Source organism: Hibiscus syriacus, unplaced genomic scaffold, assembly GCF_006381635.1.
Source record: "Hibiscus syriacus cultivar Baekdansim isolate YM2019G1 unplaced genomic scaffold, ASM638163v2 tig00112000_pilon, whole genome shotgun sequence".
Classification (NCBI taxonomy): Eukaryota; Viridiplantae; Streptophyta; class Magnoliopsida; order Malvales; family Malvaceae; genus Hibiscus; species Hibiscus syriacus.
In genome coordinates this window covers 2,830,603-2,890,063 of record NW_024063235.1, presented here as the reverse complement: position 1 = coordinate 2,890,063, position 59,461 = coordinate 2,830,603, and the positions used below count along the sequence as shown (strand labels likewise).

General features: G+C 32.9%; 3 protein-coding genes across 3 annotated transcripts; 2 read left to right on the top strand and 1 right to left on the bottom strand.

Moving 5' to 3' along the window:
* Window positions 1-17,446: 17,446 nt before the first annotated feature.
* LOC120174087 (probable beta-1,3-galactosyltransferase 8) lies at window positions 17,447-20,695 on the top strand. The gene is made up of 7 exons (XM_039181059.1): window positions 17,447-17,613; window positions 17,733-17,797; window positions 17,886-18,079; window positions 18,678-19,023; window positions 19,098-19,223; window positions 20,279-20,388; window positions 20,484-20,695. Exons 1-7 carry the CDS (start codon window positions 17,470-17,472, stop codon window positions 20,630-20,632), a joined length of 1,134 nt encoding a protein of 377 aa, XP_039036990.1. The 5' UTR covers window positions 17,447-17,469; the 3' UTR covers window positions 20,633-20,695.
* Window positions 20,696-39,822: 19,127 nt separating this feature from the next.
* On the top strand, window positions 39,823-43,232 carry LOC120174134 (PHD finger protein At1g33420-like). Its single transcript, XM_039181097.1, has 5 exons — window positions 39,823-40,286; window positions 40,617-40,719; window positions 40,806-41,030; window positions 41,621-42,223; window positions 42,311-43,232. The coding sequence occupies exons 3-5, from the start codon at window positions 40,897-40,899 to the stop codon at window positions 43,143-43,145; spliced, it is 1,572 nt and encodes a 523-aa protein (XP_039037028.1). The 5' UTR covers window positions 39,823-40,286; window positions 40,617-40,719; window positions 40,806-40,896; the 3' UTR covers window positions 43,146-43,232.
* On the bottom strand, window positions 41,176-47,051 carry LOC120174136 (vacuolar protein sorting-associated protein 9A-like). Its single transcript, XM_039181098.1, has 7 exons — window positions 46,721-47,051; window positions 46,439-46,586; window positions 46,156-46,326; window positions 44,675-44,854; window positions 43,663-43,972; window positions 43,342-43,577; window positions 41,176-41,499 (listed from the first exon to the last, which is right to left on the bottom strand). The coding sequence occupies exons 1-6, from the start codon at window positions 46,798-46,800 to the stop codon at window positions 43,345-43,347; spliced, it is 1,122 nt and encodes a 373-aa protein (XP_039037029.1). The 5' UTR covers window positions 46,801-47,051; the 3' UTR covers window positions 41,176-41,499; window positions 43,342-43,344.
* Window positions 47,052-59,461: the final 12,410 nt, after the last annotated feature.

Below are 59,461 nucleotides of genomic sequence, written 5' to 3'. Positions count from 1 at the left end.
ATCCTGGACTCCGAGACATGATTAGTGAAATAAAGAAAAGAAAATGTGTAAAATACCTTACCAAATAATGCTCTCACAATGCCTCACGAGTTCACTCCAAAGAAACTTGAATGTCATTCAATCTGCTCGTGTTTGCACTCTAGGTCTTTAAGGCTTTTTGTTCGCGTGTTGTGAGTACTATAAAATATACGCAAATAATGTGCAAGTATACACAATCGCTCAAGTAATAAAGTGATGAGTGAGTATCGTCTCCACAGGGATTAGAAGGATATTGAGTAAAGTTTATGCACTATTCTATCTAAGTATAGTTAGTCTTGATATATACAAATGTCACGGCAATGGATATGTGTATGCTGGTGAATGTGGATTGATGGTGTGATGTGTAGCAAATGGAAATACAGTGGCAAGAACAGATATTCAATGCTGGAAATGATGAAATGCCAAGACAATGAAAAATGGTAAAAACAATAAATAAAAGATAAATAAAATGAAAAGAAGATAATCCTCACGTGACAAGCTTTCAATGGAATGAATGGTAGGGATTGATCTAAGAATGCTAAACTTATCTCTCAGGCAGATTTAAGCTATCTGGTCTTTACTTACTCGACAGGGCTTTCGTAAAATGTTCTCACATGAACCTAACAGAATAGCATGCCAAGGCATCTGCTCTCACTCAACGATGTTTGGATAGCCTACCCTATTAATAAAGACACCCTTTTTAGTCGTTGAAATCCTATCCTAGTCTCTTCCGAGATCTAAGGGATTAGGTTATAATATTCCTAGGTCGGTTCAAAGCCCCTTGAAAATACTATAACCCATTGCTTATGAGGATCTTGCCTTGCGTTTCTTCCGAATACTTACAAGTATTTTTAGCTTAGGATTCTTCCGAACACCTAACCTTCATCTAAGAAATGGACATTTCCATGCCTCTTACAAGCCTAGATGGTGAAGCATTCATAAACAAATCAAATAAAGAACCAAAATAAACTTAAATATACCATTAAAATAAATTTAAAACATCCATTAAACCAACACCATCAAATAAGTTAGTTCATGGTGGGGTTCGAATATCCATAGAAAAATCCACAAAATATTCATTCCAACAACCCACAAATAAAATAAATAAAATAACAGCAAAGAGAAGTGAGAAAGAGCCTTAGACGCACGCCACCGGAGGTCTCCTCAGCCACCACAAACCGCCTTAGCTCGCTAGCTCCTCTCGGCGCCTAGCTCGCCACTCCTTGAAGCTTTATCAATGGAGGAAAACCCAAGGAAGAAGAAAGGAAAAGGGAAAATAAAAATATGATTTTTCTGCTACAATATGCGTCTCTTTTCTTCCACACACACTCTCTCTTGTGAGGTGTAATATATAATAAAAATATCTAGGGGTAATGATGATGTTGTTGGGATATTGTTGGGTGCAAAATACCCCTTATACCCCTAGAATCACATGTTGTGCATGAACCTTATCCTCCAGGTATCAGTGGTCCCCTAGCATGCTGTTACAGCCATCATTTCACGTGCAGAGCCAGCTGTCCACATACAGCTGTATATTTTTGTCGTTTTCTACGCCAGAAATGCCAAGGCATTTCAATCTGCTTCAACAACGTGTGATGCCGCGGCATTACTTCCTAACTTGCCTATTTTGCTTGTTATTTTCTGCACATCACTAAAAACCACACCTTCCTCCTCATATAGCACCTTAATAAAATAAAATAACACAACCACCACAAATGCAATTATATGCAGCTACATATCTAAAATGACCTATGTACCCTTAAACAAACAATAACTTAAGTGAAAAGGGCCTTAAAAATAGTATTTTTACGGAGTTATCACACCCCCAAACTTGAGCTATTGCTTGTCCTCAAGCAATGGATAACAATTAACACAATCAAAATGTCACGGCAATTTCAACAGTAGGACAACAAGACAAAAATTGAATTTCAACCCTAAAAAAAAATCGGCTTCTACATGCTAGACATATCAAGAATTCAAGTACTTTTCCCTAGGTCAAGATTCTTTGTGGTGTTGTGTGTGTGATTTATTGTATCTAATCTATACTTAACGAATTTAGGCAATTTCTAATTGAGTTCCCTAGTTTCGCCACGGCATTTACTCATTCATTAAGCACATTTATACTCCCTTTTCATTTAGTACACATTTTTTTCTTTTTCTTTTTTTTTTCCACTTTTTCCTTTTTTTACGCTGCTACGAAGGGAGTCAGCTCATCACACCTACCATCCTACACTCTAGGTGAAAGGGAGCATACCTTCCACCCCCAAGCTAGTCAAGTAGAGTCATCCCGTGACTAGTTTCATTCACTCGTATGCGCGTGGCTACCATTTATTAAAGAGAGTTCCAGGCAATGCCACGGCAAATAGAAGTGTCCCTCTACAGCTATGCCGAAGTATTTATTCAAGATTAAACAAAATTCACAGATAAGGGAGTTTTTTTAATTGATTTATCATTTAAGCATAATACCATATTTTAATGCCAAGGCTAACCAGAGTTCTTTCATAAAAATTTCGTAAGTTCATTAAGTATAGAGAACATACAAATAATGTAATAATAATTCACAAAGCATCAAGCCCTAGAGTCAGTTCTATCATTCTCAATAGTCATTTACATTCAATTTATAGCCTAAAAAGTTTATCTTCATCAGGTATCATCAAAACATTTCCATCTAACTGTCCTACCATTTACTGATGCCATGGCATAACATTATGCTAATATTATCATGCACATGTTCTACAAAGAACAATACCTCCCCCAAACTTGAGAGAAGCACTGTCCTCAATGCTGAATAAAAACTAAGTTAAACTAGACTACATACTATGTGATGCGATGCAATTCCATGCAAGGTACCTTGTCTTCCTAAGATGGTGGTGTTAGCATCCTCTGGCTTGGGTGTACTGTCTTGCTGAGTGACATTTGCAAATGTCGTGGCATCCTCAAATGATGCAAGATCATGTCCAGGATGACGAGAAGATTAAGCCAAACGTGGGAGCATCTCCTTGTGAACAGGTGCCACGACTGCGTCTTGTTAGAGCCTCAATTACATCTAGTTTTGCCGTGGCATATTGGTTTGTGAAGTTCCCTCATGAGATTTCATCATATTCCTCCTCCAAAACACCCTTCGTCCTAAAAGAACTAATATTAAAATAAAATAAAGAAATAAAACAAAAAAAACAAAACACTCATGAAAAAAACAAAACAAAACTTCTAAAACATAAATTAAAGAGAGTTGAAGGGATGCAAACTCCAAAACATCATGAATTGCTATGGCAATTTTGTCGCGTTCGATTGGAGCACCAGTATAGACTAAAAGCTCCATATATATAACAGCCCACCTTTAGTGTAAGTCGATAGAACCCGATCTGTAGGACCTTTGCAGTAGTCCTCTCTCCTCTTGAGTGTTCTCCACAAAGCTAATTTGTGGTGAAATAGGATCTCTTTTCGCTCCCCATTGCCGTGGCATATTTAATTGCTTGGGCAGCAAAGTCTTTGAAGAAGTAGGGTCATCATCCTGCATCCACTTGTTCTTGCCCTGGCTATTCAAGTACGGAAGCAAATACCACTAACGAGAAAATTGATAATGTCAGTAACCACGACAATGCCGTGGCAAATAAATTTCTCATCAGGGAATTTAATCTCCATTTCATTCTTTAGTTCTTTCACACTTTCTAGCTAGAAAAATGGACAGCTACTTGGAGTTTAGGAAAAATTCAATGAAATCAAAGGTTCAGATTTCGTACCTGGTCTAGCTATGAGTAAGCTAGACTGACCCGTCTCTTTTGAAATATCCTTAAGCTCATCTTTGTCTTCTTCATCGAGCTTCAAGTAATCACTAGTGCCTGAAAAATTGCCTTGGCAAAATTCTGCAGCTTCCCTTTGGTCATCAACTCATGCTAGTGGGGGTTTTTCTTTTGCCATGGCATTATTTTGCCTGTCATCATTGGGTTTACTTATTGAACCTCCAGCTTTGTTCTCAGCGAATGTAAGTCCTCTTGCAAATGAGATTCTTCATGCATAATCTCATAGCTAGTTCTTCGAGTGTTTTCCCCCCCAAACTTAGCATCTTTGTAGATCTGGATGCCACTCCCTAAGGTGAATGTACTAAATTGCTCACTGCCTTTAGCCTTAGTGACTTCAGTATCACTAGGCAATCTGTCTGGTTGGTATTCTTGTAATGCCGTGGCAATATGGCCCACTTGCATTTCCAAAGCTCTCAAAGACAAATTATGACTTTGCAACATTGCCTCTTGGCTTTGTAATAATTCTTCTTGACTCTTAATAGATGCATCATGATCTTGTAATAGAGCCTTTGTAGTTGCCATAAAGTCTTGTATGGCCTCTAGAGAACTTGTATTAAGAGAAGATGTTGTCCCCTTATTATGCCATGGCATATTCGTTCGCAAGGCTGAGGGCTCATCCATATACTGCTTGCTGAGCGAGATGACTGACATTAAAAGCTCCTTGATTTTCCCATGAGAAATTGGGATGCTGACTCCATCCATTGAAGCTTCCCACATAGTTGATGGACTTTTGATTGTTCGGGCATTCACATTCATGGTGATTGCCTTGGCATAACAGACATGCCAAACTATCAACCTTCACTTCTTTCACCTCATTAGAATGTTGCAAATTCTTCAACATATTGGTGATGGTAGAGAGTTGGGCCGACACTGAATCTTTAGCTTCCAACTTGAATGTCCCAGATGCCTTTCTTCGAGTTTCAAACCTTGAAGAGGGAAATTGGTAATCATGGTTAGCAATTCGATCAAGAATGCCAAAAGCCTCGTCAGGTGATTTGTCAAGCAAAGTGCCATTTGTCCAGACATCTAGCATCATCCTCGTGGGTGCGTTGGCTCCATTGTAGAACATCACGACTTGAGTCCAGTCGTGGAATCCATGGTTGGTACATTTGCGAAGCAATTCTTTGTAGCGGTCCCAACACTCATGCATTGACTCGTCATCAGCTTGGTGAAAAGATGCTATGACATTCCTAAGATGGTTGTTCATATTCGGTGGATTATGCCGTAGCAAAAATTTTTTGCACAATTCAGCCCAAGACCTTATCGAGCCGGAAGGTAATCCATTGAGCCATGCCCTGGCATCATCTTTCAAAGAATATGGAAATAACTTCAATTTCAGCACATCTTCATGCACACCTTGTTGTCGAAAAGAGTCACAAACCTCCAAAAATTCTCGAACATGTTGCCTTGCATCCTCATGAGGAGCACCACCAAACTTTCCAATCAAGTCCAACATGTCGAACATAACCGGTTTAAGCTCGAATTGGGTTGCCTAAATCTTGGGAGGTATAATAGCAGGTTTTAGGTCATCCAAGGTAGGAGCTAAGTAATCTCTAATAGTTTGTGGTCGAGCAGCATTCCCAGTATTTGGAATTGTCGTGGCATTTAGAATTGCATGATCTTTCACTTGATTTTAAACAACATGAGCCTCATGTTCTATATGAAATAATGGTTCTTTGGGTCTTTACGTGTCATGCGACAACGTAACACCTGAAAAAGGTAAACACAAAAACAAGTAACTATGTACAAAGAAAATAAATAAAACGGTGCAACAACTAAACTCAACATCGCCAATTGCCAATCCCCGGCAACGGCGCCAAAAACTTGTTCGCGTGTTTTGAGTACTATAAAATATACGCAAATAATGTGCAAGTATACACAATCGCTCAAGTAATAAAGTGAGTGAGTATCGTCTCCAGGGATTGGAAGGATATTGAGTAAAGTTTATGCACTATTCTATCTAAGTATAGTTAGTCTTGATATATACAAATGTCACGGCAATAGATATGTGTATGCTGGTGAATGTGGATTGATGGTGTGATGTGTAGCAAATGGAAATACAGTGGCAAGAACAGATATTCATTTTTGGAAATGATGAAATGCCAAGACAATGAAAAATGGTAAAAACAGTAAAAAGATAAATGAAAAAAAGATAATCCTCACGTGACAAGCTTTCAATGGAATGAATGGTAGATGATCTAAGAATGCTAAACTTATCTCTCAGGCAGATTTAAGCTATCTGGTCTTTACTTACTCGACAGGGCTTTCCTAAAATGTTCTCACATGAACCTAACAGAATAGCATGCCAAGGCATCTGCTCTCACTCAACGATATTGGACAGCCTACCCTATTGATAAAGACACCCTTTTTAGTCGTTGAAATCCTATCCTAGTCTCTTCCGAGATCTAAGGGATTAGGTTATAATATTCCTAGGCCGGTTCAAAGCCCCTTGAAAATACTATAACCCATTGCTTATGAGGATCTTGCCTTGCGTTTCTTCCGAATACTTACAAGTATTTTTAGCTTAGGACTCTTTCGAACACCTAACCTTCATCTAAGAAATGGATATTTCCATGCCTCTTACAAGCCTAGATGGTGAAGAATTCATAAACAAAGCAAATAAAGAACCAAAATAAACTTAAATATACCATTAAAATAAAGTTAAAACATCCATTAAACCAACACCACCAAATAAGTTAGTTCATGGTGGGGTTCGAAATATCCATAGAAAAATCCACAAAATATTCGTTCCAACAACCCACAAATAAAATAAATAAAATAACAGCAAGGGAAGTGAGAAAGAGCCTTCGACGCGCGCCACCGGAGGTCTCCTCGGCCACCACGAACCGCCTTAGCTCGCTAGCTCCTCTCGGCGCCTAGCTCACCACTCCTTGAAGCTTTATCAATGGAGGAAAACCCAAGGAAGAAGAAAGGAAAAGGGAAAATAAAAATATGATTTTTCTGCTACAATATGCGTCTCTTTTCTTCCACACTCTCTCTCTCTTGTGAGGTGTAATATATAATAAAAATATCTAGGGGTAATGATGATGTTGTTGGGATATTGTTGGGTGCAAAATACCCCTCATACCCCTAGAATCACATGTTGTGCATGAACCTTATCCTCCAGGTGTCAGTGGTCCCCTAGCATGCTGTTACAGCCATCATTTCACGTGCAGAGCCAGCTGTCCACATACAGCTGTATATTTTTGTCGTTTTCTACGCCAGAAAAGCCAAGGCATTTCAATCTACTTCAGTAACGTGTGATGCCGTGGCATTACTTCCCAGCTCGCCTATTTTGCTTGTTATTTTCTGCACATCACTAAAAACCACACATTCCTCCTCATATAGCACCTTAATAAAATAAAATAACACAACCACCACAAATGCAATTATATACAACTACATATATCTAAAATGACCTATATGTACCCTTAAACAAACAATAACTTAAGTGAAAAGGGCCTTAAAAATAGTCTTTTTACGGAGTTATCACTTTTACTAGTCCTCTTATAGTCTCCCATGCTCAAGCCTTTTTCCTCTCAATCTCTTTATCTCAAGTTGTAAGTAACTCTACTTAAAATTGTACCAAGTAATGTTTACTTGTTGTGCAACGGTTGCAAAAGGGTTAGTAGGAATGAAAAGAAAAATATAATGAAAAGGGTGGCTTAGAAATAAGAAAGAAGAGAATAAAGGGGTTACTTACACAAAGTCACTTCATAACCCTTCTATCACCACAATCAATTTTAGAGGCTTACTTGAATGGCTTGGTGATGATACTTGTTGTTTGTGTGCTTCCAACTTTTCTTTCTTTTCTTTTTGTTTTCTTCTTTTGAGTGCTTGCAATTTTCTTTGCTGATTTTTTTTTTCTTTCACTTGCATTTCTTTTTTGTATTTTTGTTGTTGTTGTTGCACGTTGCTTCTTCCACCAAAGCTTTGAATACCACTTGATGTAAGGTACTCCTACCTTTTTAATTGATGGTATATGGTTTGGTGGTATGTAAAGGTGAAATGGTAGGCTATTTATGTTATGAGAAATAGAAGTGGAAGTATGTTGATATGGTTATGGTATGGGTGATGAAACAAAGGATGATTGGTGAGGATAGTATCTTAGAATGACCAAGGAAGAACCAGTGCTACAAAGAGCAAAGACCCATCCTTACAATCTTTCTAAGGGGTGGTAATAAGGACATGAACCCACTATCTATAGGGAGATATGAACCACAAGTATCAAGGGAAAGGGATTGACGCCACAAGTAATTAAATTACTTGATAAGTCGATAAAAGTCGCAAGGACTTAAGAAAAGAGAATAATCTCACTTTAAATTATAAGAAAGGTGTGTTTACAAATGAATAGCACTAGCTTATTTATAGTTTTTGAAGGGACTTGGCCGAATGGGTACATGGTGGTTTGGCTAACCCTTGTGTCCCTCTAAAATGACATAATTAATTAATAAAAATCATAAAAACATAGGTGTTGGTTTGGTTGGCATGGGGAGTTTTAATCCTTTTCCAAATAGTGCTTGAATCCCTTTAAGTTGGTACCAATTTGGAGGAGAAATTATGTTTGGTCGAATGGTTATGTGGCCATTCAACTTGGTGACTAAATGGGGTCACACACATAGCACATGGCTTGGCTGGTCACAAGGCTTGCACATGGTTCTCTAGGAGGCTTGTGGTGTAGCCTAATGCATGGGATGAAGATCAAGCATGTGCAACAGCCTTGGGCGTGAGTTGAGCTCTCTTCAAGCTTCTATGTGCCTTGTTAGCTAGCAATGTAAGGGCTGGTGGTGAATGATCTCCTTAGTCGTGACCTCCGAAGCTTCATAGTAGCACATTCAACTATGTTCAGCTACAATGGATGTCACTTTAAGCAACTTGTCTTTAAATAGTCCAACTAGTTGAGATTAGCTTGCCTTAAGCTCCTCCAGCTGAGTTGAGCTTCCCATTGTGCTCGATGAGCTTCCATGATGTTTGTGAGCTGATTGTGAGCTGCATATGGCTCCTAAATACTCCACCAAGCTGCTCCAATGTGTGTCATGCTCCAATGTACCTACTTGTGCAAAGAAAACAAGGTAAGTCAAAGGCATTGAGCTTGTATGATCTAATTACCTTGTTACCGTGCATGATTATGACTTTGTGAGCTATGAATGCTTGACATGAGCAAAGTATACCATTATATAACATATGTAAACTAATGTATAAGGTCTAAGAGCTAAAATGAATGTACATGAGCTAATAATTGAATGAATAAGCATGTTGTCATTTCATTAATGTAATGAATCATGCTTAAATGAATGCAAGACTATTCTAACATGCTTAACGTACTTAAAATATCAATGTGCATCAATTATAAAGATGTGTATATACTAAGTTATCCTTGAGCTACATAACTAGTAACCTTAACATGATATGTATCATTATAGCATATATGATCAAACTAATATAAAGTAAGTATAATATAGAAATGTTCATGAATACTCCCTTTGCATGTGAAAACGTGCTTGCATCAGCCTGACAACGATTCTTATATGAATCTCAAAAAGTTTCATTTTGTTAACGAATAGGATATTGTTACTGATAATAATTATCAAAGATCATGGTGTTAGCCCGACAATGACCTTTATAATCATTTCCTTAGAAAATAATAAAACTAAAGTAATGATCATTTTAATGACAACCAACTTTAACTTGCACTAAAATTTTATATTAGTACTAATACAAAATGAGATGAATTCGTCTAATTATTGTTCACGTGTGATGGATTTTATAGATCCAGGACAATCGAAGATTGAAACTTCTAGAGGTAAGAAGAAAGTTGAGAATCGAAGTCATCCTTAACCTTAATTTGGGTATTTTGGTAAACAAGTGTAAAGGTAGTGCATCAATTGTTTTAATGCATGAATTATGAAATTAGAAGGCTTGTGAAGAGCCTTCTCATTTATGATAAATTACCATTGTGCCAAAGGTATAAAAGCCCATGCTTTGCGTGTTATATATGTACTCCTTGTATAAACTGTGTGAGGCATGTGAAATCTTAAGTTGATACTCTTAAATTTATGATATTCAAATATTATGATTTATATGGATTAACATGATCTAAATTATCCAAGTAAACTTGTCAAGATTGATAAGTAGTGTATAGGTAGCAAGTCATAAAATCTACCAGTTACATTGTGGTACATTCGTGTACAATCGTGACACTTTGAAACATTGTGTAACACTTTGGTGCATTATGGGTATGATTGTCATTTTCAACTCGTGTATCCTAAATTAGCTCTATTATATTACTTCATACACTTGAATGGTGATTAATCTATTTGTGATGGTTAAGCATGATATTTAATGCCAATAATATTATAAGTGAATATGAGACCATGACATGAGTTTTGACATAAATGTTTACCTTATGTTCTTTGATGTTTTATTATTGCCTCACTAAGTATAATTTAGCATGTTTATGTTTCTTTACTTATAGGTATTTCTATGAGATTGTGATTAGTCTGAGTCATTGCATCACCATTCGAAGGCCACTACAAGCTATTCACAATCATTATCCTCATTTGTTTGCTTGAGTGTGTTAGTGGCATGTATACGAGTAATAGCACATATACTTGGTATAACTAGTCATTGATGGATTTGTATCGTCCTTAAAGGCACTTATTTAGATGATACATTGATTATGTATAATTCTTATGAGTATGCTTAATTTATCTTATGGGTGACTAAACCTTTATCATATAGTATCCATTGATAATTGTTAAATCTATTTTGATATAACAGATTAATGAAAAATGTTTTTGGACTTAATTAAATTTATTCAAAGTTTTAAAAATTAATTCAAAGTCCATAAAATTTGAATTTAAACACAAAACAATTTTTTGGGTAAATAGTACTGATATTTTTTCTTAAAATATTGACAACTTATGAACAATACTGATATTGTTCTTGTAGTATCGATATCAAAGGTAAGATAAGTATCGATACTCTCATGGTAGTATCGATACTACCTATTTTCTTTTCAAGTTGTTCAAATTTTAGTAAGCAAAATTGGTATCGAGACTCTAGGAGTACTAATTCTACTTTACACAGTAGTATCGATACTGGTCAGGCCCAATGGTCGATAACATTTAGTTTATTTAAATATAACAAAGGAAGTGTCGATACTCCGAACCTGAGTACCGATATTCCTTGTTTTGGGCTATTTTGTTTTTAGAAATTGATTCCCTAATGGCTCTAAAACATCTTCAGCAGCTAGAAACGACTACAAACTTATTTCAATATATAAAAACAACACAAGAACACTTGAAGAATATTACAATACTTATTTAAACAATCAAGATCAAGAGAAAGGTCTTTCACTCTTTATTCTTTCTTTTCTCTTGTAATTGTGAGCTTAATTTGTAAACACCTACCTTTAGAGGTTTTTGTTGTTTACATTCTTTATCCTTTTGTAAAAAGGGGAGTTGTTCTAGTTGAACCTTTGAAAAACTAGGGAATTGTAAAAGGTTACACTTAAGCCTAGAAAAAATAATGAACAAATTAGTGAATTTGTTAGGAATTTTTAGTGTGGGGTTAAGGTAATGAATGTAGACTTCCTTGAGAAAGTTGAACAACTATAAATCTTTGTGCCTTTTTGTCTATCTTTTTACTTCCACACCTAAATTTTTCAAAAGGTCCATTCACCCCCTCTTGGCCGTTTTTTCGATTAATCTATAGAGCCTAAAAAATCCCAACAATTAGTATCAAAGCGGGTCACAATTGACGGTTTAACAACCTTGTAAAGATCTTTGAAACACTCTCTCATTTTTGTATTCAATCGAGAAGATGACTTCCACTTTTGACTTATTCAAAATGGAGGACTCCCAACTGATCGACAAGCCTCCATATTTCAATGGATCTAACTATGGTCATTATAAGAACTTAATGAATTTATTCATTCAATCCATTTATCTTGGAGCATTGGAGATGATCATGAATGGTTACTCTTCTTCAACGAAGAAGATGAAGGAGTGGAGTGACTAAGAACGGAAGAACGTTCAACAAAATGGCATAAACATGCACATTTTATCTTGTGCATTTGGTCCCGATGTATATGAAAGCGTTTCTTTATGTTCAAATGCCAAGGAGGTTTGGGATATACTAAAAAATCTTCATGGTGACAAGAAAAAAGAACTATCAAGTTTAAATCTCCTCTCCAATCCAAAAATGGTGTGCTTTATGGCTCTTAAAGAGCAAGATGTATCTTCTAACTCAAATGAATTAAATTCATATTCTTTCAATGAGTTACCAGATACATACGATGAATTATTTTTAGAGTTTGAGATTATAAACTCCAAATACAAGAAATTGATTTCAAAATTTAAAGTTGAAAATGATTTTCTTTTGAAAGCAAAATAGGATTATGAAAATCAAAATAAAATTTTGAAAAATAATTTAGAACTTTCAAAAGTGAAAATTGAAAAGCATGAAAAAGAATATTTTGATTCAAAACTTAAGCGTGAATGCTTAACAAAAGAAAAAAATCATTTCTAAAAATAATTTATCTAGTTCAATAATGGCAAAATACTCACATTGTCATTATCATGGTCATAGTTTACATACTTGTCCTATTAAAAATAGAAAACCTTTTAAAATTAAACAAGTATAGGTTTCCATAGGAACTAGAGACATTGGAACTAACCCTTTAGGACCCAAAGTAATTTGTGTACAAAAATCCAAATGAATGTCTCTTGTAGGTGTGTTGGAGCAATGGAGATAAAGGTAAAGAACTTCAAATGTTGCAGTCACACAAAAAAAAAAGGATGGGTAACCTCTAAATTTATAGCTTTTTGATTTTTTTTATATTGGTTGCCTATTTATTTTTGTGCTTGCATGAGTGTTGAGCATGAATGTTTACATGTTATTTGCTTTCTCATGTATGTTGAAAATATTTTATGATGAACATCTTTTTAAAGTTTTTAATTTGTTTTAGTTCATCATATTGATTTTTTTGGTCAAGTTATTTTTTATGTTTCAAATTATATTTTTTAATCTTAATCTTAATCTGAATGTTTATGCATGTGTTTTGACTAAAATGATATTTCTCTAACAATTGATATCAATTTTCAAATGCATAACATTTTGTAGTGCTTTATGCATGTGAGGTTTAATGACTTATTTCTAATTGTTGCATAAAGTATGATAGACTTGAATTTATTGAATCTCATGTGTTACTAACATGTTTTCTCATCTTTGCTGGAATTCAATATTCTTCAAGTGTTAAAGTTTTTGTATCAATTTTGTTTGAAATGCATTTGTTGAGGGGGAGACTTTAAATTTTTCAAATGATTTTATGATGAAATTTTCACTTACTCTTCATTGTTATTTTGAACCTAAAAATTTGAATTGTTTTTTATATAACAAACAGGGGAGAAGTATAGGTTTGAAAAATTCAATTTCAAAAATGAAAAAGTGAAAGCTTAAACATTTTCCAAAATATTTCTCATTTTCCTGAAATGTTTTATTAAGGGGGAGTTTTGTAAAAAAATATTTTCCAAATGTTTTGTTATATAAAAAAAGGGCAGATTGTTGAACCTATTTTGATATGAAAAATTAAGAGTAAAATGTTTTAGGACTTAATTGAATTAATTCAAAGTTTTTAAAAATAATTCAAAGTCTATAAAACTTGAATCTGAACACAAAACAATTTTTTTCGATAAGTAGTATTGATACTATTCTTATAGTATCGATATTGCATAAATAATGTTGATAATGTTCTTGCATTATCGATACCAAAGGTAAGAGAAGTATCGATATTCTCATGGTAGTATCGATACTACCTATTATTTTTCAAGTTGTTTAAATTTCAGAATTTGTATCAATACTCTAGGAGTACTGATACTACTTTACACATTAGTATCGATACCATGAAACCCTAGTATCAATACTGGTCAAGTCCAACAACGGTCGGTAACGACTAGTTTATTTAAATATTACAAAAGAAGTACCCATATTCCAAGCCTGAGTACCAATACTCCATATTTTGGGCTATTTTGTTTTGTAGAAATTAATTCCCCAATGGCTAGAAACGACTACAAACTCATTTCAACTTATAAAAACAACACCTATCCAAGCAATCAAGATCGAGAGAAAAGCTCTTTCACTATTTATTCTTTCTTTTGTCTTGTACATAGTGTTTTTGTGAGTTTAATTTTGTAAACACATACATTTAGAGTTTTTTTTTATTAAAATTCTTTATCCTTTTGTAATATGGGGATTGGTTATAATTTAGCATTTAAAAAACTCGGGAATTGTAAAAGGTTACTCTTGAGCCTAGAAAATTATTCATAGCAAATTAGTGAATTTGTTAGAAATTCTTAGTGTGGGGCTAAAGTAGTGGATGTAGACTTTATTAAGGAAGTTGAATCACTCTAAATATTTGTGTCTTATTCTCCAACTTTTTACTCCAACCCCAAAATTTTCAAAAGGTCAATTCACCCCCTTTTAGCCCTCCATAAAACATCAAAAATCCTAACAATAACCTAGGTGGCATGCTATTTATTAATCTATTCTATGCTCAATAGACATTTGGGCATGGCTTGTGTTGAATTTAGCTTATTTAGATGGATGGGGTCATTTGGGGTTAAGTTAGCTGTTAGAGTGCGTTCTTGGTCTAAATAGGCCATTTCAACACTTTGATTTTGATATTGATATTGTTTTTGTTGTATCGATATCCTATGAATTTAGTGAAAATTTTAGGTTTTACTATAGAGGTGTATCACTATCATGTTCTAGTAGTATTTGTATCGTTCGTCCAATATCAATACACATGATAATATCAATACTAAAATTATTATTCAAATTTGTAGCTTAAATTGATATCGATACCCAAGTGAGTATTGATACTCTAAGGGGTAAGTAATGATACTCTAAGGGGGAATATCGATACTCGTATGTAAACATTGATACCTTGGAAATTAAAATTCATTTCAAACCTCAGTTTGGTATCGATACTCTGAATGAGTGAAGATTCTCATAGACTTGGTCTGATACTTATGTATGAGTATCGATACCATCAATGTGAATAAGAATTTTGCATGTAACTTCAAATTCTTCTGATTTTTGAAAATGGTTAGCATTGTGTTTAATTGAGCTTAATGTTATGAATTCCCTTGCTATTTTTTAGTTACTCTGTCTCTTGATGAAATTCTCTTATGGCTAACATGTGTTTAAGTGATTGTATTGATGTGTTCGATGGATTCTCATTTCTTCTTAATATGATTATATTTGATGAGTTATAATTTTAAAAGTTTTAAAATTGAACTGAAATTCTGAGTCGTAAATTCCAAATTTAGTAATATTACATCTCCAGTTAAGGCTTTACTTTGGGGCCGAGTTGGGTGTTACATGAACTTATTCTTATTCTTTAATAGCTTCCAAATAAAACACCAAACCTTGATTTGCATGATCCACTAGTAGCCTAATGAGATAACCTTTGTATCATATTCAAGAAAAAGAGTAATGAAATTACTCAACTGGTTTGACATCGATTCTAACATAAAACCAAGTGGTAAATCGTGAATTAACACCATAAAAACCACATTGATCAATGGAGTAACCATAAGATCATCTCCCTCCTTCAAACAATGCAGTATCAACAAATGCAAATTAAAATTCCAAAGCTTTCGACCTCGACTCCATCTACATATACTTGTTGAAACAGTCGAAAAAGAAACTGACCACCATCACCCAGATCAATCAGATATTGAGATCCCTCCAAGCAGATGCCAAATGTTAGCCACACTCGTTAACATAAATTAGCCAGATTCGTCTCCACATCCCACATACTTAACACCAAAACTTCATAGAAATCGAAAAAGAAAGGGGAAAAAAAGGAAGACGTACTACAGAAGCAAAGTGTGTTACAACCTTGTTATAATATATGATATATTAGATTGTTGAAGCTTCTGTATACTGCATCTATTTACTATATTAGGTGGGAGATTAACCGTAGGAGACATTTGTGTAGGATGTTGGATATTGGCCTTGTCTGAAAATTTTAAGGCTATGCCATGATTTTTTTTGTAGCATACAATTTTTTTTAAATTTTTGAATGAAATTTGAATTGAAAAAAATGAGGTTTTCTTTATGGAATTTAAGAAACTTGGATGTTGAAGAATATGCTTGGTGTGGTGTAGCTACTAGCTGGCTTAACAGAAATTGTGTGATGTGCGATATATTATTAAATTGTTAATAATCCCTATTTTCCTGCTTGCATGCTATATAAACATATATAACCAAATAGAGATATCTTCGACGTGCATTAGGACTATGAATTAGGAGAAATTATTTTATGGTGGTATCAATAAATGACAGTCACAAAATGATGTGGACCAATGTTATTTATGAAACTACGGATGACGTGGTGAACCGAGATCATTTAATAATTTCTCTATGATTTACGCATTCAAGAAAAAATTTCGATCCAAATTTAACGATAAAGATATTTATACTACTGAAATAAATAAAGTTTGCCATAATATTTTGTATGGTTAACATTTTTTTAATAATCCAACCGTTTAATTTATCAATATAATTATATTTATCAGATTTTGAATCAGTTTAATATTCCCGTTATATGAATCGAGAATGTCAGCTTTATTCACTTGTAGTTAACAATCTTAAAGTTTGTACCTCCAATAAATAGTCAATATATAATTTTTAATTTATGTAAAGCTCGATACGTATGATCTATCTAAAATTGAACATGTAACATGATGATCTATTAAAATATTTATGATACACAAGATCATGGAAGTATGTAAAACTCTTTTATTTACAGAAATATTACCTCAAGATGTCAAAGTTTACACAAGTCTGTTTACTTTAATGATGTGTCCTATTTAGAATTTAAGTGTTTAGAGTCCTAACTTTTAGGATTTAGATGTCAATATTTAGGGTTTAGAGTTTAAAATTTTTTTAGAGTTAGATTTTAAAGATTAGGGTTTATGATTAAAATGAACAGAATTGTATAAACTAAATTTTATTGTGATTGTGTATAAAAAATATAACCCATTCTTTATATATATATATAAACTTTGTGGCTCAGGCGCTGAAAGAGAAAAAAATGTAAATGTGAACTAACGTAAACGTTGCCCCCAAAGAAATGTTGTTCAAGTTCTTTGATAGCAGCAAACAGTTTGTTGAACCATGAAAACAACATGACTCAACTGCCAAGCCCTGCTCTCCATGGTAATTTAATTTAAACACAAAGAACCTATACATTATATATATATATATATATGTACTCATGGTGTTCCAATGTAGGAACGGCTGTTGTTAGGTAGCAGCAGCCATTCACAATCAACATTTCCTGCTCTATTCATGATGCCCAAATCTTGAATGATTCCAGATATTATCTACTCGTACGTATAATTTACTATTCTCTTCAATTTTCTGCATCTTCTTCTTACTATAATAATCTGCTTCTTTTTACCAACAAATCTGTAGAAGCAATTAGCATTAGGTTTACATATACATTACATCACATGGCATATACTAACCATGTTTTCAAATCATGCGTTGGTATCATATATATGTATGTATACAAATGTGTGTTATGCAGTCACTGGCGTGGATCGATACCGGAAGCTTGAGAATCGAGTCAAAGAAAATGCGAGGGAAGGCAGTTTCGGGGAAAGTAATCATGGTGTTTTGTCTTGCTAGCTTTCTTGCAGGATCCTTGATTACTAGCCGAACCTGGAGTACTTCTCACAAGAAGTTGGGAGAGTTAGCCCCTGACTATGATCACAAACGTGTATATATATGTTCCTTTCAACCCCATTTTATTTCTAAAATTTACTCATTACTACGTACATTCAGTTTCATGATATATTCACTTTACATGTTTGCATCTTGTTTTCTGTTTGTAATCAGAGATTAGTTGAAGGAAAAGCCGAGGACATCATGGGAGAAGTGTCAAAAACTCACAAGGCTATCCAGTGAGCTCAGCTGTTTCTGTTTTGGTCATTTCTTGTCGGTTCTAACCATGTTTTATTTGACAATAATTGCACCACTGTACGTGATAAGGTCCCTGGAGAAAACAATTTCGAATTTGGAAATGGAATTAACAGCCTCTCGTATGAGCAAGAGTGGTGTTTCCCTGCAAAAACCACAGTCCTCCAATCACACATTGCAGAAGGCTTTTGCGGTCGTAGGAATCAACACAGCCTTCAGTAGCAGGAAACGAAGGGATTCCGTTCGGGCTACGTGGATGCCTACAGGTACTTCTAACTCTTAACACTGTCCCCGCCCGCTCCCCCTCGTCCGTCCCGTCGCTGGGTTTGGGCAGGAGGGGCACATGTTTACGACTCACAATTAAAAAATTATAATTTAAAATTAATTATTTTTCCTAATTATACAATTAGTTATAATTTTTTAGGTATAATACTAAAAATTCCATTAAAATTCGATTGAATAATCATTTTGATCCTTACTTTTTGGAAGAATATTTTAACCCCCAATATATCATTTTTTGGGAGAGAAAAAAGGTGTTAGTTTAGTACTTCAAAATAAGGGTCTTTTTATATCAAAATGAAATGTCTAGGGTCAAAGTGTTTTAAAAAATAATGGGACAAAGTGACTATTTAGTCAAACATTAGGTGTATTTTTGTTCTTAAGTGAAATATTAGGAGTCGGAATGTTAAAAAATTAGAAATCAAAATAACCATTATGATAAATTTTGAAGGATAATTTCGACATTATACATATTTATCATTGGAGGTCCAACTTTTAAGTTTGCCCTAGAGTCATAAAAATGAGCGTGCTTGTATACGATAGGAGCAATACTTGTTGGGAATTGTAAGTTGAAGAGTATTGCAGGAGAAAAGCTGAGGAGATTGGAGAGGGAAAAAGGGATAGTGATGAGATTTGTGATAGGGCATAGTGCCACAGCCGGTGGGGTACTTGATAAAGCTCTGGACAAAGAAGAGGCGAAGTACAAGGATTTTCTGAGGCTTAACCACGTCGAAGGGTACCACCAACTGTCCACCAAGACACGACTCTATTTCTCCACCGCGGTTTCCATTTGGGATGCTGATTTCTACGTGAAGGTGGATGACGATGTGCATGTCAACTTGGGCATGCTGGCCATCACCCTTGCGCAGCACCGAGCAAAGCCCAGAGTTTATATCGGCTGCATGAAGTCTGGACCAGTTCTTACGCACAAGTAAGTTGTTAATATTGATTACTTGAGGATTGTTCAAAAATATATATATGGCAATGGCATTGGCATGCATGCAGAGGGGAGAAATATCATGAACCCGAGTATTGGAAATTTGGAGAAGATGGAAACAAGTATTTCAGGCATGCCACTGGACAAATATATGCCATTTCCAAGGATCTCGCTACTTATATTTCCATCAACTCGTAAGTGCCTGCAACCCTTTCTTTTCATCCCATCATATGTGTTAAAAAATAAATATATATGAAATCAAAATCTAAAATCTAAATCATTAACAAAAAAATATAATATTAATCTTCATATTTGAATCTATCAATATAGATCACTTAAAAGGTTACTGTGATTTTTCAAGAAATTAGGGTTGCTCTTATAGTAACGGATAAGAGTAATAAAAGTAAAACTATTTCTTAAGGACCGCACTACCTTTTTATACACTGAATATTAAGAACTCATTCTTTTAAGTATTTATGACTTTGCACATTCTCAAATTATAAATACAACTTATAACATATACACTTTTTATAACAGTGTAATACTACTTATGACACATATAACATAATCGATCACTTATTTGATGTTGTACTATATGATGGCATCATACATTATATATAGGGGTGTTTAATCGGTTAAACGGTCACCGGATTACCATTAACCAAATTAACCGAACTTTTTTCTTTAACCGTTAATCAAATCAAACTGAATTTTTTTTTTTTGAAAATATTAACTGAATCAAATAAAGTTCGGTTATTTCGGTCGATTAACCGAATTAACCGAATTTTTTTATAATTTGTTAATTAAATTAATTTGAATATAATATAAGTATTTTTTAAATTTGGGTTAAAATATAATTAGGTATTAATAATTTAATGAGTCTAGTGTGGTTCAAAAATAATTGGGTCTTAATTCTTAATGATTTTGAGCTTAAAATATGTATTTAATATATATAATATATTTAATAATTAATAATTTCGATTAATTTGATTAATTAATCAATTTCCAACCAAGTTAACTGTTAACCAAATATTGAAAAAAAAAAATTAATTGTTTCCTGACTGAACTAATTCAGTGGCCAATAGAATTAACCGAAATAATTCGATTTGATTGGTTAATTCGATTAAAACCGAAAAATGAACACCCTTAATTATATATGTATGTCTATAATTACTAATTTTAATCCAACAATATATATATATATATATTTGGTAATGGAGAATTGAAAATGGAACATTTGCATGGGCAGCCCCATTTTGCATAGATTCGCCAATGAGGACGTGTCCTTGGGATCATGGATGATTGGGTTAGAAGTTGAACACGTGGACGATCTTTCCATGTGTTGTGGTACACCTCCAGGTACGCCCTCTGCCACAGGATCAGCCTTCATCAGTGTTTTATTATTTATGTATAAAAGAAGAATGAGTGATGTTGTCAACTGTGGGGTTGATCAGATTGTGAATGGAAGGCACAAGCAGGGAATATATGCGTGGCATCATTTGATTGGTCGTGCAGTGGAGTATGTGAGTCGGTGGAGAAGATGAAATTCGTGCACGAATCTTGTGGAGAAGGAAATGGTGCAATTTGGAAAGCTGATATCTAAGCTAATGGTTTTGCCTTCATTTGCTAGCTAGTTAGTTTCTACCCATATTCTATACTTTTATATATTAAATTTATTTCGAGGACTAATTCCCCACGTAATACTTTCATTTTAGTATTTTTTATGAATTTTATTATATTTATTTTCCCTAATTCTTTCTATCATATCTAATTTTGATTTTGTTGACGATTATGTTACCTTCCATCGATTGGACTATAACCTCAAAAACTGCAAACTATCCTCTTCTTCCCTACAAAGGATAGATTGAGGAGACGGATGAATCATCCCTTCTGAAAAATCAATTAAGTTGTTGATTTTTCTTAATGTTGTCCTCAGACTTCCTAAAAAAAAATTAATATTTCCCTATAACTTTTAAAAAAAATCAATGCTTCTTGTGAACTTGTAAAAAAACATTAAATGTTACCCTTATCAAGGTATCATTCACATGTAGATTTCCACATCAGCATCATCGAATGTCATATTAGGACCGTTATTACATCGACACACTAACATTTAATGTTAGAAGGCTAAATCGATGCAATTAACAAATTCGAGGAGTAAATGATGTGTTTGTAAGATCTAAGTACTGCAAAACAAATAAATTAGCAGTGACAAGTACAATATAATGAAATTGTTAAATTATATTTTGATATAACAATTAAGGCAAAATGTTTTTGGACTTGAATTGAATTTATCAAAGTTTTCAAAGTCTTCAAAAATAATTCAAAGTCCATCTTACTTGGAATTGAGCACAAAATGATTTTCTGGACAAGCAGTACCGATACTGTTCTTACAGTATCGATACCTCATGAACAATATCGATATTGTTCATATGGTATCGATACCAAAGCTAAGGAAAGTATCGATACTCACTAGGTAGTTTCGATACTATCATCCATGCTAAAATTTCAAAATGCAAAAATGGTACTGATACCCAAAAGGGTACCTATACTACTTTACATAGTAGTATCGATACCATAGGCATAGTATTGATATCATCAGGCCCCAATGGCTAGTAACAGTTAGTTGATTTAAAAATAAAAAAGGTACTGTCGATACTCCCTTTAGGAGTGTTGACACCCTTTGTACTGGATAGTTTTATTTTGCAAAGATTTCATCCCCAAACGGCTAGAAATTATCCCCAACAGCTAGAAACGGTCACAACTTCACTGCAACATATAAATACAAGTTCAAGACACTTGAAGAATGGTTAGAACACCTATCAAAGCAATCAAACATGATAGAAGAATTTTTCATTCTTATTTTTCTATTCTCTTGTAAATATTTTGATTTTAGTGAGCTTTAAATTTGTAAACACCTACCTTAGAGAGGTTTTCTTGCTTACATTTCTTTTCTTTGTGAAAAGGGGATTGTTTCTATCTTAGCCAAGTGAAAACATAGGGAGTGTAAAGGTTATCTCTTGATCCTTTAAAAAGAAAAAACAAATTAGTGAATTTGTTAGAAAATCCTAAGTGAGGAGCTTAAGTAATGATTGTAGACTTGGTTGATAAGTCAAACCACTATAAATCCTTGTGCCAAATTTTTTTATCTTTTACTCTCGTTACTCCCTAATCAAATTATTACCAATTCACCACCTTCAAAATTTTCGGTTGTCAATTCGTGCTTCCGCAAATCCTACAATTGATATCAGAGCTTGACGCGTTAGAAGGCTTCACATCCTTGAGGTGATCCTCAAAGAAGCTCTACCAAATCCAGACGCAATTGAAAAAGAAATGACTTCAACCTCGGGTACTTATTATATGGAAGATTCACAACCGATTAACAAGCCACCCTACTTCAATGGAGTAAATTATGCCTATTGGAATAATAGGATGATGCTCTTCATTCAAGCCAACGATATATGAGCTTGGAACTCAATCATGAAGGGTTACTCCACTCCACATGGTGAGATGGATGGTTGGAGTGATGGAAAGAAGAAGAAGTTCCAACTCAATGCTAAGGCTATGTACATCCTCTTTTGTGCATTAGGCCCGAATGAATATGGAAGAGTCTCCTCTTGTTCCAATTCAAAGGAGATATGGGATAAGCTCCAAGTCACTCGTGAAGGAACCGATGAAGTGAGGGAAACCAAGATAAGTCTTCTCAACCATAGCTACGAGAACTTCAAGATGAAACCCGATGAAGACATCAAAGCTATGATGGATAGATTTTCCATGATTGTCAACAGCTCAAAGGATTTGGAGAAGTAATCCCTAATGATAAGCTTGTGAGGAAGATGATCTACTCTCTTCCAAAGTCTTGGCAATCGAAGAAGACAACGATTATCGAAGATAAAGACCTAAAGTCTCTCACTCTCGACAAGCTAATTGGTTCTCTTCTCACTCATAAGTTGATAGTGAAGGAAGAGGGAGAAGATGAAGAGAAGCAAAAAAAGAAGAAAAATGAGGTATGCATTGCCTTTAAGTCCACCAATGAGAGCTATCAAGATTCAAATGAAGAGGTGGATGGAGACGATGATGAAGAAGATGAGATGAACAATCTCTTCAAAAAGTTTAAGAGATTCATGTCTTCCAAGGAAGTGAAGCATGAATCCAATAAGAAAAAGAGTCTCGCGGTGTGCTTCAATTGTCAAAGAACGGGGCATGTCAAGTTTGAATGTCCCCTTCTAAAGAAGAAGGGATCATCCAAGAAAAAGGCATTTGTGGCAGCTTAGAGTGATGAAGATGGCTCCAATGATGAAGATGAAGTAGGCAACCTATGCCTCATGGCCATCGAAGAACATTCAATGGTATCTTCTAACTCAAATGAATTAAATTCACATTCTTTTGATTATTTACAAGATGCTTATAATGAGTTGTATTTGGAATTTGAGACCATGAATTCCAAATATAAGAAATTGATTTCAAAACTTAAAATTGAAAATGATTTAGTTTTGAAAGAAAAAGTTGATTTTGAAAAACAAAATGAAATTTTGAAAAATGATTTAGATCTTTCAAAAGTCAAAATCAATTATATAGAAAAACAAAATTTTGATTTGAAAGTTAAGCTTGAGAGCTTAATAAAAGAAAAAAAAGAATTAATTTCTAAACATAACTCATTATGTCTAAAAATGGCAAAATGCTCACATTGTCATTTTTATGGTCATTTGGAACATACTTGTCCCATAAAGAAAATAAAATCTTTTAAAATTACACAAGTATGGGTTCCTAAGGGAACAAGGGGCATTGAAACTAACGTCCAAGGATCCAAAGCAATTTGGATACCAAAATCTAAATAAATGTCTCTTGTAGGTGTGTAGGAGCAATGGTGATGAAAATGAAGAAATCAAGAGGCTCTAGCCACACTCAAAAAGGAATGGGTAACCTCTAAGCTTAAAAGTTATTTAATTTTGCATAATTGATTGCCCATTTATTTCTTTGGCATGCATGAGTTTTGATTTTAAATGGTTATTTTTTTAATCTCATGTATGTTAAAAATGTGTTATGATGAACATTTTAAAACTTTTAATGATTTTGCATAAATATTTAGTTCATTATAATGAATTTTGGTCAAAATTGATTTTCAATGCAAATGATATCTCTCTAACAATTGATATCAACTTTTTAAATGCTTTGATTTTACAAATTTTAAATTTTGACCTAAATTTAAATATTTATGCATGTGTTTTAAATGCAAAAGATATCTCTCTAACAATTGATATCAAATTCTTCAAATGCATAACATTTTTGAAAGCTTTATGCCCATGGACTTAATTTCAACAATTGGTATTGCATAAAGTATTTTTGACTTGGATATATTGATTTTTTTTTGTTACTAACATGTTTGTCACTCTTTGTTGAAATTCAATTTTGTTTAAGTGTCAAGCTTTTAAAGTCAATTTTTTTTGGAATGCACATTTTGAGGGGGAGTTTTGATTTTTCAAATGCTTTTAATTTCAAATTTACCACTTACTCTCCAATGTTATTTTAGAACTTTAAAATTGAATTATTTTTATATAACAAAAAGGGAGAGAAGTATTGGTTTGAAAAATTCAATTTCCTAATGAAAAAGGAGGACCTGAACATTTTAATACATTTTCCAACAATTGGTATCTTTTTTATTAAATATTTTATTAAGGGGGAGTTTTGCCAAAAACAAATTTTCAAATGTTTTGTTATATCAAAAATGGGAAGATTGTTAAACTATATTTTGATATAACAATTAAGGCAAAATGTTTTTGGACTTGAATTGAATTTATTCAAAGTTTTTAAAAATAATTCAAAGCCCATCTTACTTGGAATTGAGCACAAAATGATTTTTTGGACAAGCATTAACAATATTGTTCTTAAAGTATCGATAACTCATGAACAATATAGATATTGTTCATATGGTACCGATATCAAGGTAAAGGAAGTATCGATACTCACTAGGTAGTATAGATAATACCAACAATGCTCAAATTCCAGAATGCAAAAATGGTACCGATACCCAAAGGGGTACCGATACTACTTTACATAGTAGTATCAATACCATGGGCACAGTATCGATACCATCAGGCCCAACAGCTAGTAACGTCTAGTTGATTTAAAAAATAACAAAGGTAGTATCGATACTCCCTTTAGGAGTAGTGATACCCTCTATACTGGGCAATTTTATTTTGCAGAGATTTCATCCCCAAACGGCTAGAAATCATCCCCAACGGTTAGAAACGACCTCAACTTCATTCCAACATATAAATACAAGTTCAAGACACTTGAAGAAGGGTTACAACACCTATCCAAACAATCAAACACAATAGAAGATTTTTTCATTCTTATTTTTCTATTATCTTTTAAATATTGTGTTTTTAATGAGCTTTAAATTTGTAAACACTTATCTTAGAGATGTTTTATTATTTATATTTCTTTTCTTTGTGAAAAAGGGATTGGTTTTATCTTAGCCAAGTGAAAAGATAGAGAGTGTAAAGGTTATGTCTTGATCCTTTATTAAGGGGGAGAAGTATGGGTTTGAAAAATTCAATTTCTTAATGAAAAAGAGCGAGTTGAACATTTTCATACATTTTCCAACAATTGATATCTTTTTCATTAAATATTTTATTAAGAGGGAGTTTTGCCAAAAACAATTTTTCAAATGTTTTGTTATATCAAATGTTATATCAAAAAGGGGGAGATTGTTAAACTATATTTTGATATAACAATTAGGGTAAAATGTTTTTGGACTTGAATTAAATTTATTCAAAGTTTTAAAAAATAATTCAAAGTCCATCTTACTTGGAATTGAGCACAAAATGATTTTCTGGACAAGCAGTATCGATATTGTTCTTACAGTATCGATACCTCATGAACAGTACCGATACTGTTCATATGCTACCGATAACAAGGTAAGGGAAGTATCGATACTCACTACGTAGTATCGATACTACCAGCAATGCTCAAATTCCAGAATGCAAAAATGGTACTTATACCCAAAGGGGTACCGATACCATAGGTATAGTATCGATACCATCAGACCCCAACAGCTAGTAACAGCTAGTTGATTTAAAAATAACAAAGATACTACCGATACTCCCTTTAGGAGTATCGATACCCTCTGTACTGGCAGTTTTATTTTGCAAAGATTTCTTCCCCAAACGGCTAGAAATCATCCCCAACGATTAGAAACGGCCACAACGTCATTCCAACATATAAATACAAGTTCAAGACACTTAAAGAAGGCTTAGAACACCTATCCAAGCAATCAAACACTAGAGAAAAAATTTTCATTGTTATTTTTTATTCTCTTGTAAATATTGTGTTTTTAGTGAGCTTTAAATTTGTAAACACCTACCTTAGAGAGGTTTTCTTGTTTACATTTGTTTTCTTTGTGAAAAGGATTGTTCTATCTTAGCCAAGTGAAAAGATAGGAAGTGTAATAGTTATCTCTTGATCGTTTAAAAAGAAAGAACAAATTAGTGAATTTGTTAGAAAATATAAGTGAGGAGTTTAGGTAGTGGATGTAGACTTGGTTGATAAGTTGAACCACTATAAATCCTTGTGTCAATTTCCTTATCTTTTACTCTCCTTACTCCCTAATCAAATTATTGCCAATTCTCCCCCTTTCAACTTTTTCGGTTGTTCCGCAAATCCTAATAGAAATGAATCAAATAAATTGTTATTTGCACTGTGGTAGTCCACTACCTTAAAAGTGAATTCTTCCTGACTGATGTAATCACACAAATAGGCGACCATGCCCCAAGGTTAACACAATATTCCCTATTTCGTACACCCGAAATAGGAAGTTTGAAACTTAGTTGATTATTTTTTTAGGGTCAGAGGATATAAAAAGGATCAAAAGATGAATAATTTTAATATACTAACAAAGGCTTAAAAAAGGGAAAAATGAAATTGGAAAGCTTAAAAGCTTTATATATGAATGAGAACAATATAAAGATGTTTTTATGAATGAATTCTTATAATGAAAAATAATCATGCATTATATAGGCTTCATACAAGGGAAAATCGGAAGAAATTGAAAAAAATCACAATATTTCATACCTAAAATCTCGCCCACTACTGCCCATTACTATCGTTTGTCCAACAAACAAAACAACCTTTTGAAAAAGTAAAAATTATTTGTTAAATGTATTTGCATTATTCACAATCCCCACAAATGCAAATAAGTATTGTTTGTCCAAAAATATTTTAAAATAAGAAAAGTGCAATGCAAAATTATTTGCTTAAGTATTAATGAACGTATCCGGAACTAATACATAGTGAAACGAGCAATTCTTCTCTTTTACAAGTGAACGAATATAGAACTTGTTAAGATAAGAGTAAACTCGTAGCACATGACTAATTTCTTCTTCATAAGTTCCGCGATAAATCAAGAATATAACCATTATACCTCGGGATGCTGGGAAAGTCTCTAGAAAAATGGCCCTAACATTTTTCTAGAATATGGCTAATCCTTCACACTTACGTAGGTGATTTCATCAAGTATATCTCAATATAGACCACCCAAATCATGGATATGAAACCGTTAAGAACATTTACTACTCAACCTCACAATTAATATTCGATGAATTCATCAAGTCTATTTCACAAGGACTACCCAAGTCACGGTCTATGAACTCTTTAAGAGTACAAGTTCCTCCTTTCATGTTGGTGGTTTCATTAAGTCTTTCTCACTAAGATCACCCAAAACCTGGGCTATAAATCCATTAAAATTTCTAAGACTCAGCCTCAATTGTACACAGTATGCATGGGATAGGAAATAGTGTACTATATTCAGTCAATGGGCTTAAGACCCATCCCCCTCGATGTGTGAAGAACTATTTTTCTACATAACCCTTTGGTTAGTGGATCGGTTAGGTTCTTTTCTGATTTCAAATATTCCATAGAGAGTACACCATTCCTTATTAAGTGTTTCACACACTCATGTCTTATAAGGATATGCCTTTCCTTACCATTGTAGGCTTGATTTTGAGTAACACTTTTTGCTGCTTGTGAGTCACATAGCAAGGAAATTGGAGGCATAGGCCCTCCCCACAAAGGAATCTATGCAAGTAGATTCCTAAGTCACTCAGCTTCTTGTCCAGCTAAATCGAGAGCTATAAATTTTGATTCCATGGTGGAGCGAACAATACACGTTTGTTTAGTAGACTTCCACGAAATTATTGTTCCTCTCAAGGTGAAAACATAGCCACTGGTAGAACTAACCTTATCATTGTTAGTTACCCAATTAGCATCACAATATCCCTCAAGGACCGCCGGATAACCAACAAATTGTAGACCCTAATTAATAGCACCTCTAAGATATTTCAATAAATATTTAAGAGCATGCCAATGTTCGCTATTTAGGTTATGAGTATATCTACTAAGTCTACTGAAACCATAAGCAATATTTGACTGAGTGTAGTTCATTAAGAACATGAGACTTCCAATAATCTTGGTATACTCATTTTGAAATTCACAATTCCCCTTGTTTTTCTTTACAAGTATGCTTGAATCGTACGGGGTTCTCACAAGGTTTCATCAAAGCTATCAAAATTCTTTAATACTTTTTCTATATAGTGAGACTAATTTAAAGAAACCCCCTATCAAATTTATTAACTTTTACCCCTAATATTACATCTACCTCTCATAAATCAGTCATTTCAAACCTAGTAGATAAAAATTTCTTAGTTTTCTTAATGATTTTGATGTGTGTTCCAAAAATCAATAAGCATCAACATAAAGACTAATAATAACATAGTCTGATTCAAATATTTTAGTATACACATATGCATCAACATCATTAACTATAAAACCATAACTAAGAATAGTTTTGTGGAATTTTTCGTATCACTGTTTTGGAGCTTGTTTAAGGCCATATAAGGATTTTTTGAGTTTGCAAATCTTATCCTCCTTTCCTGGGACCGTAAATCCTAAAGGTTGATTCATATAGATATTTTCATCTAAATATCAATTCAAAAAGGTTTTCTTGATATCCATATAGTGCACCAACAAATTATGAATGGAAACTAAGGTAAATAACACACAAATAGTTGAGATCTTAGTCATAGGAGAATAGGTATCGAAAAAAATCAACTCCAAAATTTTGAGTGAATCCTTTTACAACTAGTCTTGACTTATACCTTTGTATTGACTCATTTGGTCTTGGTTTCTTTCTAACACTTATTTATTACTAATGGGTTTACAACCCTTAGGTAAGTCAACTAATTCCCAAGTGTGATTAGATAAAATAGATTCTAATTCATCATTTATTGCATTTATCTAAAAAAGAACATCAATATAATTAATAGCTTCATCATATGTTTTTGGATCATTATCTATTAGAAATATTTGAGCTACAGAACCATTAATCGAGTCTAAGTCATCAAGTTCAACAATAAATGAAGTAAGGAAATTTGGATCGAAACTGCTAGCAGTTTGCTGTCTTTTACTCCTCCTAGGTTCATTAACAAGACAATATCTCTAGCATGTTTATGTGATAATGAAGGAGTAAGATTATGATGCACCGAAATAGATTTCTTCAAAGGAAATATATTTTCAAAAAAGACAATATCTCTAGACTCACAGATTGAATAATCAAGCAAAAACATAAATCGATAAGATACACTATTCAAGGCATAACCAATGAAAACAACATCAAAAGTTTTAGGATCAATAGAACTCTTTTTAAAAACAGGCAAACCAACTTTAGCTAAACACCCCCACACTTTCAAGTAATTCAAATTAGGGCATAACCTTTCCATAATTCATAAGGGGTACATTTTAGTTTTTTATGAGGCACTCTATTAAAAATATGATTTGCACTAAGAACAACCTCACCCCACATATTATTCAATAATCCTGAGTTTAATAAAAGAGCATTCGTCATTTCTTTTAATGTTCTATTTTTCCTTTCAACTATATCATTTTGTTGTTGGAAATAGAGGGCAAATAACCGTATTCACCACCTTTATCGGATCTAACTCGTATTATTTTTCTGTCAAGTTGATTTTCTATTTTTTTTCTTGTAAATCAAGAAGGTTTGTTCAGATTCATCTTTGAATCTTAATAGATAAACTTTTGTATAGCTAGAGTAATTATCTATAAAAGTTATATAGTATAACTTTCCTCCTTTACTTTATGTGTTTTTGAAGTCTGTTAGATCAGTGTGAATTAACTCTAAGAGTACAATTTCCCTTTCAGTGACTGATTTAAAAGTTGGTCTAGTATGTTTACCCTCTACACAAATTTCACATTTACTAGTGTTATTAATATCTAGAGTATGCAATAATTTCATTTTCTCAAGTATTTTGAGAGAGCTTATATTCATATGTCCAAATCTAGCATGACATAAATCAATAGGTTCAACAATATAAATTGAAGTAGAAGTTTTATTATTGACATTATTCATGGTCTCAATTACTAATCCCCTACTAAGATAACATTTTCCCACAAAAGTACCATTACGAGTAAGCACAAGTTTATCAGATTCAAACACAAGTTTAATTCATGCCTTATTTAAGAGTGCGCCACTAATAAGATTTCTACATAAAACATGAACATACATAACATTATGCAAAGCCAAAGTTTTTCCAGAAGTAAGTTTGAGTAAGATCTTCCATTTACCGAGTACTTCTAAAATGGTGGAATTCCCCATGTAAACTTGTTCATCTTCAACTACATCTTCAAAGTCGGTGAACATTTCTCTATTAGCATAGAAATGTTTGGAAGCACCAGTGTCCATAATCCACTCAGCATGGTTTTCCACCAAGTTAACTTCAGACATCACAGTAGCAATCACCTCATCTGGATCTTCCACTGAATTTTCTTGTGGTTTGTTTTTATTTTGGTTTTGGTTCTTGTGACGATCAGAGTGACGAAAACAATAATAGGCTTTATGTCTTGGTTTGCCATATACATAGCAACTCACCAACTTGTTGGGTTTCAAGTTCACTCATGGTTTCTTGATGCGGGTTGGATTCTTAGGACGAGAATTATCATTCTTCTTAGGATTGAAAGAGTTTCTAAACCTTATATTTATGGGACCAGATGATTCCACCAAATTACTTAAAAGAAAATTCATTTTTAGAGACATAATCATTATATTTGAGGTGGTTTGCCTCTTCTATCTTCATGTAACATATTAGCCCCTACAAGGAAATGTCTCGTTTCTTATGCTTTAGGAGGCTTCAATAGCCAGACCAAGATTTGGGCAACTCTTCGATCAGTACATTGGCTTGAAGGATTTCACGCATCTTTATTCATTCAGTAAGGATATCTGAGACTAACTTCTCATAAGCATGAACTTGTTCCATGATTGACTTGTCGTCAATCATCTGAAATTTCAACCACTCCCCATTGACATACTTCTTGATTTTTATATCATCGGCACCGTATTTCTTTTCCAAGGTCTCTTAAATTGACTTGGCAGATTTGTCTTTGATGAAAAAATCAAAACAATTATTGGCCATGTGACTGAGCATATGACCTCTTACCAATTTATTATCTCTTTGAAGTTTAGCTAGAGCGGCAATGTCCTCCTCTGGTATCTTGAAAGTGCCAGCTACATCCCGGGAAGAAATTATAGCTCTGGCAATGGTAGATGGGTTGAACAACACTTAGTCAAGTTCAAAGAAGATGACTATTCTCTAAGACCAATGACGGTAGTTAGTTCTATCTAGCGGCTCGAGTTTGAACAAATCAGGAATGTACTTGTTGACAGTGAAAGACATGTTGAGCAGATAAAATTCTTATATATTGTAAAATCTAAGTACTACAAAACAAATAAATTAGAACTAACAAGTACGATATAATGAAATTGTTAAACTACGTTTTATAATGTTTTGATATAACAAATTAAGGAAAAATGTTTTTGGACTTGATTTGAATTTGTTCAAAGTTTTCAAAAATAATTCAAAGTCCATTAAAATAGAATTTGAGCACAAAACTGATTTTTTGGGTATGTAGTACCAATATTGTTCACGTGGTATCGATACCAAAGGTAAGAGAAGTATCGATACTCTCTAGGTAGTATCGATACTACCAGTTTTTTTTCCAAATAGCTCAAATTCCAGAATGCAAAATAGGTACCGATAATACTTTACACAGTAGTATTGATACCATGATCATAGTATCGATACTGGTCAGGCCCAACGCTAGTAATGGCTAGTTTATTTAAATATTATAAAGAAAGTAACAATACTCATTAAAGGAATATCGATACTCCCTGTCCTAGGCAATTTTATTTTGCAGAAAAATTATCCCCAACGGCTAGAAACGACCACAAACACATTCCAACATATAAAAACAATTTGAGGAAACTTAAAGAAGGGTTAGAACACTTATCCAAGAAATCAAACACAAAAGAAGAGCTTTTATTCTCATTTTCTTATCTTTTGTAAATATTAGTGTTTTAGTGAGTTTAATCTTGTAAACACCTACCTTGTGAGGTTTTCTTGTTTACACATTTTATACCATTATAAAAGGGGTGTGGTTTTATATTAGCCATTGAAAAGATAGGGATTTGTAAAGGTCATCTCTTTGTCCTTAAAAAAGAAAGAATAAATTAGTGAATTTGTTAGAAAATCCTTAATGGGTAGCTAAGGAAGTGGATGTAGACTTGGTTGAGAAGTCGAACCACTGTAAATCTTTGTGCATTATTTTTCTCATTCTTAAAACTCCTTAATCCCTAAATTTATCTCAAATCCACTTTAACCCTCTTGACAAATCATTCGGTTGTTCAATTGAACTTCTTTGAATAATCCCAACAGAAATGAATAAGAATAAATTGTTAATGTGCCATGGTAGTCCACTTCCTTAGAAGCGAATTCTCCCCGACAAGTGTAATTGCAAAAACGGACGATCAACCCCAAGGTTAACATATTACTCTCTATTTCGTACATCCAAAATAAGAAGTTAAAAACTCAGTTGATTGCTCTTTTTAGGGTCGGAGGATATGGAAAAGGATTGGAAGATGAATAATTTTAATTTACTAACAAAGGCTTTAGATATGAATGAGAGAAATAGAAAGATGTTTTTATAAATGATTGCATAGAATGAAAAACAAGCATGCATTATATAGGCTTCATACAAGTGCAAACAGGGCCGGTCCAATGAGTTTTAATTCCCTGGGCGAGATAATAATTTTATGCCCCTATACTTGTATCGTATAATAGACAAAACATAAATAATTTTTTAAACAAAAATGTAATAGAAATTATAGTCAAACAATATCAATACTAATACAAACCAAAACCTACAAGGCTATAAATATCACCTAAAATGATGCCTTCGTGCATTTTTTGAAGCAAAAACTTCTATTATTTTACGATAATCAAGACTTTGTAAAAATTGACTTTCGATGCTTATAATTGCTAATCCGTTCAATCTATCTTGAGTCAGCGTGCTTCGAAGATAGGATTTCATGAGCTTCAATTTTGAAAATTTTCTTTCCGCGGAAGCAACCGTAACCGGTACCGTTAACAAAATTTTATATGCTATCAACACATTAGAGAACATATCCATTCTTCTTGCAAACTCCATTATTTGAATAGATATCCATAGACTTTCACCTTTGTGTGCTTCATCCGGCAACATTTTCTGCAAAATTTGTAACTCCATAATCAATATTTTCCATTAATATCAAATTCTTCACCATTTGTCAAATTGGACTCAAGATTTAAACAACATTTTTTTAGTTCGTCATCAAGTAATGAAATTAACTTTGAACCATCAAACAAAAAACCAAATATAGACTCAAAATGTTGCATTTGTTCAAATCTACTTTTCAATTGAACAAGAGTCATATCTACAAGAATAATAAACTAATCCTTTCGAAATACTTCTTGAGAAGATTGTTGTTCTCTTTTGGTATTTGGAATTTCATCAAATTATTTTTTTCTATAAGAATACGTTTTTTTAGAAAATTGAGGTTCAACCCCAATTTATATGTTATTTCTTTAGCTTCATTAATAGCATTGTCAAACTCAATTTCCCTATATTCTTCAAAGTAATTAATTAACCCTCTAAGTTTTAAATCGCAACATCAAGTAGCATATCTTTGGATTGTAATTTCTTACTAACCAAATTAATTCTAAACAAAATTTCATGCCATATAACTAAACTTAAAATAAATTCAAAAATAGAAAGTTCACCATTTACTAGTGATTCGGCATCTCGACATACTTTTCCATCATCACTAATTTCGGCTAATCTTATTAAAGCTTCTCTTATTTGAGAGAATTGAGTTTTTATTGCTTTAACACTTTCAATATGACTTTCCCAACGAGTAGTGGATAATGAATTAAGTGTTAGTTCATTTATAAATTCAAGTAAAACACTCCATATTTTTGTGGAACTAGAAAAAACATTATAAATTGTTTGACATGTACCAAAAAAAGTTTTTTCCTTGTGGCAAGAATTTGACATATCACACAAAACTAAATTTAAACTATGACACCCGCAAGGCATATAAAAAGCTCTACGATTTATATCAAGCAACCGTTTTTGTATACCATTGTGTTTTCCTTTCATATTAGCTCCATTATCATACCCTTGACCACGAACATAATTAATATCCAAATCAAGAGATTTTAGAGCATCTTGTAAAATATTAAAAAAATAGACCGGATGTTTCTTCTACAATTAAAAACTCTAAAAAATTCTTCTACTTTTATTGGAACACTTGTCACATCCACACATCTTATAATTAAAGTCATTTGTTCTTTGTGACTTGCATTCGGAGTGCAATCAAGAATTATATAAAAATATTTTGCATCTTTAATTTTTTTAATAGTTGCACTTTTTACATCCGATGCCCAACATTTAGATTAATTCATTTTGAATTTTATGACTAACATAATGATTATGTGTTTCTTTGTCTTGAATTAATCGAAAATGTTCTTTCATCACAGGATCAAACTCAACAATCATTTCAAGTATACCAAAAAAATTATCGTTTGAGTTTTCATAAATTTTTTCATTTGTGCCACGAAATGCCAAATTATTTTTTGCTAAACATTTCACAACAACAATAATTCTAACCATCACTTCTTTCTAATGTTCAGTATCTTTTTTTATCATTTCTTGTAACTCTTTATCAATTGTTTCATTTTTATTTAACCTAATTTGAGTTTCGGTCCAAGTTCTTAAATTAATCATATGATCGAACTATTTTCATGTTGTTTTAATGTTTCGCCTAAATGTCTCCAATCATTTATTCATTCGATTGCCAAATTACTTTTAGTCCGAGAGGTTTTAAATAACTTACAAAAAAACAAAAAACTTTATCAAGTTCTTTTGAATACACTAATCATTTTCTATCACAAGAATCACCATTTCTTAATTTACGAATAAAAATCACAAGAAAAATGCCTACCATGTGCATCTTTTGAAAAAATTGTATTAGGTTCAATTTCTCTATTAGGCCCTTTTTCTATAAGTAAATCTTTCATTCTTGAATCTAAGTCATCCCACACTCTAGGATCAAAAATATTAAAATCACTTGATTTATCTTTATCAACAAATTCATTATTCTCACAATCTTTAGAATTATCAACCAAATCATTAGGAATCACTCTAAAAAATGCCTTGAACAAAAATATTTAGCCACTGTTGTTTTTCATCAAACTAAGTTTGCCACTACACAATCAAAATTCAAACAATCAAACAAGCCCATAAACTCAATATTTAGCCATTGTTTTTTCCATCAAACTAGGTTTGCCACTACACAATCAAAATTCAAACAAGCCCATAAACTCAATATTTAACCACTTTTTTTTTCCATCAAACTAAGTTTGCCACTACACAATCAAAATTCAAACAATCAAACAAGCGCATAAACTCAATATTTAGCCACTGTTTTGTTTTCATCAAACTAAGTTTGCCACAGTGTGACAGTGAATGAAAATATTTCAATTAAAATTGATCCTAATCAAAGGCTAAACATCAATATTTCAATTAAACTCTAAAAAACATAATTCCCAATCAGAATATGATTCAAACAGTTGTTAGAATATGATTAAAATGATCCTAATCAAAAGCTAATTCACAGAAACATTTTGTCAAACAGTTGGTATGCGTACAGAAACATCAATATTTCAATTAAACTGATCCTAATCAAAGGCTAAATCCATGAATTTGATTCGTTAAACTCGAAAAAAAACATAATTCCCAATCAGAATATGAAGCAAAATAGACCAAACACTCAAATTTTGAACAAAAGATTCAAGAACAGTAAACACATCAAGTGAATTCCTTTTCACTAAAAAAACACATAAGAAAGTCAATGTACTAGAGATAGATTGATGATTATTGGTGAAGTCCTTTTTCACGAAATAGATTGATGATTATCAGTGACCTAAACCTCCAATACCAATCAAGCACAAGGGATTAAGGGATTAAGGCCAAAGCAGAGAGATGTCTTGAAGGTTAAGAACGAACAGGAAAACGTGGTTCTTGTTCTTATCATTATCTCGTTGAAGGGAGAAGTAGAGAGATGTCTCGAAGGTTGAGACCGAGTGACCGTTGGGTGTTGTTTGGATTTTCTAAGGGAGAAGCAGAAGACCATCGGTCTTCCATCAATCTATTTCCTGTTCGTTCTTGACTGTTGAGTGTTGTTTGGATTTTTGAAGGGGGAAGTAGAAGACCATCGATCTTCCATCGATGATTATGCACCGTCTGGACCGAGAAGACCATCCAATTTCCATTAATATTTTTGGATTTTCGAAGGGAAAATTGATTAAGCACCGTCTGGCGTCTACACTTCCAAGGGAGAATTATTTTTTTGGATCTTTGTCGCCTACCCTAAGCCTTCCATCGACCGATCAGGTGTTTTGGGCTAATTTTTTTGGACCAAATATATATATACAAATTATAAGAACTAAAAAACTAATGCCCCCTCAAACATGCTGTCCTGGGCTAAGGCCCATCTGGCACATGTATTGGGTCGGGCCTGAGTGCAAAATGGGAAGAAATTGAAAAACCCATAATATTTCATACCTAAATCTCGTCCATTACTACCCGTTTCTCCAACAGACAAAACAACCTTTTTATAAAGTAAAAATATTTGTTAAATGTATTTACTTCACAGTGTTTTTAATAAAAGAGTTAAATTGATTATTTAATATGAATCTAGGGATAAAATACCATTTATCTTTATATTTCACTCACACATTAAGTGTCTTTAATGATAAAAGAGAGTTTTATTCTCTCTATAGGTTTTGGATTTAAGCAACTATGTCTATAAAGTGTATATACGCAGAATTGTCTTGGACATTTTTGGGGCCTTTAGTGAAACTAAAAAATAGACCCTTATAGAATGAAAGTATATTTTATTACTTTGAACAATTACTTTAATATTACATTAATAGATCTTAGAAAAATGATCAATTAGGGGCTTAAGTTATAAAAGTAAAAAGTTGGATTAAAAAAATTAGGGCCTCAATTATAAAGGTAAAAAGTAAGATTAAAAAACTTTGGGACTTTAAATATAAAGGTAGAAAGTGAGATTGAAAAAATTAGGGTCTCAATTATAAAGGTAAAAAAGTTGGATTGAAAATAAATTAGGGGCCTCAATTATAAATGTAAAAAGTGAGATTAAAAAATTATGGGCTTTCATTATAAAGGTAAAAAGTAAGATTGAAAAATTTAGGAACATCAATTATGAAGGTAAAAAATGAGATTAAAAATATCATAAACTTTAATTATAAACGTAGAAAGTGAGATTAAAAAATTAGGGGCCTCAATTATAAATGTAAAAAATGATATTAAAAGAATTAAAGGCTTCAATCATAAAGGTAGAAAGTGAGCTAGAAAAAAAAATTAAGAGCTTCAATTATAAAAGTAAAAAGTGAGATTAAAAAAGTTAAGTGCCTCAAATATAAAGGTAAAAAATGATATTACAAAAACTAAGGAAGAAAAAATAAAATTAAAAAAATTAAGAGACTAATTATAAAAATAGAAAATATGATTAAAAAATTAAGGACCTAATAAAAAAAAGGAATCCTTGAGCAATAGCTCACCCTACATCCCAATCAGCTGACTGCGTAATATTATTAATAATTTAAAAAAATTAAATAAATATTAACTTTTAATTATCTTAAACTACTAAAAAAAACCACTCTTCATATGGAAGGCTTTTATTGCCGCATATTAACTTTTCATTTATATTTTGAAAGAGAAGATTTTGATAAGACATGTGATATACAATGATTAAAATGACAATTTGATTATTGGACAATTGAATTTTATTTTTTGATTAAAAATTAAGAGAAAACGGTATAAAAAGAAACACGACTTTAAATAATTGTTGAAATTTTCAAAGTAATAATTTAAATAGATAATCTAGAGACAAAATTAAAAAAATTATTAGAACAAAGAAATTAATTAGATAAGAAAATCAAATATTAAGAAATACTTGTAATAGAAGAATTATAAAAATCACAAACACTTCATAAAGTAATAAATAAGTAAATGAATTAATGGGTAATAATGAAGTCGGTTGAGTTTTGGTTGGCGAATCTCCGAAAAATCACCTAAACTTTTTTTATTCCCTGTCAGACACCGTTTAAACTTTTATTTCTCGATTTAACACCCTTTGCAGAGAGACGCACCGATGATAAGTCGCGTCTACTGAAGCGCGCCTTGTGAAACGTGTAAAAAATTGTGTGATAATTTTGTAAATATTTTTGAAATTGTGCCTAATATGTAATTAATTTCTGTTAAGGTGATATTTGTATAAAAAATAACTTTATTTTTTTTTTATTTTTTTGTGCGTGAAAAAAAAACTTTCTACATTAAATTCTTTAAATATTCTTTTGCAAATTACTTTGTAACTCGATAAATTTTGATTTTTACATGAAATTACACAATACGTATAATCTAGGATAGGAAAACTTTGAAGGTAAGTATTTTAAAATATAAATAAATTTTATATATTTTTGAGAAAAAAATTGACTTTATATTCTTTTTGTATTGAATTTTATTCACTTTTAATTCTTTTTTATTGCATTTTTATTGATTTTATAAAAAAATGAATAATAATTTATTTGATCTATCAATTGTAATTAAAAGTTTATTTTAATATTTTATATTTTTAAACAATTAATATTAAAAGTCAATAAACATTATTATTTGTTAAAAAATAATATCACACAAAAAATAAACGTTTTTATTGAATTCAATTTAATTAAAAGTATAAAATACAATAAAAAAGAATTAAAAGTGAATAAAATTCAATACAAAAAGAATATAAAGTCAATTTTTTTAAAAAAATATATAAAAAAATTTAAATTTTTAAATTTTTAAATATTTATTATTATCATCATCATTTTGAAAAAGAAATACTAATTATAAAACTTTTATAAAATTATTCATATTTTAAAATAATTACCCTTAAAGTTTTCTTATACTAAATTATATGTATTGTTTAATTTCATGCAAAAATCAAATTTTATTGAGTTATAAAATAATTTGTAAAATAATATTTAAATATTTTAATGTATAAATTTTTTTTTCACACACAAAAAATAAATAAATAAAGTTAACGTTTTTACACAAAAATCACCCTAACATAAATTAATTACATATTAAGCACATTTTAAAAATATTTATAAAATTAACACCCAAATTTTTTACACATTTAATTAAGATACGCCTTACCTCACGTGACGCTAAATAAACAATAAGAATAAAAAAAATTAGGGTTATTTTTGGGAAATTTTTTGTATTCGTGTCAGAGAATTAAATAAGGTTTTACGAATAAAAAGAAAGAAGCGCCAAAGTTTCACTCCAAATACCAAATCAGCAAAAACCCTACGACTCCGACTTTGTGAAAAAGATAAAAACGCTTTCCCTCCCTTTCACTGCCTCGAATCCAAAGAAAAATCACCCGATGGTCGAGAATCAGGGCACAACCAGGCCAATCAAGAGGGGTCGCAGGTCTAATAGAATCACCGCCGACCTCTCCGATTTCTTTGCTTTCCCTTCCCCCGCCGTCACCGCCTCCGCTTCCCGAAAGCCTTTCCGGGACGCCGTTCGCAGCTTCCTCTCCGCCAACGCCCGCCTCACCACCGCCTTTCCATCGCCTGTCCTTCCGTGCCTGATGACGTGGCAGATCCTGTTTGGGGTTGGCGATTCCGGTACGGACGATCGCGATTCCTCGTCGATCGTTGTGGCGCTTTATGTCATCGAGGAAGACGTCACCTGATCTTCTAGATCTGTGTATTGCGACCAGTGCCGTGTAGTCGGTGAGTTGACTCGCTCCCCCACCTAGTTCTGGTCCAGTCTACTCTATGATGGAAAGTTTAAACCAACCAAACTAAACAAATTACTGAAAGGGGAAAAATAGGGTCTACTTCACTCTAGAACTCAATAATTCTAACGAAAGTTTTTTTAAATAAAAATAGTGCACATAGAAAAAACGTTAAAAAACAACTTGAACGTGACTTATCTATTGCTGATAAAAAATCAAAGTTAAATCATAAGAGAAATTATAAAGGTTGTTTCTGTTAGAGAACAAAATACTTCAATGTGTAATTAATATATTATGCTCTTCTTGGTTGAACAATGATAAAAAGGTTGGAGCGGCCATCCAGTTTGCAAAAAGAGATATCATTTTATAATAAAGTCCCCTTGTGATAAGGCAATCTGCACCAATCCCCTCCATAACTCGGATTCAAGGTCACAATCCCCACCTTTTTTAAGTTTTGGGTTTTTTCTTTTTCAAAGTTTGTCTCTAACATCTGAAAATGATGTTAATGACACAGGGGATGCCAGTGTTGTAACAAAGGAGAAGATGTTAATATTGATGTTGAAGAATGGGGGTATTCATTGTTGGAAGATAATAACATTCATTTGATGCATGGAGTTGTTCACTCCAATGGTTATGGACATCTTCTCGTTGTTAATGGTAGAGAAGGAGGCTCTGAATTTCTCTCTGGTTCTCAAATCATGAACTTCTGGGATAGACTCTGCAGTGTTCTCTCTGTCAGGTTTGAACGACACCTCTATCGCTTTTATTTATTTCTCTTCTCAAAATTCTATCAATCCTATGAAGCCACCCTTCTTGTTTGGAACTTACTACGCAGTAGACAAATATGTAAAGAATGTTTAAAGTAAAAATATATAGGGGGAAAGAGTTTTGATATTTACACAACTATATCTATATGTAACAGTTAAATTTAAGGGTCTTCTAATGTTGTGATAACACATCTGTTGGTACAGATCTTTAAAGATATATATATATGCTTAGATGGGTTTCAAAAGCATTCATATCTATGGATACATGTAAATAGCAGGCATAGGGAGGACAAACGAATATTATTGTTGTTTTGTAGTTCAATCTGGCAAATTTTTACTTCATGTCCATCCCTATTGTTTTATGCATTACCCTTTCTGCTTCGTTAGCACATGTGCATGTCTTCAGTGCCGTTACTGTGTCCATACGTTGTTTTTCATGACCTGTTAACACGAACAATTGTTACTGAGGAATTATTATACGGATTGATAGTTTTTCAAATCATTTAGAGCTTTGTTTTCTTTTTCACGTAAGCCGATAATAATTTTTTTTTTGGTTGAACAGGAAGGTAACTGTGATGGATGTATCAAAGAAATATGGCGTAGAGTATAGGCTACTTCATGCAATTACCAGAGGTCATTCCTGGTATGGTAACTGGGGTTATGAGTTTGGATCAGGAAGCTATGCCCTCACAGGAGATGCTTACAAGAGAGCAGTGAATGACCTTTCAAACATGCCCTCATCTGCAATTCTTTTTCAAGGAAACAAGTCCCGAACACGCCTTCAGAACATCATTTCATTTTACCAGTCCTTCTCGTGTTTGGAACTTTCAACACTGAATGAATTGTTTTCATTCCTCACAAGACTGATTAGTGAAAGTCAGAACTTAATGCCTAAAGCATCTAAAATGTTAAAATCCTCAAACATCTTGTGTGCATGGACAAGGAATGATGTCGAGAGATTGCAGCAATGTATGATTAAAGTGCTCATGGCTGCTGCTGCTGGCTCTAACTGGGTGACTAGACGTGCTCTTAAGGGTGCCTTGTGCAAGTCAGCCTCCCCTGAACTACTTGATTACTGCCTTAAACACTTGAGTGGGAAATTGGCAGTTAACGGAAAGATTGTTGTGGCACGTTGCAGTCGAAACTCCAGTGACATTGAGTTCAGGTGAGATAAGTTCAACTTTAGTTTGGTTACCATCTCTTTTTTCTACATCTTTGAAACTAACATAACTCGTTTCAATTATGGCTATAGGCTTCGGCCACCTTGTTCTTTGCACTATGAAACAAGCTTGGACTCAAATTTCCCATCAGAAGAGCACATCAAGGGAGATCTAAAATTCATGATTGATTACTTGCTTGACCCTGAAACCAAGTTGACATACAAGCATCATGCTACAAGGGAATGTATGAATGATTTGGCCACCAAGCTTCTTGATAGCAAGCAATTCGTGAAAGACTACAAACCAAATGTCTACAATCCCTTTGCCATTTATATATGGTGTCATTTAGAGCTTTCTAATGCTAATAAAGAAGACCCAGTTCCACCCCCTGAATTGATTGTCCTACCACTTAATGCTACCATTGCTGACCTTAAAATTGAAGCTACAAAAGCTTTTGAAGATGTATATGCCATGTTTAAGAGGCTTGAAGTTGAGAAAATACTCGACTTTGGTTCTGTAGAGGACAACATGACACTGAAATTATTGATTGGCACAAGTGGATCAGTTCGTGTGCAAGGCAGATGTGTATTGAAACATGGCCTCAACCGGTTTCGAATGGAGAGGGGAACAGAAAATTGGACAGTCGACTGTAGTTGTGGAGCAAAGGATGACGATGGTGAGCGAATGTTGGCTTGTGACAAGTGTGGTGTTTGGCAACACAGTAGGTGTGCTGGAATTGACAATGCTGATGCAATACCTTCAATGTTCATATGCATGAGATGTACAGATGGCCTTCACAAGAAATCTTTAAGCATTACAAGTTCTGGAATAGAAGCTAGAAAATTTGCTCAACTTGACACTTATTGTAGGAGAAACTTACTTAGTAGTGATGGTCCTAAAATTACTAATACCTTGACAGTTCGATGAATGCAACTAGTCTGTATTTGTGTAAAAACATGTAAATGACTTAATAGGTGAGATTGTTAGTATAGGGCTTTTTTGTCTCACCCTTTTTGGGTTGCTGTACTTTTGACATATATATTAATGAAATTAAGAAATTTAATTTAGAGAATATTTAAACAAACTGGCGACAATTGCAAATAAGTGTTGCTGTATATCGTACCTTTCAGTCTCCTTGACAACTAGTATCTTTGTGTGTTCCGTTAGACCCTGTCAACAAGTCTTCATCATTTCCTTGTGGAACGGGAGAAACCATCTTTGAAACAGTGAGGTGTCTAACGGTGCTGCACAAACTGGTATATTTTGATACCACATCCTTGTACAAACTTAATAACCTCTCCACATCACCCACAGTCAATTCACCAGCCTCAACTTCCATGTAAGGATAATTTAATTCACCTGAACAAAGAATAGCCAGCACAAATTTACTAAGAGTACAAGTATGTATATAAGAATTCATATCAATCATGGATATCAAATTCACCCTTAAAATTTGACTTCGTTTTTTTGTGCATCGGTATTGATGAACCTGGATCTGTAATGTTTTTTAATGTTGACCTCTTATCAAAGGTGATTAAGGTTTCTTGTGGCACTCTATCAACCAACCTTGCTGCTTGCATGCTCTCCTCAAATTCACTTTCTTCTATAGAAAGAGATTTAGCGTTTAAGTCTACAATGAAGGACTTGGCTGAGACAAGATTTGTGAGAAAGTATGCCTCCTCTGAGACTAGTTTTGATTGCATCCTGTATATCTGTATGAACTTGAGGTTGGAATGCAAATGTGGGGGATTAGCCTGTCCATGAGATTAAGCTAGCTGACATTAGTGAGATAGTAATCATTACGTGTTCAAAGCAACAAAATAATCTACAGACAACACCTTATGATAGAGTGGATGACTACTCTTCAACCTTTACTATTGAGTCCAATCTTTACAGAAAAATATGAAACGTGCTAAATAGAACTAAATCATAATATGTAACCAAAAACGAGAAACAAGATTAATCCTAGGCTAACAAGGAAAATATCAATCCTAAAGCACAAGCCAATCCCAAACTGACAAAATTTTCTGATATATCAACTCCGGAATCTGTATTAAGCGATACAATGCAAACTTCAGTGGTCTTTCCATGTTCTGCTAACCTAGGCCAAAATGGAAAACAGTTGGAAGCTTTGGAGTTTTCTCAATACAATTTCTAGAAATATACTATTGACACAAGCAACTCATTTACCTACCTCGGAATGAAGAACTGAAAAAACACGAATTTTCAGGATGCATAAAACATGGTGCATATTCCAAAATATAATAAAATTCAAGAATAGAAAAATGACCATAAATTCTTGGAAATTTTATGATGAAATTGGAAACAAAACTGAATCTAGCATAAATTAAACCTTGCAATTATGGGTCTGTGACTTAAAACGTCAGAAATAGGAATCCACAATTTGAGATGAGAATGATTATTTGTAGAATGGCTTATTACCAAGGAGAGCTTGCCTTGATCGTAACATATATAAGAACGGGAAGAAAATCATCTGCTCCTCCTAGAACACGATCTTCTGAAATTGAAGCATTGAGCAGTAAATTGTTGATAACCCTACAACAATTTATGATACAAAGAAGCTTCTCACGAGGGGCTTTGAAAGCGTTGATCCTTTTTAATTCTTTCTCTGCAAGCTGGAAGAAGGAAGGAAAAATATAACTGGTACTTATTAGGAGGAAGAATCATCACTTAGCCAAGCAGGGCTACGACAAAGTCCAAATATGAATTGTTCACTGCACTGGCATGATCCACAAAAACTTAAAATAGAACCATGCAATCATACTCAAACTAAGTCTCAAAGCAATCTAATCATCCATTAATGGCCAAACAACGAAATTTTGTTTAGATGATTCTTTGCAAGGAAAAGGAATGTGATGCAGATTTTAGAAAAACCAGATACTGCAGAAGTAAGAGGGTGGTGTGCATTACCTAGCTCACATTCGATATCATTCACAAGCTATACTAAATCTTTCCCCATATACTAAAAACGTTTATAACCAGTTCACTACCTCTAGCTTCAAGAACCAACCACGGGTCTAGGGATTGGAATGAACCAATCTGAAAGAAAAAAAAATAACTTTTGAGAATGTAAGATTTGCAAAAGCAAGTAAATCTTTTTGAACTGATTATTCCCCTTGAAAAAGGTTGAGTGGATATAATTAACTTTATTTTGAACTAGTATCTAGAATCGATTTTTCTCTTTTGGTTGCTTGGTAGAATGGAAATAAAATTGGAAGAAAAGAAAATTAAACGGGTAGAAAAGTAGAATGATAGAAAAATAATTTTTTCTTTCTATTGGTGTGCTTGGTAGAATGATGAAAAAATTGAAAGAAAATGCAGTTTTCTTTCCATCCGTTGCTTGGTAGACTTAATAGAAATGAGAGAAAAGACAATTAAGCTTTGAAAATACATATTTTGAACTGCTCACAGTTTCTCTCCTCTTTTCCTTCCAAATTGGAATGATTTGTTTTCACACATGAGGATTGAAAATAATCATCCCTCTATTTTTCTTTCCCCACACTTCTCCTTCCTACCAAACACGCTCAAAATTTATTTTCTTTTCAATTTTCCACTCCCTCCTATCCTTCCATTTTTCCACCCAACCAAAGCAAAGCCAACAAAGTATGCTTTATAAGATTTATTGGCTTTGGAGGAGAAAAGTATTATACAATTGTTTTTTCACGCAGTACATCTAGACAGTTTTAATGTTAATGAACCATTGATCACTTGAAGTGATGAAGCAAAATGCTATGCCACTTTCTAGGTTAAACATAAGTAGTAGTAAGTTATTTATAATTTGACAATTAACCAGATTGCAGCTATGCATAACTAAATAACATCATCATGTATGACTCTAAGCTAATCATCAAATCAATAGAACTAATCATTAAACAAAATTTCCACAATTATTTAATAATGAAGAAAGCGGGCCTACCAGCCATGAAGCTTCATTTTGAAGTACGGGTGGTATGTCCAAATGTTGAGGCCTCAAAAAGGTTTGCAACAAGTATATCTTGTCTGAGATCTCTGCATCCACCTGGACATCCTCAGCAGAGGAAGCAAAGGTCCGCGAATGTAGTTTGGTCATCACATATTTCTCCAGACCCTGCAGTAAGTAGCACACACATTTATCAACAACAAAAATAAAAGTTCCCATTATCACGTATGAAATAGCTAGGATAAATACACGGAAAGCAAATTCAAATGGGCAAGCTGACCTCCAAGGCATTGTCAATTTCAGCATCAGAGGAGGCTTCCCACAAAGGATGATCCCTCATAGCAGCTTCCATTGACAGGAGAAAATCTTGTATCCTTTTGGAATCGTTTTCAGGGTTTGGCGCATTAAACGAAAACGATACAATGAAGCTGAAACGAACGGAAATTGGCAAGTCAAATTTTCTTGATTCATATATATATAAGAAAAAGCATAAGAGAAATTCATTTAGAAAACCCTAAAAAAAGAAATAAATTATAAAATTAAAAAGAAACTCGAGAGAAACCTCTTGATGGAGCGAACAAAATTGAGAGAAGCAGGGTTTCGCATTCGATCGAGAAAAGAGTCGAATTGAGTCGTCTCCATTTGTTTTTTATTGAATGATAAAACATCAAATACTTGGATTGAACCACGGACAAATCAGAGCCTCCTTTGGGAATCTGAAGGAAAGTAAGAAGGAAGCCATAGATAACAGAGTTGATATATCAAATCCAAGTCAAAATAACAACCAATCAGCTTCATAGTCCACACCGAATTAATTTTCTTTGTAATGTAAGACTGTTAGGTTCTTTTCTGAAGAAAAAGAACTGTTAGGTTTCTTCTTCTTCTTCTTTTTTTTTTTTGAGCAGTTGTTAGGTTTATTCCAAATATCTGTTCTATTACTATTAAATTCATTGATTTAGTCTATTCAATATTAATTAAAATTATTCTATTTATCATTAAATGTAAATTATATTAGTAACTACCTAATTATTTTTTATTTTGACTATTATTTTTAAATTTTATTCAATTATGTCACTTAACCATTTAAATACATTCAATCAAGTCACTTATCGTTAAAATTTAACAGAGTAAGGAGATATGACAGTTAAATATTTTGATATAATTATAAATTTAGTCCTTATTACTTATATATTCTATCAATTTAATCTTTAATTTAATTTAAAAATTCATTCTCCAATTGAGAAGTGCCATGTGTCAACTTATTATAATGACACATTTCTCTATTGAACAGTGTCAACACTTGGTTGGACGAAATTTTTTTAATCAATTTTGGAGAATCAAACCGATGACCAAAGGCATCTCTAGCAGCGCCTCAGCCACTGGTGTAAAGCCCATGTTTTGTTATATGATTTCAAAAAATATTATATATTGTGGTTTAGATTATTTGAAAAAAATTAAAATAAAAAAGTTTTGATGCAAATTCAAATCAAATATTTGAAAAAAAAAAACTATAACATTTATATATATTAATGGTATTTCAAAAAAAAAAATTGTTAATGGCATATATTTAAAGTACATGTATTTAAGATTTAAGTGAATATTATAAATTATAAATTTAAATAAAATGAGAAATAATTTTAAATATCTTCTGAAGACAAAATTTTAAGATTTTGATTTATAAATTTATATTGTGATTTAAGTTGTGCTGGTAACTTTAGGTTCAAAATTTTAATATAATTTTATTTTTAAAAGGAAAATATTTTAATTTTTAAAATATAAAAAATAAACTATTTTTTTTTAAATTTTGCATTAACAACAGTTATGTGTGTGTATGTGAAATATAATTTATATATTGGATTTTTTTCAATGATTTTTTATGTCCTATTGGCTTAGGTTTAAGATCTGATTTAGTTATTTTAATTTTATTTTTTGCTAATGATAGATAATTAATTATATAAAATTAATATTTTAGTGTTTTTCTAAAGTTTTATTTGCCCCGGTGATTAATGTGCACCCATTTCAAGTTAAAATCCCAAGCTTAAATTCTTTTAATGCCCTTTTATTTTATTCTTTCTACCATAATATAAAATATATTATATAAAACCTTTTGCAATCAAATACTTAAAAATGAGGTTTACCCCAGTAGTTTAGGTGCACCTTAATTTGCCTTTGCCCTATGTTTGAATCTTTCTATTGGTAATTTTAACTCGTTGCCTTCCATTAAGTTAGGAGGTGACGTGCGACATGTCCTGATTCAAGGTTAATTTTTTGAATCAAACTAAAAATTAAGATTAAATTAATAGAATATATAAGAAATGAGGACCAAATGTAGAATTGTACCAAATTTACTAACATACACGTCATTATCTATGTTAAAGGTTAACGACAAGTGGCTTGATTAAATGCATTTAAATAGTTGGGTGAACTGATTAACAATTTTTTTAAAATGATGGTCAAAATAAAAAAGGATAATAATTAAGTGGTTATTAGTATAATTTACCCTATTATTAAATACTATTATGTTCATCCCATTAAATATGACTCTTTTGAATTTTAAAATTATCTCATCCAAATTTTCTTATTAGAAAAGTTAACAAATAACAAAACATATTTCCTTCTTTTTTTTTACCTTTTTTCATATTTTAATTTATAAATTATTAAAATTTAATTTTTTACCCCCATCAAAACAAATATCTACGTTTATGACATGTTTTCTTTCTACCTTTGGATAGTTTTCGATCGTTTGACTGTTGTTTTCTTTTATATTTTCTCTCATGATTGGATTTGGCATCGTCACAACTGATCAAGATGGCACTTATTTGTTATCATGTTGATCTTTCCTGCTTTTGGACTATCGGGTTGATCTGGATAGGCGTTTTACATTCGTTGATAGTTTTCTCACGTCGCTAGATCTTTATTTACGATTTGTTGATGGTCTTTTAGTAGTTTCATACCCTTTTGTGATTCGTTTGCCGATGCAGTCAGTTTTGTTCGTTTTTTTTTTGTTTGAGCTTTTTAGTTAGATATTTTAATATTTCCTTCTTTGATCCTTATGTAATCTAGATGCCTAGTTTTTGTGTCAATGATTATAGGAAAATATCATTATTATATGTTAGTTTAAGATTATGTTTGTAAATCTTTCATTGTAATTCTAAATATTTTATACTTTTAATAAAACCGGTGACTTTCTATCAAAAAAAAAAACTATTATTAAATACTGGAATCATATTTGCGTAAGGAAGATTTTTCATTGCAAATTGTTTAGAATAGTTTTACGCCTTCCGACTGCTCGTGGAATTGGGTCTTACTCAAGATGTCATACCTCACATCTATGGTCTTCACCCCTAAATGTTATTCATGGCTCAAACCTTTGCTATTGGAAGGAAGATACAAAGCGACAATTCTCTATTAAAAGTTTTTATTTTTCTATATCAAACTCAAGATGGGATGCTCCAAATACGGAAACTAGTATGGAGGATTGGAATTCCCGAGTGTATCAGATATTTTCTTTGGCTAACATTAAAGGACAGACTGCTAACAGATTCAAATCGATGTCATCACGGGTTAAGTCAAGACCCTTCTTACCCATTTTTTGGAGATCCAAATGAATCTTTGCTATATATTTTGCGTGATTGTCAGCTGATACATGGGCTGTGGCTTATTCAAAATCACACACAATTCTTTCAAGACCTTCATGTTAATTGTAAAAGCCTCTTTCATCGGAGTCTTTTCAGGACAAAGCTTTATTACATCTCTCGAGCTTACTCGCCAGCTTCGATGGATCTCACGACCGAACAAATCCACCTTCAAGCTCCTTATGTCATTCGCGGCTGACAAACCACATAGTCTAGTGCATGCTATTGACAACCTCCTCCGTAGAGCCTGTTAGTAGACTTCCTCCTCATCAAGCGAGAAGCTAATGCTTTGGTTGATTTCATCGCCAAAAGATGCAACCTCCCATATGGTTTTCTTGAAGTGTTTGAATCTCCTCAACCTCCTTTAGTTGTCTTTATGGACAGAGATAACCTTGGCCTGCCTTATAGTCGTGTAAAACACTCCTAGCTAGGGACAGGGTCGGTTTTCAGTCAACCCGACCCGAAAATACTTATCCTTCATCCGAAACCTGATTTGACCCAATCCAAAATAAATATATTTATAAAAAATTATTTTTATTCAATAAAATAGAAATCTAATGGAAAATAAATAATATATAGAGGATTATTATAGCGATTATCCTTAAATATATAAGGTAAATTTATATTATTTTTCAGATAGGATTAGATCGGATATTTTTTACCCTAAACCCGAACTTGATTCGACTCGACATAAACCCAAAATCTTTTTTAAAAATCCCTAACCGATTAGGTAGGTTCGTGTCTGTAGACACCCATTTTGTCCGAGTTAAAAAAACACTGAACGTTCCAGCGCCGTCAAGCCTTCTGGAAGCCACCATCGTCATCACCTACATTACCAGCAACCAAAAATCAAATCCAAAGTAAAAAAAATACACAATATTTTCAAGCATGTTGAAAAAAAAAACAAGAAACAATGTACAAATCGGGTTATATAAACCCGAACAAAAAATGTAAAGGGGAGGAGTTCGATTCATCAATAAAAAGCAGAGAAAAATTTTCAAAGTTATTTTTGATATTTTTATTTTATTTATTTATTAGCTTTCAAATAAAATAATAATAAAAAAAGGGAAAAAGGGCGTTTTACCGTTCTTGCCGGAATCTCGTCGGTGTTCGGAGATATGGTTCGACGAACTGTACGATGAGAATAAGCGTCTCGAGGAGGGGAGCAACATACTGAAATTTGAGCTCGATCCAACGACGGACGGCGCAAATCGGAACCCAGGAAAGTCGAGCGGTTTTTTGCTATTTCATGATGATCAGAGCATCCTCTGACAAAACAGAGCCCAGATCCGTGACCATTGCGACGAGACGAACAAACCTCGAATTTTTGGTAGCCAACATCCATCGATGACCGAGCGAAATTTTATAGAGAATGTAGACTCTCTTTCTAAAAAATAAAAAAATAAATAAAATATTTTAAAAAACGGAAGAAACAAAAAGGGAGAAGTATTAAACTTTCAAATTTTTTTGGGGAAATCATGCGTAAGGTCCCCAGATTCTAAGGTATTTTTTTCTTTGTTCACATATCTTAATGGGTAAATCATGCATAAGTTCTCAGCTTTAGCGTATTTCATACTATGGTCACATTTTTTTATTTTATTCCGATTATGCATGCTTATGTTATTTTATTTTAATTTAGTCACTGTTAATTTCTAATTTAGCTACTGTTATTTTAATTTTGGCATTTTGGTCACTTTTTATATTTTTATTCGAATCTGACCTAGGAATTTATGCATGTTTTATTTTGGTCACTAATGTAAATTATGTTATTTTATTTTGGCCTTTTAATTTTATAATAATTTTATTTTAATCACTAATTTTGTGTGTTTGTATTTTTAATTACTAGGAGATCCTTTAACATTTTCTTCATTTTTAGAATAAAAATTATTATTATTATTATTTCCTAATTTTTATATTTTTATATTTTTTATTTAATCTTCTAAAATATTTTCTTTTTGTTTAGCATTCAATATTTTATTTTACCATATAATATTTTATTTGATTTTTCAGTAGTAATTTCAATCGATAAAAGGTAAGATTCGAATTGAATTTTTAAATTTTAATTTTCGCAATTAAGACAACTGATAAATTAAATGGTACCGAAAGGGCAGTTCAAGGGTGTTAATCCTTCCTTGACTGTAACTGACTCCCGAACCCATTTTATCGAATCTTTGTAAACACAGGCCGGTTTTTTGTCTTAAAAATGATTTTTCTTAAAATTATTTTTAAAAGACGTTTTTAGGTATTCGACCTACCTAACCCAAAGGTCAACGACGACTCTTTTTCAATTTAATCCAATTTAATTTCAAAATCCCTAATTTTCCAAATTAAAAGTCGTAAACGTTTTTAAAACAATAAATAATTGTTCCAACCTAAAAATTGTTATGACAGCATGGCGACTTTGCTAGGGACAGGTAAGTGAGTCAGGCCGAAATTAATTTCAAGTTGTCTTTTTGAGCGAAAATTAAAAGTTTAAATTTTAATTTATTTATTCGATTCTAAGTATTTATCATTGATTATTTTTCAAATAAATAGTTGTACTGACGTTTTTCTTGATGATTTCAGATTTTTCAATTTTTTTCATCTCAAGCTCTATACCCGAGCTCTGAACCCTTTTAAGTGGGGGTGAAAGCGACGCCTTCGTGGAAATTTATTCTCCGTATGGGCATAGCAAGTAACCTTCGGGATTCATATACCTTATGTCTTCGTGTGAATTTATTCTCCGTATGGGCATAAGGGAATGTTTCCTCTCGAGTTTAACTTAGTCCACATAAGCTTGTAATGGGCTTAGGACTAAAGGTCTGGCAAGCCCAAGGGGGCACCAGCAAGGAGAACTCTGGTACCTTTCTTTAAAACCTAAACCAGGAGACTACAGGGAATTAGAGTATACCCCAAAACCTCATTTCAAACCCTAGGCTGCTTTGAGATTATTTTCTGCTTTTATTTTCTGTTCAAAGCATGTGAACTAGAAATTTATGCGGTTAGGATTGGTTCAAAATTAACATGTGGGATAGAGATCATGTCCGGGTAGGAATAATAAGCATGTGGGGTAAGACTTTTCATTTTCATTATTATTTTTGATTACTATCCTTATCTCCCTGACTTTTTCCTTTCATTTTTGTTTTCTTTCTTTTTATTTAATCATTTGCATCATTCGAAGAGGTGTTGATCCAAAATAAAACGTGTTCGTTAAACCTAAATAATGTGCATTAATGGACAAAGGGGTTGTAATACAATAGGTGAAAAACACAGAGGTCCGGCTATGGTCAGGGAGACAATCTGCAAGATAAGTCAAAGAAGAAGATGTGGTACCCGCAATCGAAGAATATGCCACTCTGCTGCATTGTAAAGGAATCAGAATGGACCAGGATTTACACCGAGCACACCAAAAGTTAACTTTTTGAGCTGGCAAAGGTTGTAGGGGCAGACGAGAAAAAGGTTACTAACTTGGGAAGTCCCTTCGAAGACGACAAGGACAAGATGGCAAAGTGATAGCTAAAACTGGAGGCCATTGTTGACGAATTCAAGAAAGAAGCAGATGAACTTCGGATAGCTCATATCGATGAAAGGCTCCAATGGCGTTTCTGTTAGGAAACATGTTCAACAAAGGTGCAGTCATTCGATACTCCAGGAAAAAGTACAAAAAACAGCTCGTCACTTGCACAGTTTAGCCATAGAATCCGGAGTGGTTAGACAGGGTATTCAACCGGTGACAGAAGAAGGCAGAAGATGAGTCAACCTGTCAGAAACTATTCGGGGTTTAGAAGACTTGGTGGTTTTTTGTCTCTTAAAAGATAAAACACTTTTATCCCAATAAAGATTATTTATAATAACAAACATGTTTTCGGATCAATGCCTCAAACATTTCATGCATTTTTACATTTTGCATATACATTTCATTTTTAAGCATTTTCATGGAGGATTCGATGAAGTGGTCCTAATCACGTGACACCACATGGAAGCAAGACTTGAACAATTAAAGAAAAAATTGAAATCAATACTGTGGAAGTTTGTTCAACAGGTTGTAGGATTGAGCCTTCTAGGATGATCAAAGAGAAGAGTTCCCATTCCCTACGGTTTATGATGTTGAAGTTGTGTGTAGTTACCACATAGGAAGCTTAAGATATTCCTGTGAGAACTGTAAGGCACTGAAGCGTAAGATCCAAAACCTGATGGATTCAGGGGCATGGATAATCAAAGAAGGGGGCATTGCATCTACCATTTGCACTGAGAGTATTGTTTTGTTTGAACACGTTTTTTATTTTTCATATTTTCTTAATCTTTAAACGAATGAATTTATGTTACTTTCTAAGGTGGAATAATTGAACGAGTTTTAATATTTAGTTCTTCGAATATTAAATGAATTAAATATTCTTTTAATTCTTCAAGAATTATAGATTTTTGACATATGGCAAGGTCAACCTTTCTTATCCTATCTAAAACTAAAAAAATCCCTCGATTCTTTACCCAGAATAATTCATGAAGATACAAAGAGTCATACACATACCTTTGAGTCAATAAAGTCACACCATCGCCTTTTTAGACGTAAAACCAACATTTTTTCCAATAAAACCTAAGGCATTGAGTTGTTCATTTGAACATTCTTCTAAGACACAACTTGGGGCATCTCATAGGGAGCCTGAACATTGAGACATGATGGGAATAAGAAGCAAAAAGAAGAATTCATTCGAAATAATTTTATCATGCATTAATTACACTGTTTTCATGTGAATAAAATTAATCTTGAAAATCTATCCCCCTGGGGATACCTCTTCTGTGATGACTTTTGTGTATGAGATGATGAACGACTTTGTTTCATTTATCCATATATGTATATATATATCCCTTCTTGTCTCATTTTGAGCCTATAGTATTTTTCTTCTAATTCAACCCTAACTAAGGATCACCCTCCATACTGGGGGGGCAAGGTGGAAGAAATTTGCTCACATGAGTGAAGACATTAATCCAGAGGAGATACCAAAAGGTAAACCAAATGCCAAGTGCGAGGATCCAATCAAAACAAAAAGAGAAAACGAGCAAAAAAAGAAAAAAATATTTTATCGATTCAAATGGCGCATCGAGATTCAAATTATGAGATTGATCAAGCACAATCATTCTAGAATCACTTCACTCAAAGATCATGGAGCATCTAGAGGAAATCAAGAGAAATACATACGAGCATATTCGATTTGAACAAGATAGGATTGAAGGCATCAGAATGAATTGATCATTGATTCAATACCCTGAAACACTTATTTGTGCCTATTTATTCTTTTCTTTCATAACCATGAACCCTGGCCTACATTACATGCCTTAAAAGTCCCTTCTAATCATACATGGATTTCTAAACAGAAGAGACTATCTTCAGATTTCATCGCGCCCATCAGGATTAATTTTTATTTGCAAAAAGTTTTTTAAAATATGTAATGCATAATAGAGAAAATAACAAAGGGGGTTCAAGACGTAAATTCTGAATGACGTCTTGAAACCAAAGGAGGATTCGAGTTGAAAACCTGAAAAGGCGGCTCGAATATAAAAATTGTGCAGCTGAGGCAATCGCACAAATTTTTTGATAAGGCATCGCACAATCCGAGCGTGACCATGAAAGCTGGGAGTCGGAGAACACTTCCAGTAGATGAGCATACAAGCTACCCCATCAAACCTTTGAGCATCAAATAAACAAAAATGTCAAACCTTTGATCAAACACAATAACCTTAGACTTTTTCCCAAAGATAATTTTGATATTGACACTTGTCAAATAGCTATAATTCATTGAAGGATTAACAATGTAATTAATTCTTTGATATCCAATGAACGCTAGTTGTATGATTTGTCTCAATTGTAAAACCTTGAAAGGAGAAATATTTTCAAAGCGTTTGATTAAACATTTTTCGAAACTCTTTTAATTGATATTTTCAGAACTTTGAAAATAGAAGAGAAAGAAAAACATTTTTTCAAACAAGGCATTCTCTCTAGAGTGGATCTTTGTAAATGACATGTGGCTCCCAGACACAAAACTCATGCTTAGAATTAATGTTGCAGCAAGAAATGAGGGATAATGGGGACATCGTTGAAGATTCAACATCGAATATTAGGGCATCTTTGGGGGATTCAACATCCAGATATAAATGACCAGATCTTCTGAAGGTCTTTCCTCCACATGCAGGAACAAGAAGACAAAGAATGAGGCTCCATACAGGAGATAAAGCATAACTAATTCATGTTGTATGCATCTTAGACATACTTAAGAGCATCACATTTACCATTTTTTGCATACATAATTTTGCAGCTTTTAGAGTTAATTTCAACTTCACAACGAAGGATATTGGACTCAACAAACAATTTCCCAGTTTCATTTAGAGCCAATTTCAACTTCACGATGAAGGATATTGGACTCAAAGCAACATTCATCTTTAGATTGGATTTCAACTTCACGATGAAGGATATCCAATTCAAGGCTCAACTTCACAACGAAGGGGTCATCCATGGTTTCAACTTCACGAAAAAGGGAATCGTGCCCACCAGCAACATTCATCTCCACAATTTCAACTTCACAACAAAGGATATCGTGTTCATTTGTAGCATAACTCAAGGCTAGAAGGGTTATCTGCCAACCAAAGACCTTCGAGTTCAAGGCACATCATTTGCAGCACAACTTCAAGGCTAGAAGGGTTATCTGCCAAAAAAAAGACCTTCGAGTTCGATTACACTCAGCTCAAAGGCACATAATTTGCAACATAACTCAAGGCAAGAAGGGTTATATGTCAACAAAAGACCTTCGAGTTCGATTACACTCAGTTCAAAGGCACATCATTTACAGCATAACTCAAGGCTAGAAGGGTTATCTATCAACAAAGTCCTTCGAGTTCGATTATACTCAGCTCAAAGGCACATCATTTGCTATATAGCTCAAGGCAAAAAGAGCTATCTGCCAACAAAAGACCTTCGAGTTCGATTACGCTCAGCTCCAAGGCACATATTTGCAGCAAAACTCAAGGCAAGAAGGGTTATCTGCCAAAGACCTTCGAGTTCGATTACACTCAGCTCAAAGGCACATCATTTACAACATAACTCAAGGCTAGAAGGGTTATATGTCAACAAATACCTTCGAGTTCGATTACACTCAGCTCAAAGGCACATCATTTGCAGTATAACTCAAGGCAAGAAGGGTTATCTACCCAAGGCCTTCGAGTTCGATTACACTCAGCTCAAAGGCACATCATTATAGTAAAACTCAAGGCGATAAGGGTTATCTGTCAACAAGAATTTTCAAGTTCGATTTCATTCAGTTCGGAGGCATATCAACTGCATGGTAGTAACGGGAAACGACCTTCCGGAAGAATTTTCAAGCCAAGGTCTTTAAATCGAAAAGAAGACCAAAGCCCAATTCCATGCTCAACCTAAAGCCCAATTACAAACATGTCAAAAAGAGAATCAGATAAAAACTAGTTGTATTTTTCGTATTTGCCCTATTCTTGTTGACACAAGAATGTGCAAAGAGGGGCAGTTGTAGACACAAATTTTGTCCGAGTCAAAAAAATCAGTTGAACGTTTCAGCGCCGTCAAACCTTTTGGAAGCCACCATCGTCATCACCTACATCACCATCAACCAAAAATCAAATCCAAAATAAAAAAAATACACAATATTTTCAAGCATGTTGAAAAAAAAAACAATACAAAATGTACAAATCGGGCTATATAAACCGAACAAAAAATGTAAAGGGAAGGAGTTTGATTCATCAATAAAAAGCAGAGAAAAATTTTCAAAGTTATTTTTGATATTTTTATTTTATTTATTTATTTATTAGCTTTCAAATAAAAATAATAATAACAAAAAAGGGAAAAAAAGGCATTTTATTGTTCTGCTGGAATCTCTCCGGCGTTCGGAGGTAGGTTCGACAAACCGAACGGTGAGAAGGAGAGTCTTGAGGAGGGGAGCAATATACTGAAATTTGAACTCGATCCAACGACGAACGGCGCAGATCGAAACTCGGGAAAGCCGAGCAATTTTTGGCCATTTCACGATGATCGGAGCATCCCCTGACAAAACGGAGCCCAGATCCGTGACTACTGCGACGAGACAAACAAACCTTGAAATTTTGGTGGCCAACATCCACCGGCGACCAACCGAAATTTTAGAGAGAAAGTAGACCATCTCTCTCTAAAAAATAGAAAAAAGGAAAATAAAATATTTTAAAAGATGGGCAGAAACAAAAAGGGAGAAGTATTAAACTTTCATTTTTTTGGGGAAATCATGCGTAAGGTCCCAGATTCTAAGGTGTTTTTTGCTTGGTTCATATATCTTAATGGGTAAATCATGCATAAGTTTCCAGCTTTAGCGTATTTCATACTATGGTCACATTTTTTTATTTTATTCCGATTATGCATGTTGATGTTATTTTATTTTAATTTATTCACGTTAATTTCTGATTTAGCTACTGTTATTTTAATTTTGGCATTTTGGTCACTTTTTATATTTTTATTCGAATCTGACCTAGGAATTTATGCATGTTTTATTTTGGTCTCTAATGTAAATTATGTTATTTTATTTTGGTCTTTTAATTTTATAATAATTTTATTTTAATCATTAATTTTGTGTGTTTGTTTTTTTAATTACTAGGAGATCCTTTAACATTTTCTTCATTTTTAGAATAAAAATTATTATTATTATTTCCTAATTTTTATTATTTTATTTAATCTTCTAAAATAATTTCTTTTTCTTTAGCATTCAATATTTTATTTTACCACCTAATATTTTGTTTGATTTTTCAGTTGTAATTTCAATTGATAAAAGGTAAATAATTCGAATTGAATTTTTAAATTTTAATTTAAATTTTCGCAATTAAGACAACCGACAAATTAAATGTTACCGAAAGGAAGTTCAAGGGTGTTAATCCTTCTTTGACTGTAACCGACTCCCGAATCCGTTTTAATCGAATCTTTGTAAACGTAGACCTTTTTTTTGTCTTAAAAATGTTTTTTCTTAAAATTGTTTTTAAAAGACGTTTTTAGGTATTCGACCTATCTAACCCAAAGGTAGATGGCGACTCTTTTTCAATTTAATCCAATTTAATTTCAAAATTCTTAATTTTCCAAATTAAAAGTCGTAACCGTTTTTAAAACAATAAATAATTGTTCAAACCTAAAAATGGTTATAACAGTATCAAAACCATCGGATTTAGATCCCATACCCTTCTCTACTCCTAACTCGACCTTTGGCCTCTTTTCCCGTTAAAAACATGAATTTTGATGTGAGAGATATATATGAAAAGGATTTAATCACAAATTTGCAGTGAGATACAATATATAGAGAATGAAAGGATCAACCTACAAGTTACATCGAATGTTAAAAAATTACACCATTACATAAAAAAAAATAGAAGGATAATATATCATTTAATTATTATATCAGTCAGAAATGAATTACATTTAAAAAAAATCATTAACTTAATTGATTTATTGTTAGAAATAAATTATTGATATAATACAACAAAATAACCCTAACGTTTGATAATATTGTCAAATTTATCTGTATTATCTTTTTTATACACTTGACCACTCAACGTTTCAATTTTGGTTAAAAGATTTCTTCACTGATGAAAACCGTTAGTCAACTAACAGTCAACGCATAAAGATGACATAACAAGTTTATATAACATCACACACA

What these genes read in the sequence shown, in the direction of transcription:
- LOC120174134 (XM_039181097.1), top strand. Translation starts at nt 40,897, where the DNA reads ATGCATGGAGTTGTTCACTCCAATGGTTATGGACATCTTCTCGTTGTT. An exon ending in TGCAGTGTTCTCTCTGTCAG is followed by an intron (nt 41,031 to 41,620) that starts GTTTGAACGACA and finishes TTGGTTGAACAG; the next exon opens with GAAGGTAACTGTGATGGATG. An exon ending in TCCAGTGACATTGAGTTCAG is followed by an intron (nt 42,224 to 42,310) that starts GTGAGATAAGTT and finishes TTATGGCTATAG; the next exon opens with GCTTCGGCCACCTTGTTCTT.
- LOC120174087 (XM_039181059.1), top strand. Translation starts at nt 17,470, where the DNA reads ATGCGAGGGAAGGCAGTTTCGGGGAAAGTAATCATGGTGTTTTGTCTT. An exon ending in CTGACTATGATCACAAACGT is followed by an intron (nt 17,614 to 17,732) that starts GTATATATATGT and finishes GTTTGTAATCAG; the next exon opens with AGATTAGTTGAAGGAAAAGC. An exon ending in ACTTATATTTCCATCAACTC is followed by an intron (nt 19,224 to 20,278) that starts GTAAGTGCCTGC and finishes TTGCATGGGCAG; the next exon opens with CCCCATTTTGCATAGATTCG.
- LOC120174136 (XM_039181098.1), bottom strand. Translation starts at nt 46,800, where the DNA reads ATGGAGACGACTCAATTCGACTCTTTTCTCGATCGAATGCGAAACCCT. An exon ending in TTATATATGTTACGATCAAG is followed by an intron (nt 43,973 to 44,674) that starts GCAAGCTCTCCT and finishes TCTCATGGACAG; the next exon opens with GCTAATCCCCCACATTTGCA. An exon ending in AACGAAGTCAAATTTTAAGG is followed by an intron (nt 43,578 to 43,662) that starts GTGAATTTGATA and finishes TTCTTTGTTCAG; the next exon opens with GTGAATTAAATTATCCTTAC.